The sequence below is a fragment of the Rana temporaria genome, chromosome 10 (assembly GCF_905171775.1).
Source record: "Rana temporaria chromosome 10, aRanTem1.1, whole genome shotgun sequence".
NCBI lineage: Eukaryota > Metazoa > Chordata > Amphibia > Anura > Ranidae > Rana > Rana temporaria.
The window spans coordinates 89,231,239-89,303,327 of NC_053498.1; the positions used below are offsets into that span (position 1 = coordinate 89,231,239).

General features: G+C 43.7%; 1 protein-coding gene across 2 annotated transcripts; it reads right to left on the bottom strand.

The window, feature by feature from the left end:
* Positions 1-10,522: 10,522 nt before the first annotated feature.
* Positions 10,523-60,495, bottom strand: TMEM143 (transmembrane protein 143). 2 transcript variants are annotated; one of them, XM_040325678.1, is made up of 8 exons: positions 60,419-60,495; positions 56,109-56,329; positions 35,811-35,918; positions 31,980-32,177; positions 30,274-30,410; positions 23,501-23,780; positions 19,399-19,588; positions 10,523-11,037 (listed from the first exon to the last, which is right to left on the bottom strand). In XM_040325678.1, exons 2-8 carry the CDS (start codon positions 56,307-56,309, stop codon positions 10,871-10,873), a joined length of 1,281 nt encoding a protein of 426 aa, XP_040181612.1. In that variant the 5' UTR covers positions 56,310-56,329; positions 60,419-60,495; the 3' UTR covers positions 10,523-10,870. The 2 variants fall into 2 exon arrangements, with proteins under 2 accessions (XP_040181612.1, XP_040181611.1); XM_040325677.1 differs by lacking the exon at positions 60,419-60,495 and adding an exon at positions 60,295-60,400.
* Positions 60,496-72,089: the final 11,594 nt, after the last annotated feature.

The window sequence follows — 72,089 nt, forward strand, 5'->3', positions numbered from 1 at the left end:
TGGAGTTCCACCCTGAAAAATTTTTTTACACCAAAAATCTAAAAAAAACAAAAAAAAAAAACTTTTACTTACCCGAAATAGCGGTTGCTATGCAGAAGTCCCTAATCTGCCTCTTCATCCTCCGCGGTGGATCTTCTTCCTCGTCCTACAGCCGGCTCATTCACAAAGCGCCGCGCTGCTCGCGCATGCGCAGTAGGAAACGGCAGTGAAGCCGCACAGCTTCAATGCCTGTTTCCCTTACTGTGGATGGCAGCGCCTGGAGCTGCCAGGATCGAGGGATCGGCCTTGGCGGGGGCCGTCATCGCTGGCTACTAGGACAGGTAAGTGTCCTTATTAAAAGTCAGCAGCTACAGTGTTAGTAGCTGCTGACTTTTAATTTATTTTTATTTTTTTACCGGACCTCCGCTTTAAAGTGGGGGTTCACCCAAAAAAAAAATTCTAACATTAGATTGAGCCGAGTTGTGAGAATGACATTAGGCTGTTTTATTTTTTATTTCCTTGCCGTACATACCGGTTTATCTATATTTTCACCGCGGCTTCTGGGTATGTAATCTGCAGGACTGGGCGTTCCTATTCACATGTTAATTGATTGACATGCTTCCGACCGGCGCATACAGCGCGTCACGAGTTGCAGAAAGAAGCCGAACGTCGGTGCGCAGGCGCCGTATAGAGCCGGCTCGCAGTCCGGCTTCTTTGGGCAACTCGTGACGCGATGTATGCGCCGGTCAGAAGCATGTCAATCAATTAACATGTGAATAGGAACGCCCAGTCCCGCAGATTACATACCCGGAAGCCGCTGTGAAAATATAGATACAACGGTATGTACGGCAAGGAAATAAAACAAACAGCCTAATGTCATTCTCACAACTCGGCTCAATGTAATGTTAGAATTTTTTTTTTGGGTGAACCCCTGCTTTAAGCTCTGGAAGGTTTTGCCCCCTTTTATGACCAGGGTATTCTTTTTGCTACCGTATTTGGCACTAGACATGTTCCATTAGTTTTGTTCTAAATGAAAAATTTTAACAAATTTTGACAAATTAGTTGATTTGGAAAAATCCAAATTACCAAAAACCCGTTTAACGAATTTTGAAAATTTGTCAATTTGAAAATCTGAAAACCGGAAAATTCGAAAATCTGAAATAATAACTAACTAATAATAACTTATGGTAACTATTACTAACTATTAAATTATAGGTATTGGAATTTCCTTTCAAATTTGGTTGTTAGTGAGCGTAATAAATACAAATGTATCCGAAGTTACGAATTATTCGAAATAATGAATGCCGTAACAAGTTAATAATAATAAATAACAACAATATTAAAAACATTTTATTTTTATTAATTCATTCCGTTCCATTTGTTTAGATGCGGCATTCGTTATTTTAGATAATTTGTAACTTCAGATACATTTGTATTCATTACGTTCGCTAACAGCCAAATATGAAAGGAAATTTCAATACCTATCATTTAATAGTTACGGTAGTTATTAGTCATTCTTTCGAATTTTCACATTTTATTTCCGGATTTACAAATTGCAATCATAACGAATGACGCAAAAAAACAAAACAAAAAAAAAAAAACAATGAAACGAAAAAAAAAAAAAAAAACAAATTTTTCGTCGGTGCACATGTCTATTCGGCACTGCGCTACTTTAACAGGTAAATGCGCAGTCATGCAACACTGTGTAAAAATGAAATTCGTAAAACTTTTTTCACACAAAGAGAGCTTTCTTTTGGTGGCATGGTCACGGCTGTTTTTTTTTATTTGTTGCTATACAAACAAAAAAAGACTGAAGATGTTATTTAAGAAAAAACAATATTTTCTACTTTCGGTTATAAAAACATACCCAATAAAATCTAATTTCTTCATAACTTCCCAAATAGCAAGCAATTGAGCTGCAATTTTGAAAATGCCAGGCTTCACAAGTTTGTTGCACAATTGCAACAAGTCCGCATTGCATGACTCCAGATTAGGGATGCACCGATATATTGGTGGCCGAAACATATCGGCCGAAAACAGCTGTTTTGGGGACATGCCGAAACAGCTTTAAAATTGCCGATAGGACTAGTGGCTGCAGAGCGGTAAAACACACACTGAAACTGTCTCCGCTCTACTCGCACACAGCCCCGCCTGCTCCTAACCACGCTGTGATAAACAGAATGCCGTTCTAATGCTGAGATGTGCTCTATCTATCACAGCGTGGGGTTAGGAGGAGGCGGGGCTGTGTGCTAGCAGCGTGGAGACAGTTTCAGCATACGGGCGGCGGTGAGTTGCTTTTCTTTCTAGCAGTCTTCCGTCCTCCCCCCCCCCCCCACATACCTCCCTCTGGCTGGCTATATCTTCAGGACTCTGCCCCCCCCTCTCCTCCCTCCGGCTGGCTATATCTTCAGGACTCTGTCTCCACCCCCCCTCCGGCTGGCTATATCTTCGGGACTCTGTCCCCCCTCCTCCTCCTCCCCCCGGCTGCCTAGTCTGGCTTCTGTCCCTGAATACCAATCCACTCCTGAGGTGACAGGGTTAATGAAGAGAACCTGTCACCTCCAATTGTGTAAACGAAAAATAAGAAATAATAATTAAATTAATAAAATAAGTAATTAAAAATGAAAGGAAAATATAAAAAAATAAGAAAATTATACAAAAAAAAAAAAAAAGGAAAACAACAAGCTTACAAAAAAAAAGTGATAAAGTAATAAAAAAGAAAAAAAAGAAACAAGAGGCGGCAATTGGGGGCACAGTGAGGCGGCAATTGGGGGCACAGTGAGGCGGCAATTGGGGGCACAGTGAGTGTATGTTTTAACATACAATTATAAAAACAAAAAAGAAAAGTCATTTTCGGTTTCGGCCTGACTTTTTTTATTTCGGTTCTGAAATTTCCATTTCGGTGCACCTCTACTCCAGATCAATTTTTTTTGCAAACATTCTGCAAGCTTTGGTTCAGCTATGGTGTGTAATAGTCATCCTACCACAAGGGTCACTGTGACTTGCAGAGCTCTTGCTGTAGACTCACCACTGCAACTTTGCTCTTGCTAGAGACTTGCCACGCAAATTAGCTACAAAATTTGAAAAGCGGCAACTAGAACTTGTGCTGGGTTCACACTGCTGTGTGGAGAGGCTCACAGCAGGCATCTGGTGTGTCCCTGTTCACTGTTTCAGGTGCAATTTTTGTCCGAATTTTGGGCTAAATTCAGACCTGAAACAGACCAGAAGGCCCACAGGAGACTTCTGTGCAATTCGCTCCGCAGTGCTGTGTGATCTGGTCACAGTCTACTGACATGCAAATTGGATGTGGGTAAATCCACATGTTTGGAAACCCTATAGTAACTCTAGGGGGGAAATCACTTCCCAAGCATTCCCCAGCCATTGTTGGCTCTCTCTCTGTACACAGCAGTCGTCACTGGAAACTGGAGCGGATCGGCTTCAGAAAAGGTAAATATAGCTAATTTTTCTTTACAGGGTTTGATAGATTACCCCAGATGACGATCGTTGGATCGAAACGCGTCGGGACCCGCTGACCCCACTGTTTACTTCTTACATGCCTGTATCTTCATGTGATATGTGAGTGTGATATTATTACTTTTTTTATCATCAGTAAAGGATTTTATACAGTATCACACTATGTCCATTTCCCTTTTTTCTTGAACCACTATGTTCTGAACCCCCGGATGTTTTGTTGGTGAGCCTATCTGTTCATCTGTGCTGGAGTTTGTTCATTATTGGTCCGTGTTCCTGTGGTTATTGGTATGCTGCAATAATATTGGAATCATCTTCTCTTATCGCTCAAGCCTTATGAAGCCAGGACATCGCTACCATTAAGCTCTTGTGACCTATTAGGTATACACCTATCTAGGTCCACTACGTCTGGTAAGCCTCTGATTCATTTTGGTGGTGGATTACCTACTCAATATTCACTATGTCTTCTTCCCAGCACTGAGTCACCTTCTGTTGGAATATGACTACTGAACTTTTGTTATTGAACTTTATCATTACAATTTTTCAATTTACACATTGACTTTTTGTGCACTTACCGTTTATCCTTCTTATGTGAGGATTCACTTTTTTATTATTTTGCACGTATTATTAGCGCTACATTTTTTTCTTGTTTTCGCTTGTTTCTTCAGAGTTTGATCTAATTCTGTAGTGTTGGCAGCTATTTATATGTTTACTAGTAGCGCGGTGATTTATATACTATTTGTATATTGTAATTTTTTGATAGATTAGGTTTTGGCTGAACTACCACTTTAAAAGCCATGGTAGTATTCATATAAGACGATGGGCTCATCTCACAGAATGAACTCACATGAGATATTTAGGTGTCAGGACACATTTTTGCCTAAATATCTCATGCGATCCTGAATACCGCATGAACAAACGTCAAAATACATTCACGGAAGGAAAGAAATAATAACACGTGGAAATAGTAGCGGTACATGCATGCGGCATTTGTGTAATGTGTATCAGTTTTTAAGGAGCGCCCACTCCTTAACAATCAGTAAACATCATGGTTGTTAAGGAGCGGGCGGCCGACGTGTTCTTAACAAATGATGAGTCATCAGCTGTCAACGGGCTTCCCTGCTGGATAAAAAAAAAAAAAAAAAATAAAGAATTGCCGGCAATAGCAAAAAACGATTTAAATCCGGAAAAAAACGGTCTCCCCTAATGCATACCAGGCCCTTTGTTCTGGTATGAATTTTAGAGGGAGCCCCACTCCAAAAATTTTATAAAAGTCAACATGGGAATGAGATTGGGGTGGCTTAAGCTCCCCCTGCCCCCAAAGCACCCCCCCATGTTGAGGACATGCAGCCTGGTATAGTTTAGGAGAGGCGCTCGCTCATCCCCTCCCTTTCTTGACCTGCCAGGCTGCATGCTCGGATAAGGGTCTGGCGTGAATTTTGGGGTGGACCCCACGCCATTTTTTTTTAAAGAGCCTAATGGGCATTGGGGGGGACCCCATGCCGTTATTTTTTTTATTGCCGGCAGGTCTTTTTTTTAGATTCACCTAATGATTCATCGATTAAAGATGCAGTGGCCGCCCACTCCTTAACAACCATGTTGTTTAGTGGTCGTTAAGGACCCGGGCAGCCGTCTACGTCTTAACACCGCTTAACAGGCTTTGAATTACAGCATGTTTTCACTACTAAAATACCACAAGACTTTATAAAACTACTTTTTTCAATATTTTAGTAGCGTTTTTTTGAGAATGGCTAAAAACATTTTGAGTTAGGAGTGAGTTAGGAACATATCAGATTTTTGTCCTTGGAAATGACGAGCAGAATAAAAAATCCAGCTTCCTTGTTAATAAACAGCCTCATATTACCAATACATTGCAGACTGCTAATAGTGTCTGTTCTGTAGATTATTATGTATATCCATTACAGAAAAATGCCAACTAATTGCACGCAGGACCACCTGGTTTAGTTTTGGTCAAAGTAAGGTCAGCATCCTGTGTGCAATCAGTTGCCATTTTTTTCTGTAGCATATTGTAGCCTGACAAGCTGTTTTATATGATCTGCACCAGTTCATTCAATGCCTTGTTGGCTGATGTCAGTGATTCAATGCCATGTTGGCAGATGTTAGTGATAGGATCATTAGAGCAGTCCTTTTTTGTTTGTCCACATACTTATATCTGTTGCTTACCTTTTTTTTTTAAATGTCATTGTATGAAAGGTTTTACTGTATTTTGACATTCAGAGGTTCACATCAAGGACACATTAGGGATGCACAAGAAAGAACATATTTCATTCTTATGCCGCGTACACACCATCACTTTATGTGATGAAAAAAAAACGACGTTTTTAAAAACGTCACTTTAAATGACCGTCTGTGGGGGAAAATGTCGTTTTATGTCTTCTGAAAAACGGCAAAAAAAAAATTGAAGCATGCTTCAATTTTATGTGTCGTTTTTCAAAACGTTGTTTTTTACTTCACAGAAATTGACCGTGTGTAGCAAAAGACGTCGTTTAAAACGATGTTTTTACACCCGCGCATGCCCAGAAGCTAGTTATGAAGCGAGCTTCAATGGAAAAACGTGGTGAACATAACCTCGCTTTGCTAGAACATTGTGAGAAAAACGATGGTGTGTAGGCAACTTCGTCTTTGAAAATTGAAGTTTAAAAACGTTGTTTTTTACTTTACAGAAAATGTTGTTTTTTTTCATCACATAAAGTGATGGTGTGTATGCGGCATTAGGCTTAAAGTTGTATGAATGCATCCTAACTAGAGACTGCCAGCTGCTCTAATGCAGACTTCTGATTTTTTTCTTTTATTGGACAGTTATAGTTGAAAAGGCTGAAAACACTGTCAAGCCCAACTTCAGGCAATTTTTTTTTGTTTTGGCTAAGGAAGGTAATTGGTCTCGGATTGTTATTGGTCTATTCTCACTGGAGAAATTCCCTCTCACCAACTTTCCCTGTGACCTCCCCCCTAATTTTCTGTAATAGAGTTAAAATACTGTTTCTAAATAGACATAATGGCGTTGATTTACTAAAGGCAAATAGACTGTGCACTTTTACAAGGGCATTTGCTCAAGAGCCTAGAAAATGAGGAGAAGCTCTGCTGACTTTTATTATCCAATCCTGTGCAAGCAAAAATGCAGGTATTTTTATTTTATTTCCTTTGCATGTGATTGTGTATTCTTTGCAAAGTGAAATTTAACCTCATTTACTAAGCCCTAGAGCAGTGTTTCCCAACCTTTTTACCATCGAGGAACCCCTGGCAAAAGGTTTGAGATTTCAGGGAACCCCGAAAATAGCGTTCAGATCTACAGCTCATGGAACATTGATGTGAATAGCGAGCTGTGATAGAACAAACAATTATTTTAAGAAATAGCATTAAATAATAGAAATATTAGGACTTACCTATTTTATGTGAAATGTGTGTGTTTTTTCTTCTGAAACACACACACCACAGTACAGGGCACACAACCGGGTATGGTACAGGTCACTCAACATGGTACAGGTTACATAGCCAATTACAGGTCACACAGCAGGGAATGGAGCACACGTCAGGCTACATGTCACACAGGTAATCCAGCACACGTCAGCGTTCATGTAACACAGGGAATCCAGCACACATCAGGGCACATGTCACATAGGGAATCCAGCACACGTCAGGGTTCATGTAACATAGGGCATCCTGTACACATCAGGGCACGTCACACGGGGAATCCAGCACATATCAGGGCACATGTCACACAGGGAATCCAGCACACATCAGGGTACATGTCACATAGGGAACCCAGCACACATCAGGGTACATGTCACATAGGGAACCCAGCACACATCAGGGCACATGTCACATAGGGTATCCAGCACACATCAGGGTACATGTCACACAGGGAATCCAGCACACATCAGGGCACATGTCACATAGGGTATCCAGCACACATCAGGGTACATGTCACACGGGGAATCCAGCACACGTCAGGGCACATGTCACACAGGGAATCCAGCACACATCAGGGCACATGTCACACGGGGAATACAGCACACACCAGGGCACATGTCACACGGGGAATCCAGCACATATCAGGGCACATGTCACACAGGGAATCCAGCACATATCAGGGCACATGTCACATAGGGAATACAGCACACACCAGGGCACATGTCACACGGGGAATCCAGCACATATCAGGGCACATGTCACACAGGGAATCCAGCACACATCAGGGTACATGTCACACGGGGAATCCAGCACACGTCAGGGCACATGTCACACAGGGAATCCAGCACACATCAGGGCACATGTCACACAGGGAATACAGCACACACCAGGGCACATGTCACACAGGGAATCCAGCACACATCAGGGTACATGTCACACAGGGGATCCAGCACACATCAGGGTACATGTCACACGGGGAATCCAGCACACGTCAGGGCACATGTCACACAGGGAATCCAGCACACATCAGGGCACATGTCACACGGGGAATACAGCACACACCAGGGCACATGTCACACAGGGAATCCAGCACATATCAGGGCACATGTCACATAGGGAATACAGCACACACCAGGGCACATGTCACACGGGGAATCCAGCACATATCAGGGCACATGTCACACAGGGAATCCAGCACATATCAGGGCACATGTCACATAGGGAATACAGCACACACCAGGGCACATGTCACACGGGGAATCCAGCACATATCAGGGCACATGTCACACAGGGAATCCAGCACACATCAGGGCACATGTCACACAGGGAATACAGCACACATCAGGGCACATGTCACATAGGGAATCCAGCACACATCAGGGCACATGACACACAGGGAATCCAGCACACATCAGGGCACATGTCACACGGGGAATCCAGCACACATCAGGGCACATGTCACACGGGGAATCCAGCACACATCAGGGCACATGTCACACAGAAAATCCAGCACATATCAGGGCACATGTCACACAGGGAATACAGCACACATGACACACAGGGAATCCAGCACACATCAGGGTACATGTCACATAGGGAATCCAGCACACATCAGGGCACATGTCACATAGGGAATACAGCACACATGACACACGGGGAATCCAGCACACATCAGGGCACGTGTCACATAGGGAATCCAGCACACATCAGGGCACATGTCACACAGGGAATCCAGCACACATCAGGGCACATGTCACACAGGAAATCCAGCACATATCAGGGCACATGTCACACAGGGAATACAGCACACATCAGGGCACACGTCACATAGGAAAATCCAGCACATATCAGGGCACATGTCACACAGGGAATACAGCACACATCAGGGCACATGTCACACAGGAAATCCAGCACATATCAGGGCACATGTCACACAGGGAATACAGCACACATCAGGGCACACGTCACATAGGAAAATCCAGCACATATCAGGGCACATGTCACACAGGGAATACAGCACACATCAGGGCACATGTCACATAGGGAATCCAGCACACATCAGGGCACATGTCACATAGGGAATCCAGCACACATCAGGACACATGACACAGGGAATCCAGCACACATCAGGGCACATGACACACAGGGAATCCAGCACACATCAGGGTACAGGAGTTTTTTTAAATGCAGAGTAGCGCGGGAAGCAGCTCTCATAGCACGATACTTCCGGCCGGCCCCTCCTTTCCACCCGTCCACCCCAGGCGCTCCAATATGACATCACCTGGGGTGGACGGGAGAAAGGAGGGGCAGGCTGGAAGGATCGTGCCAAGAGAGAGCTCTTATTACAGCGCTACTCTGCATGCTGGCCGAGACTCGATCTACCCGTCAGCTGTCTGATTGATGGGTAGATTGCGGCGGAACCCCTGGGGACTTTTTGCGGAACCCTAGGGTTCTGCGGAACCCCGGTTGAGAAACACTGCTCTAGAGCAAAGGCCCTTGCAAAGTTCACAGTCAATTTGCCTTTAGTAAATCAACCCCAATACAGCAAGTGAGTAGAGTAACCCTAGAACTGAAAGGGTGTTACTTGCAGGCTTATTAGGTGAAAAAAAAAGCCTGAAAACGAGTTCAGCCACCACATCTAAGGTTTGGTAAACTGAAATATATTACAGTTTTGTTGCGTTTGGATACAATTTAACTTGTGATTATTATGCCCAGCAAAATGGCAAATCCACTGAATTCAACATACGTGTGTAGGGGGTTACACCCGATTCATTGCTGGGGTCTAAACTTTGACAAACATACAATAGCTTTTTCTTTGACAATAAGCCCAAGAGGTCTTTGAAGGGGAGGGCCATGTGAACACACAGCTCATACCTGTCCATTCCCGTCTTTTCTTTTGCTTATTTAGTTTGGTTAAATACGTCAATTAACAAGAATGTCTTATTCCATATTATTACATTTATTGGTATTAAAGCATTATGTGCAAATATCTCAGTCAATGGAGTTGTGGTGTTGAAAATAACTGAAGATCATAAATTCTGATGCAGTTGACAGCTTGCATGTTTTAATTTTTAAAAAGTTAAAAGCTAATTCTCCAACTTTCACATTCCAGGGCAGGAGGCATCCGAACGCACACAGGTTTTCCCAGGCACTTTGGGGCTTTCAGTGTTCTTTTAACACTGCAGTGAAAAAATTACTGTATTTAAAAGGCGCATAAGACTACCTTTTACACTTAAAAAAACTGGCCAAAAAGCAGGCGTCGTCTTTTACGCCGGGTCAGCTGCTCGGATGCCTGCTGGATGTGCGGTAATACTGAATCTATACATACAGTATATATCGCTTAGCCAATCCCGGTGAGCGATGTATTCAAATGAATACAGAGCCTGCTCGGATTGGAGTAACAACCTCTGCCAATCCGAGTGCCTACATACAGTAGCCTGCTCGGATTGGCTTTGAGAGTCAGAGAGGCGTGGGCTGATGATGTTACAGCCTCTGCCAATCCAAGCAGGCTTTGTATTCATTAATAGAATACATCGCTCGCAGTGATTGGCTCCAACTCCAGCAAGACGGAAGAAGAATATGGCTCCAGAAGAAAGAAATATGAAGCATCGGCATGGGGGTTTGTCCTTTACAGTGAGTACAGGCAAAAAAAAAAAAAATTAAACTGTAAAATTAGGGGGTCGTCTTATACGCCTGGTCGCCTTATACGCCAGCAAATATGGTATATATTTGCTTGTAGTGAAAGCTTTGCCACCAAATAATAAATACATCAAGCAGAAATACAATGATAATGTCAGCCTCTGAAAACGCAGCAGCATATTCATATATACAATCAATATTCTCAAGACAAGCCAATGAACACAGTAGTAACTTGTCTCTGTCATTATACACATACAGAACAACAAGCACAATAACCCAGAGACATGGAGTGCAATCTGCTTTGCATAACAAAAACAAATGTTAGTCCATAGAAGGCATCCTTCTATCTTCAGTTGTGCAAATGTACGGTCTGTTCTTCAGAACTTTTCTCTTCTTTGCTACTCATATTCTTCAAGTTCTCAAGTGCTCTATCTGCAGAGAATGTTATCTCCAGTCCAGATTTTTCATGCAGCCATGACTCAACCTGCTTTTTCATCTGTAGAACTGTTTCAGAATCTTGGTGAATAAAAAAAACAAAATGAATTGTTAATATTGTACTGTACAACTTCAAATGCAGCAAACTTTGGCACTCATCTATAGTCATGAATTTATGCAGCACCCGACTGATGTATCATGTATGATGGGCTGCAGACTATAAAAGTGTTGTATTGTCAAGGAGACCAACCTAACGGTTGAAAGATCCAGACTGAAATCGTATTGAATTATACAAATGTTGAATCTTTGTTTACAAAAGAAAATGAAATAATTGAATAAATGGGGTATTGTGAAATCAGGATTAGGTATCGCCAGTTATAAGATCCTCTATACGCTAGCACTTGGTGCATATTCTTGATGCATACTGAGCATTTTCTGATGTCATCGTCTACATTACCAATGTCTGAATATGCATGAGCACTCAGCAAATCATCCATAGCTTTGTGCTACACTGAAATGAACGCAGGTCAAGACCTCTATCCATACTGATATTGCGCCCCATTCCTTTGGAATGGAAAAACAAGAGGTCAACCAAGGTTAGTGCATGGAGATTAGGATGAAGAACTGTTAGGAGTAGGGTAGAAACTAGCATTTGTATGTCCCAGGACCCAAAATAAAAAATTCACTTTGAATGTATCCTTGCTAATGCTTTCCTTCATATTTGAACAATAGGCTCCTCTAGGTGCTTAAAGCGGGAGTTCACCCATTAAACTTTTTTTTCAAACAATCCCCTTAGATTAATGCTCGTTTTGTCTAGGGGAATCGGCTAGTTGTTAGAAAATGTGAGCTGTACTTACCGTTTTCGAGATGCATCTTCTCCGTCGCTTCCGGGTATGGGTCTTCGGGAGCGGGCGTTCCTTCTTGATTGACAGTCTTCCGAGAGGCTTCCGACGGTCGCATCCATCGCGTCACTAGTAGCCGAAAGAAGCCGAACGTCGGTGCGGCTCTATACTGCGCCTGCGCACCGACGTTCGGCTTCTTTCGGAAAATCGTGACGCGATGGATGCGACCGTCGGAAGCCTCTCGGAAGACTGTCAATCAAAATAGGAACGCCCAGTCCCGCAGCCCATACCCGGAAGCGACGGAGAAGATGCATCTCGTAAACCGTAAGTACAGCTCATATTTTAAAACAACTAGCCGATTCCCCTAGACAAAACGAGCATTAATCTAGGGGGAAAAAGTATATTGTACGGGTGAACCTCCGCTTTAAGTAAATAAATGATTAGCGCTAAAGTTCAAACATACGTTTAAATAGTGTTGACACCATGTATCATACTGTCCATGCAAAATGGCAAACAGTATACTGCAAACGTGCAAAATCAGATATAGGTAGAAAATAAAGTGACATATAAACAATCCTGTGACAAACCGTGACTGAGATTATGAATGTGCACAGCTGCTAAATTGGAAATGCATATAAAACCACTCTGTACTAAAGTGCTAAAACGTGAACCGTTTTAAAAACAGCTGTTCTATAATAAAGTGCAATCCGTGGTGTATAGACCATAAATATCCGTGATGACAATGGTTCAATAGTGCAAACAGTTTAAAAAGGAAGTTAATGTATTAGTTCCCATGGATGGGAGGTTCTCAGTCCTCCTGGTAGTCCAAATCTCAGATCCTCCCCTGGTTAAGTTGTATTATTGAACCATGTAGGTGCTCTTCCACCTGTCTCCCAAAACGCTCACCTCCCGGCTGTTGTAATTAGGCACATAAATCAAGTGGTTGTCTCCTCAGTTCTAAAGGATGTCCAAACGACTGATCCACTGTACCGCTCAGTTCGGTGTTAAAAGTAGCTGAAATGGGGGAAGGGGGGCAGCGGGGGGATCACTCCAACCCGAGCCCAAAGGGAGAGAAAGAGCCACAATAGTGTAGTAATCTCGGTAAAGGGACTTTATTGATAACAGTAAAATTGGACTCTTACACAAATAAAAACAAAGTAGGCAGGGTAAGTTTGCAGTGTGAGTACACTGGCTTACTGTCACCTCCGCTGCTCCTGGTCCGCGCTGTCAGCCTCGAAGGGGGCGGGTTATGTGATAGACCAATACAAAGTGGCACATAATTGTGAAGTTGAAGGACAATGATAAATGGTTTTCAACATTTTTTACAAAAAATATCTGAAAAGTGTGGCGTGCATTTGTATACAACCCCCTTTACTCTGATACCCCTAACTAAAATCTAGTATAACCAATTGCCTTCAGAAGTCACCTAACTAGTAAATAGAGTCCACCTGTGTGTAATTTAATCTCAGTAAAAATACAGCTGTTCTGTGAAGTCCTCAGAGCCTTGTTACAAAAACCTTAGTTACCAAACATCATCATGAAGGCAAAGGAACACATCAGACAGGTCAGGGATAAAGTTGTAAAGAAGTTTAATGCAGGGTTAGGTTATAAAAAAATATCCCAAGCTTTGAACATCTCACGGAGCGCTGTTCAATCCATCATCCAAAAATAGAAAGAGTATGGCACAACTGCAAACCTACCAAGACTTGGCTGTCCACTTAAACTGACAGGCCGGGCACAGAGAGTGTTAATCGCAGCCAAGAGGCCCATGGTAACTCTGGAGGAACTGCAGAGATCTACAGCTCAGGTGGGAGAATCTGTCCACAGGACAACTATTAGTCGTGCACAGCAAACATGTGGAAGAAGGTGCTCTGGTCAGACAAGATCAAAATGTTACTTGTTGGCCTAAAAGCAAAAACGTTATGTGTGGCGTAAAATTAACACTGCACATCACCCTGAACACACTATCTCCACCGTGAAACATGGTGGTGACAGCATCATGTTCAGCAGGGAAAGGGAAGCTGGTCTGAGTTGATGGGAAGATGGATGGAGCCAAATACAGGGCAATCCTAGAACAAAACCTGTTAGAGTCTGAAAAAGACTTGAGACTGGGGTGGGGGTTCACCTTTCAGCAAGACAACCACCCTAAACATACAGCCAGAGCTACAATGGAATGGTTTACATCAAAGCATATTCAGGTGTTAGAATGGCCCAAAGTCCAGAGAATCTGGGGCAAGAATTAAAAATTGCTGTTCATAGATGCTCTCCATCCAATCTAATAGAGATTAAGCTATTTTGCAAAGAGGAATGGGGGAGAATGTCACTCTCTAGATGTGCAAAGCTGCTAGAGACATCCCCATAAAGACTTGCAGCTGTAATTGCAGCAAAGGGTGGTTCTACAAAATATTGATACGGGGGGGGGGGGGGGGGGGGGGGATGGTTGAATACAAATGCACTCCACACTTTTCACATATTTGTAAAAAAAATTAAAACCCATTATTCATCTTCCCTCCACTTCACAGTTATGTGCCACTTTGTGTTGGTCTATCACATAAAATTCCAATAAAATACATTTAAGTTTTTTGTTGTAACGTGACTTTTTTTCAAGACACTGTATGCAAGTGGTTCTCTTCATATCATCCTCATATAGCAATTCATAGAATTCAGTTTGTTTCCATTAACCACTTCAGCCCGGACAATATTGCTGGTCAATGACCGGGCCACTTTTAGCAATTCGGCACTGCCTCACTTTAACTGACAATTGCACGGTCGTGCGACGTGGCTCCCAAACAAAATTGGCGTCCTTTTTTCCCACAAATAGAGCTTTCTTTTGGTGGTATTTGATCACCTCTGCGGTTTTGAAAAAAAAAAAATATTTTTAAATTTTTGCTATAATAAATATCCCCAAAAATATATAAAAAAAAAATTTTTTTCCTCAGTTTAGGCCGATACGTATTCTTCTACATATTTTTCGTAAAAAACAAAAAACAATAAGCGTTTATTAATTGGTTTGCACAAAAGTTATAGCGTCTACAAAATAGGGCATAGTTTTATGGCATTTTTATAAATATTTTTTTTTTACTAGTAATGGCGGCGATCAACGATTTTTATCGGTACTGCGACCTTATGGCGGACACTTTTGACACATTTTTGGGACCAGTGCTATAAAAATGCATTGATTACTATAAAAATGCCACTGGCAGGGAAGGGGTTAACACTAGGGGGTGAGGAAGGGGTTAAGTATGTTCCCTGGGTGTGTTCTAACTGAAGGGGGTGGGGGGACTGACCTGGGGAAATGACTGATCGTCTGTTCATACATTGTATGAACAGACGATAAGGCATTTCTCCCCCTGACAGGACCGGGAGCTGTGCGTTTACACACACAGCTCCCGGTTCTCGCTCTGTAACGAGCGATCGCGGGTGCCCGGCGGTGATCACGCCTGCCGGGCACACGCGTCGGGACCAGGGGCGAGTGGGGGCGCCCACTATTGGCTGATTCGCGAGATTATGTAATATTACGTGATCTCGCGCAGCCGAGCCGACCTGCCGCCGTATAACTGCGGTGGCTAGTCGGCAAGTGGTTAAAAAATATAACTTTTTTAATTCATGAATTTTTACTCATCTCCCCCTGAGGAAGATTATGTGTAATTGAAATGCGTTGGCGCTTAGTATCTACTGCTATTCTCTACTGGGCATCCTTCATGTAATTCTCATCTCATATGACATAATGTTACTTCATCAACTCTCTACCTACTTGCTGATTAATCAGTGGATCAGTAATGTTTACCGTTTATAGTTTTTTTTCCCATGTAAGAGTGGTTAATTTTGATGGATGGGCATACCCATCAGTGATCTACAAAGTTAGGGTGTGAAATTCAATATATTTGGTTTATGTGCTGTGAGATCAAACAGTCCACTTCTGACCCAATATTTCATGATCAGCCATTGCACCAATTTTTATAATAAACTTTGTAAAAAAAATATTTTATAATTATTTTTCTTGTGTCTTTCCTGGGTATATAAAACAATTTATATGATTCCTTTGGATGTGGCACACCACGTTGAGACAGATCATGTAGTCTCTCTGTTTCATTATGCAAACATCAACTTCAGTAAAAAAAAAAAAATTGGAGGTTTGATGAAAAATCCATCAAAACTGACTTGGCTAAAGCTGGTACTTGCATAATGGTGTTCTCTGGGTTTCTATGGGGCTCTAAGAATAAACTAATGTTACCTCTAGGCACAGAGAAACTGGTGACAATCTAGAGAGGTAAGTGTCCGTTGTTTTTTTTTTTTAATGTTAAAGCTGAAGTCCAGGCAAGTTAAAAAATGTAATGCACTTAAATATGAATAAACAACACTTCCGGTGTCAAGGACATATAGTATATGTCATGAAAGTGAAAGAGTTAAACAATGGCTTCCCTGAGCTTGTTCTAAATGAATCTGCCTTCCTCTTTTTAGGAAAAGTGTTCCAAGTGGATATAAAGCCTCCTGTTCAATTCTACAGACTGGCAAAATGCTGCCCCTTGCTGGCTCAAGGCTCCCTTAGCGCCACTTCTATCTAAGCCAGAAGTAGAAGTACATTGTTAGGTTCATAATTTGACTTAATTCTAAACTGGTGAGCTGTAAACATTCCAAATGTGGCTTTTATTTACAATTTTGAGTACTAAGGTTTTTCAAGCATTTCCAATTATAAAGCTGTTTATATTTGATTTTTAATTAACTCAATCCAGTCTTAGTTTTTATGTTTAGTGAAACATCTGGAGACTCTCTTGCATTTGTGTGCCTTAATAAAGTGTGCATTTTTTTTTTATTGCTAAAAATATGTAACTTGTAAACAATTATGCAAAATATCGCAACGCACAAAACTGAGACTACCGTCTTTTCATTCTAAAATTTCTCTGTCTGCAGAAAATATATCATTTTGTGCGTCTCTGAAAACTTTTGAGTCAAATTTGTACATTTTAACATATGTTGGGAAAAACCAGCCAGGCAGTGATAGTATTAAAGGGTAAACCCAACAATAAATGATATTTTAATTAAAAATGATGCCTGGTGGTCTGAATCAGCCCCTGGCTTCTTCAGTGTTTTAGGTACTCCAATGCTCAAATCTCCCAGACTCTGTTCTCGTCTATTTGGGAGTTTTGGTAGCTCCCACCAACATTGGCATATTCCAGTATCTTCTGTTACATTTACAGAAAAACCTTGGTTTGAGAGTAACTTGGTTTGAGAGCATTTGCAAGACAAGCAAAATGTTTTAATAAAATTTGACTTGATATACAAGCGATGTCTTGATATAAGAGTAGCGTCATGTCACAACAGAGTATAAAGGAGAAGAGAGGTGCCTCTAAGTGTAGCAATATGGTTACATTTAATGAAGGTACAACATTTAGAAACTCACATGGTTGATGATTAAAACAGTCATTTCCAAGTACGCAGGCATCTGGGGTAAAGCTGTCCACATAGACTGTCCTCACCGCCATTGACGTCGTCCCTTTCACGCTGCGCTCCACAAGCGGTTCAAGCCTCTCTTTCAGATCGCTCCACTGCAGGGTAATCTTCCCGGTCACAATAGCAGACAGCTTTACCCCAGATCTCTGCATACTTAGATGTGCCTCTTTTAGTCAACCATGCGAGTTTCTAAATGTTGTACCTTCATTAAATGTAACCATATTGCTACACTTCTATAGTCTCTCTTCTCTTTTATACTCTGTAGCTTCTGCTGAATTTTGCTTCTAACCCCCTTGTGGAGACTTCCATTTGTGGATGGACATTTTATGGTTACACAACCTATCACATTGCTATTATATTTTTATATGGATTATAAACCGAAGGACGTATGAATATGAAATAGTTGTGGAACAAATCATTTGAGTTTCCATTATTTCTTATCGGGAAATTTGCTTTGATATACAAGTGCTTTGGATTACAAGCATTCTTCCGGAACGAATTATGCTCGCAATCCAAGGTTTTACTGTATTATAATATAATATCAATAAGTTCAATGAGTGAAACCCCTCATAATAGCCACATCAGGACCTGAGTACTTCAGCGCAGAGATTAAATCAACTAACTCCTAAAACAGCACAGGTGGTATAACACTTGGGTATCTAGCAAAACTGAAATATTAGTGTTGACCCTTTAAATGCAACTAGAATACATACCTAAATTGTACATGATTTTAGCTTTCTGTAATCCACTTCACAGCTTGACTTTAAAATATAAGAAGGAGCCAATAAGGCTCTGGGACAGGACAGATGTACAACAATTTTTTATCAAGAAGGGAGAGCAGAGTAATGACTTATCAGTGGTCTGTTGTTCCTTTATTGTCCAATTACCAGACTGTAATGCATTTTTGACTCAGCAATGCTGCTACCACAGTAAAGATCAATGATGGGGCTGGTGCCGTCTGGCAAGGTTGCACGGATCTCAAGGCTAAACAAAAAAATCCCAAATACTTAAAACCCTAAAAGTCAGTTGGAAAGAGTCTTTTGTGAAACATGGGGGTTTATTTATGAAAACTGGAGAGTGCAAAATCTGGTGCAGCTGTGCATGGTAGTCAACCAGCTCCTAACTATAGCTTGTTCAATTAAAGGGGTTGTAAAGGTACAATTTTTTCCCCCTAAATAGCTTCCTTTACCTTAGTGCAGTCCTCCTTCACTTACCTCATCCTTCCATTTTGCTTTGAAATGTCCTTATTTCTTCTGAGAAATCCTCACTTCCTGTTCTTCTGTCTGTAACTCCACACAGTAATGGGAGGCTTTCTCCCTGGTGTGCAGTGTCGTGCTCGCCCCCTCCCATGGACAACAGGAGAGTCAGGACGCCCACTAACACACAGCTCCTTTCTCTATCTGCAATGTAGAGAGCGTCCTGACTCTCCTGTAGTCCAAGGGAGGGGGTGAGCACAACACTCGCCACCAGGGAGAAAGCCTTGCATTACTGTGTGGAGTTACAGACAGAAGAACAGGAAGTGAGGACTTCTCAGAAGAAATAAGGACATTTAAAAGCAAAATTGAAGGATGAGATAAGTGAAGGAGGACCGCACTAAGAAAAAGGAAGCTATTTAGGAAAAAAAAAATTTCCATTACAACCCCTTTAAGCTTTGACAAAAAAAAAAAAAAAGCTTGGAAGCCGATTGGTTACTTTCGATGCAGAGCTGCACCAGTTTTTCACTCTCTAGTTTTAGTAAATCAATGCCATTGTGTCCTGTGTGCACTTAAGCTGAACCTGTTGGCATCAGTAACCAACAAATGTAGCTTTGCACATATCCAAAACTCCTTATCCTCGGTGGGAAATACGCAGGGAATTGTTGAGTTAGAATTCTGATTTATGCACTTTACAGGGAACACAGATTCATACCCTCTAAACATCATTACTATAATCATACATAATCTAACACCATTTTTACTTGACAGCATCAAAATGTTTTTGGATAGTTGGGAGGAAAATATACCAGCTCAATGCAGAAAGCACCCTTCTAAGAATCACAACAAGCAGTGCTAGAAGTCAATAGTGTTAAATACTAAGACACAGTACTGCCAAGTTGTGCAGCAGGTTCAGCAAAAAAAGCAAAAAACAAAACTGTATTTTTCGGACACACCTGTGTTATACCCGTGGCTTGGGATGTTAAGTTGCTTTAGAAAGCTGTGGGCTAAGATTACTTCTTTTGCATGTTCTTCTTGTGCTCTGAGAGTCAAGGAACCCAACAGCTCTGCATTGTTAGATGTGCTCCTGTAGTACAACATATGAGCTAATTCCAGTGAATTGGCTCTTCTCCTCTGAGCAAACACCTGGAATATATAAAAAAAAACACACACCAGTAAATGGCACTACAAATTCCAGCCCAACAGACAGCAGTCTATGGTATCAGTACGGTGAGGACTGTCAGTCCAACATGCAAGGGTCCTGCAGCTTGCCAGATAAAGATTTGAGAAGATCCAAGGAGCTTAAACAACAAAGAAATGTCAGCGCAAGATCCTCATTAGAATAATAAAGTAATTTAATTATTAATTTACTTCACCATTTTAAAGAGGATTTCGCACTGTCATTTCTTTTGTTGGAATATATCCAAAGGAATGGTCACAAAAAACAAGAAAAAAGGTTAGTTCCTATGTGATAAAATGCATCAGGCATGTTAACCAATTGAGTCTCCAAACCTTTTACTCCATATAAACTCCCATACAAGACAAGTCATGCCGCGTACACACGGTCGTTTTTCAGCATGAAAAAAAAATGTAATTTTTCAGCATGTCCAACAAAAATAACGTTTTTCCAACTTCATCATTAAAAATGACGTTGCCCACACACCATCGTTTTTGAAAAATGATGAACAAAGCGCGGTGACATACAACACGTACGACGGCACTCTAAAGGGAAAGCTCTATTCGCCTTTGGGCTGCTTTTAGCCGTGTTAGTAAAACACGATTCGCGTTTTTTTGTCTGTTACAGCGTGATGAATGTGCTTACTCCATTATGAATGATAGTTTTACCTGAACGAGCGCTCCCGTCTCATAACTTGCTTCTGGGCATGCGTGGGTTTAAAACGTCATTTTTGCCCACACACGATAATTTTTTACAACACCAAAAACAACATTTTAAAAAACGTCATAAAAAATTGAAGCATGTTCGAATTTTTTTTTTGTCGTTTTTCAGAAGATGAAAAACGATGTCAAGCCCACACACAATCATTTTAAATGACGTTTTTAAAACTACCGTGTGTACGCGGCATCACAGTCAGTTTTTTTCTCAAAGCTGTTTCAGTTCCACATTCTTGAAGGCTAACCTAACATATTAGAAAAAAAAAAGTATTTTCTTGTTGTGTTTTCCAACGTAGCTTTTACAAAATCTGCATAGTTCTAGTTATGTATTCCCAAAATATAACTGAAAAAGTTGAATGATTAAAAAGATATTAAGAAAATTCGATTTTTTAGAAACAAACACAGTAAAACGGTAAGACCCGGTTCACACTGGGGTGACACGACAGGCGGCTCAGCCGCCTGACATGTCGCGTCCCATTCGATGCAATGGAACCGTTCTAATAGGAGCGACGCAAGTCGCTCCGACTTAGAAAAAGGTTCCTGTACGACTTCGGGGGTGGCTCGGGGCGACCTGCATTGACTTCTATACAGAAGTCGTTTTGCAAATCGCCTCTGAAGTCGTCCTCAGGACGACTTGCAGAGTCGCCCCCGAAGTCGTGCCGCTGCTGTGTGAACCGACTCTAAGGCCCCGTACACACCATAGAATCCATCCGCAGATAAATCCCAGCAAATGGGTTTCAGCGGATAGATCCTATGGTGTGTACACGCCAGTGGATCTGTTTCCGCGGATAAATCTCCCCTGGGATGGATTCCAGCAGATCGAATATTCGCTGACATGCAGAACATATCCATCTGCTGGAGTCCATCCCAACGGATGGATCCGCTGGTCTGTATAGACTCACCGGATCCATCCGTCCGAAGGGATCCCCCGCATGCGTCGTAATGATTTGACGCATGCGTGGAATTCCTTATATGACAGCGTCGCGCACGTCGCCGCGTCATAATCGCGGCGACGGCGCGACACGTCATCGCCAGAGGATTTCGGCGCGGATTTCAATGCGATGGTGAGTACACTCCATCGCATTAAAATCTGCTGAAATCCTCGAGAGGATTTATCTGCGGAAACGGTCCGCTGGACCGTATCCGCGGATAAATCCTCCCGTGTGTATGGGGCCTTAGGCTTGCTTTCATTTTAGGATTCCCCTTTTGATGCCAAAATGCCATGCATGCATAAAAAAAATAATTTTAGAATATTTTTTTTTGCATAACATTAGGAAAAGATCACTGGCTGCTCCAGAGTGTTCCTATGGAGTGCTGTGTACCTGGAACAAAAGCTCAGAAGCTCATTCATTTAGCTCCCTGGCTTAATACTGGACCCCAGCTGTCACTGATGTCACACCTGGCGGTTCCAATGCAGAAGCTGGTCAGCACCTTCAAAAACCTTTTGGTCCTAAAGCCAACAGCGCAGGCTTAAACAGCTGCTGTACCAACCTCATTTAAAAAAAATTGCACCTGGAACTTAAACGGTTAAATATCAAATGAAAACAAGTAGGATAACTAAGCATGAACAGTGCTGGACTTCCATAGCACTCCTTTAGTGATTAGTATACCAATTGAAGGATCAGCAAGTGGCATCATATCTTTAAAATGTATGTGAAGCTAAATCTATTTGTTTTCGTTTTGGATGATGTGAGGGGCAAGGGTTCATACCCCTTTCAGGTTTTTTACTGCTGTCTGTGTCCCTGCTGGGTAGATTCACCATCTCTATTTGCCCTAGTAGGCTGAATGTAGACATTTACAGCCTTAAAATCCAAGATGGGGCAGATGCCCCCTTTTTGTTTGGGAACTGTAAACAGGTTGGAGTAAAACACCTGGGAATGTACTGCTGCAGGGACTGAGGTGATAACGCCCTTCTCCAAAAGACCCACCCATTGGGGAGGGTGCTGGGAGTGAGACTTGGCTGTAGCCCCTGGAACACCCCCCCCCCCACATACACACACTTTAGCAAGTGAGGGTGCACTCTCATGCTAAAAAAAAGATTTGTAGAAAGGCTTGAGGGACTTGGAAGTCAAGGGTTTGTAGATGGAATGGGAAAGACTCTTTTTGGTCTCCAACATTGATTCGGTCTTCCCGAAGTTCTTATTCTTTTGCCAAGAAAGATGGGTACTCTTTCTCATTGTAACATCCTTAATGGAAGTATCCAGGACAGCTATGAAAAAACATCCCTCAAAGGGCATGCAAAGCAATAGCATTTTGCAAGCAGGTTTTACAGCCCGAAGCTTAAACCAGAGGGTCCTCCTCATATTCACTGACAGGGAACCCATCCTGGAGGGGCTAGAGACTTCTAACAACCCTTCCACATTATAGTTCAAGGCTGCGGTGATGAGCTCCGGGTGTTCTATGATCAAAGAATTGACTTCCATAGTGATTAGATTAGTCCGCTAGTGTCTGACAAACTAAGGTTACTGCCAACACTGCAGGGCCTGCCAGTGAGAACAGAGTTCTAGAAAAAGCTTCCAACCACAGGAGCTGAAGGTGAGCAGGTCACTGTGGGCAGAAGCAAAATGAACCGAAGAGGATGCCATGTTTCACTTGCACTCCAGAGCAGCAGCAACAGAAAGGTCTTCCGTAACCAATTCATGCTGACCGCCTTCCAGCCCTTTACGAGTTCTAAAAGCTGGGAGGAGGGCATCCGTGTCATGTAACCGCTGCAATTGGCTGTCACATGATCAGAAAGCTCCCGATTGCAATTATGCATTAGCAGCTTTCCGATCCCTGCCGGCTACCATGCTGGGAGTGTGCAGGGCGCACGCTCTCAGCACTGCTCCGCACTTTTACCCCTTATTCAGCATTAACCTCTTGACGCCAGCCATATGCATATATGTGGCCTCTAAGGCCCACGAGCAGCCGCATATACGTGTATGGCCAGTGTCAAGAGGTTAACACTGTATGAGGGGTAAAAGTGCGGAGCACATGCAAAACCCCAGCAGATAGAGGCAGTTCTCAATCCCTAATCATTAAACTTCTGTGGTAAATCTGAGCGAGTCTTCATAGTTAGGTAATACTCCATATTCCCATTGCACACGTTCCTAGACAAAGCTATAAAAGATTTGGGTGCTGCATATTATTTATTAATAAATATGAATTTATTATCCGACTACTCACCTTCCAAGCGCGGAAAGTCATGAATCCAGCAAACAAGAAGAAGAGCAAGGAACTTCCAATCTTCAGGTCTGAAAGGACCACCATCCCCACATTGACAAACACGATGCCTCCGCTAACTAGCAGCATAATGTTCAATAAAGTGCGATCAAAGCTGGACGTTCGCACCTTTATCACAGGAAGCAGCTGCTCTAACCCCTCCAGGGGTATATCTTTAAAGCATTTTAAAATCATATGGGAGTTTTTAGGTCGAGCTGCTAATAGAACCCGCTTAAAGTAACGCCTGATGAAAGAGAAATTAAACCATTAGAAGTTATAACTGCAAACAATAAAATAATAACAGGTAATTGCTGTCAAATACTAGGCATTTTCACCATGCGTGCCCCTCTTATTAAATGTACAGGTATATTAGTGAAGAAGATATATAATGTATGGAAGATCCAAAAAAAAAAATATGAATATTCTAGAGGGTTTTTCAAGTTCGGATGACTTCATATATAGCCCATAGATTGTGGTTCAGGGTGCTTAAAGCAAAGTTACACCCAAAAGTGAAAGCTCCACTTATCAGCCCCCCCCCCACACCCAGGTTCCACATTTGGCACCTTTCAGCGGGGAGCGGGTACCTGTCCCCACTTCTGAAAGATCTCGCTGCAGCAAAATGACTTGGAAGTTTGGCCCCCCTCCTCCTTCCTCTGCCGCCGGGCCATTCAGAAAGCGCAGAATGCCGGCGGCAGCACCTGAGAGCCGATGGAAACATTGCCTGCAGTGCCGACATCACTGGATTTCAGAACAGGTAAGTGTCTTAATATTAAAAGTCAGCAGCTACAGTATGCCAAGTATGTTTTTCTTTAACTTGAAGGGCACTATAGTACATAGTAAGCAGCGCTAGTTAGGAATTATTTGAATTGTGTGTATAGATAAATTATTTTAGACAATTTAGATTATAGCTAAAGCCAAAACTATTTGTTCAGTTTCGACAGAGTAGGGGGAGGGTTAAAACCGCTGTCAGTGTACATAAAGCTATAAAACTTTTTTTTTTTGGCTAGAGTAGGGAATGATTTTTTCCCATCTGTGTGTCATTACAGAGATTTTTCTTCACTTAATTTCCCTCTCTTGTAGTCTCAGCAGAAAGTGAAAGGATATCTTTCCAATGTGAGGGGAAATCACCCCTTGGACAGGTGCCACAATAAATGTGTCCCATTGGATGATTTCCCCTCTATTGTCTGGTGAAATCTCAAAAATTTGGATTTACTCTCATATTAATTTGTAGTGACATTGGTGATAAGGACAATTTGATAAAATGAATCTCCTAAAAGCAGAACTTTTCATCTTTCCATCTATGAAATCTTCTGCCATTGTTGTTTTAACTTTAGATAGTAGAACATTTTTTTTTGCCAGTAAATACCTTATACACCCCACTTCCTGTTTGTCTGGAAAAAAGCTTAGGCTTATGAGATCATGCACATCTCTCTCCCTCGTACGAGTTTGCCAGGAAGGGAGGGGTGATTCATAAGAGGGCCAATGAGAGCTGCAGAGCTCGAGGTGTGCCTCTGTGTAAATCCAGGAAGTGAACAGGCAGCAGCTTCAACTGCCCACAGTTAAAATGGCTGCGGCTGGACTTAGTGGAGGGAGATTACTGCAGCATATTTGGCAAGTACAGAATCATAGTATACAGTTGTGCTCATAAGTTTCAATGCCCTAGCAGAATTTATGATTTCTTGGCCATTTTTCAGAGAATATGAATGATAACACAAAAACTTTCACTCATGCGTAGTGTTGGCTGAAGTCATTTATTATCAATCAACTGTGTTTACTCTTTAAATCATAATCACAACAGAAATCACCCAAATGACCCTGATCAAAAGTTTCCATACCCCAGTCCTTAATACCGTGTATTGCCCCCTTAAACATCAATGACAGCTTGAAGTCTTGTGTGATATTTGTAGATGAGGCTCTTTATCTTCTCAGATGGTAAAGCTGCCCATTCCTCTTGGCAAAAAGCCTCCAGTTCCTGTAAATTCTTGGGCTGTCTTGCATGAACTGCACGTTTGAGATCTCCCCAGAGTGGCTCAAGGATATTGAGGTCAGGAGACAGAGATGGCCACTCCAGAACCTTCACTTTATTCTGCTGTAGCCAATGACAGGTCGGCTTGGCCTTGTGTTTTGGATCATTGTCATGTTGGAATGTCCAAGTACGTCCCATGCGCAGCTTCCTGGCTGGTGAATGCAAACGTTCCTCCAGTATTTTTTGATAACATACTGCATTCATCTTGCCATCAATTTTGACCAAATTTCCTGTGCCTTTGTAGCTCCCACATCCCCAAAACATCAGCGATCCACCTCCGTGTTTCACAGTAGGAATGGTGTACCTTCATCATAGGCCTTGTTGACTTCTCTCCAAATGTAGCGTTTGTGGTTGTGGCCAAAATGCAACATTTTGGTCTCAACTCTCATCACTTCAAATGACTTTGTGGCAGAAGGTTTGAGGCTTGTTTCTGTCCCGTTTGGCGCATTGTAAGTGGGATACTTTGTGGCATTTGTGTAGTAATGGCTTTCTTCTGGTGACGCGACCACGCAGCCCATCTTTCTTCCTTATTGTGCATCTTGAAACAGCCACAACACGTTTTCAGAGAGTCCTGTATTTTTCCTGAAGTTATTTGTGCGTTTTTCTTTGCATCCCAAACAATTTTCCTGGCAGTTGTGGCTGAAATTGTAGTTGGTCTACCTGACCGTGGTTTGATTCCAACAGAACCCCTCATTTACCACTTCTTGATTAGAGTTTGAATACTGCTGATTGGCATTCTCAATTCCTTGGATATATTTTTATATCCCTTTCCTGTTTTATACAGTTCAACTACCTTTTCCCGCAGATCCTTTGAGAATTCTTTTGCTTTCCCCATGACTCAGAATCCAGAAATGTCAGTGCAGCACTGGATGAAAGATGCAAGGGTCTGTCAGGAGTCCAGAAATGCATTGACCTTTTATACAGACCCACTAATTACAAGTAAACAGATCACAGGTGAGGATAGTTACCTTTAATAGCCATTCAAACCCCTTTGTTTTTAACTTGTGTGCATGTTATCAGGCCAAAGTCACCAGGGTATGTAAACTTTTGATCAGGGTCATTTGGGTAGTTTCTGTTGCCATTATGATTTAAAAAGAGTAAACACAGTGGATTGATAATAAATGGCTCCAGCCAAACACTAACCATGAGTGAAAGAAAAGTTTTTGTTTCATCATTCATATTCTCTTAAAAATGGCCAAGAAATCATACATTCTGCCAGGGTATAAAAACGTATGCGCACAAGTGTATATAAAATAATATGCAAACTGGTTGGAGGGAAGCTTCAGAAAGGCAAATATGTTTTCATTACAAATTATGTGAGCAGACTGCAGTTCCTCTTTAACGAGAACATGGGCAGCAGAACACGGTTCTAAACACCTCACTACTCTATTCCATTCTCTATTAAAAGTGGACCACCTTGCTGACCAATGACGAAAGGAGGGATAGAAGTAAACTCAGCTCTTCCAGGGAAAGTGGATTTAGCTTCAGCTGCCTATAACTCTGGATCTACCGATTGTTTTCATATGCAGATTTTGAATTGTTTACCAGTCTGAACTGCTCCTATCTGGACAGGTTTACTTTTTCATAATCCTGAATTTTGAAACTTAATTTCTATTAGGGTTGTCACAAGAGCATTTTTTTTATCTGTAGTTTGAAGCAACTGTAAAACCTCTCATGATGTTGCTAAAAAAAATAAAAAAAAGAAGACTTAAGCCTCGTACACACGACCAGTCCATCCGATGAGAATGGTCTGAAGGATCGGTTAAACGATGAAGCTGACTGATGGTCCGTCGCGCCTACACACCATCGGTTAAAAAACGATCGTGTCAGAACGCGGTGATGTAAAACACGACGACGTGCTGAAAAAAAACAAAGTTCAATGCTTCCGAGCATGCGTCGACTTGATTCTGAGAATGCGTGGATTTTTAACCGATGGTTGTGACCCATCGGTTAGGAATCCATCGGTTAAATTTAAAGCAAGTTGGCTTTTTTTAACCGATGGTTAAACAACCTATGGGGCCCACACACGATCGGTTTTGACCGATGAAAACGGTCCATCAGACCGTTGTCCTCTGCTTAACCTATCGTGTGTACGAGCCCTTACAGAACTTACAGAATACTGAAAGCTGCTGACAGGTATAAAGGGTAGGTGACACCTCTATCATACCTGTAACAGCTTTCACTCGAATGCTGGGCTGTTTTGATGATGGGGCACACTTTTGAGTATATTCAGAGTGTGAAACGAAAGCCTCGTACACACGATCGGATTTTCAGACAACAAATGTGTGATGGCAGGGTTTTGTCCGAAAATCCGACAGTTTGTATGCTCCATCGGATAACTGTTGTCGGAAATTCCAACAACAAAATGTTGGATAGCATGCTTTAAAATTTTTACGACAACAAATGTGTCTTGGGAAAAGGGGGAATAGCCGCTCCAGGTGGAAACCCAGACGAACATCCACTGTTGCAGACAACTCAGGTGCAGGCAATGCACTTAGCAAAGCAGGAACAAAGATTGTCTCTGGACAGCCGCACACTGAACAAATTGTAGCCTTTATTGAAAAAAGGACAGCACTACAAGTCACAGCAAAGTGAAATAAAATAAAACAAAACCCAACTGCTGACGCGTTTCGCACTAACACTAGTACTTAGTCATAGCGTAGTGCTGTCTTTTTTTTCAATAAAGGCTACAATTTGTTCAGTGTGCGGCTGTCCAGAGACAAACTTTGTTCCTGCTTAACAAAATGTGTCTTGTCGGATTATCCGATCGTGTGTACACAAGTCCATCAGAAAAAATCCAGAGTACAACCATGCATGCTCCAAACCAATGCTAACCATAAGACAACATTAGCAGAAGTTGCCCAAGGGGTGGTGCTGAAGAGCTGAAAAACCACGTTGTTTTGTTGATGTTGGCTGACAAAGTTCTGGCATCTGTATGAAGAACAAGTTCCCAGCCAATGCCCTTCAGACACAATTCCACGGATTTGTCCGATGGAAATCCGATCGTGTGTACGAGGCTTAAGCCTCCCTCTCCACATTCCAGCAGAATCCCTTCAGCAGTGGTACGCTCTCTAAGGCGCTTCCAGATACATACACACTTGTTGCCTACTCATTGTGCAATGCAGGGTTAATAGCCCTGCATTGTATGTGATGATGCAGAGGGAATGGCAACAGCACCGAAGGGAAAGGAAGGGTGCGCTGGACCTCGCTGGAGTGGGGGTAAGGTGTGTAATGTAGCTCTCTCCTTCAGCTTTCCTTAGACCTAACAAGAACTTATCACTTGACATGTAAGAGGCCGAATTCAAGGATTTAAGTTAGGCTTTAGGGCTTACACCAAATGCTTGTAGGCTGGGGTGTCCAACCTGAGGCAAGAGACAGCTATGAATGCGGCCTAACAGGAAATCACTACTTACTTACGAACAGCCCACCGCACATATACTGCGGCAGGGCGACCTAGCTGCGCAAACCAACGGACCTGGGCAGCACAGTGGTGTAGTGGTTAGCATTTTCATCTAGCAGCAAAAGGGTCGCTGGTTCGAATCCCGAACACGACACCATCTGCTTGGAGTTTGCATGTTCTCCCTGTGTCTGCGTGGGTTTCCTCCGGGTAATCCGGTTTCCTCCAACACTCCAAAGACATGCTGGTAGGTTAATTGGATCCTGGCCAAATTGGCCCAGTATATATATGTATACATGTGTGTACGACTCTGTGTCCCAAGCGTGTCAAGATCCTACGGGGTTAATGACCGCACCAGCCAAGCAGACACTGGCTGCAAAAAGCGCCTAGAGGCGATTCAGTTCGCATGTGTAGCGCTATACAAGTCATTCATTCATCCCCGTTCTGACAGGGGACAATACTGAGATCAGCTGTTCCTAGTGATCAGGAACAGTGATCTCTGTGTTGTCTCAGTAAGTTCATGCCCTAGGGCATAGCATGCCCATGCCATAGTTTGGATAAGTATTATAGTAGAAAGTAAAAAATATTATGTTTCAAAATTTTTGTTTATAGTGCAAAAAAACCTGCAGATGTGATCAAATAGCACCAAAAAATACACTCTTTGTGGGGGAAAAATAAGGACATACATTTTATCTGGGAACAACGTCGCACGACCGCTTAGTTGTCAGTTAAAGCGACGCAGTGCCGTATCGCAAAAAATGGCCTGGTCATTAAAAGGGTAAATCCTTCCAGGGCTGAAGTGGTTAAAAATTATGAAATGTTGGAATGTTCTTGTAAAAATGCTTTTACACTATCTATCCTTATTGTTTGTGTACTTTATGTATGGCCCAGGACAATTCATCTTGCAATATGGCCCAGGAAGGCCGAAAGTTTGGACACACCTGGTTTAGGCGATTCCTGTAATAATTCACTTTCAGCAACATTTACAAAAACTGCCAGCATCGGTGCATGTGATCCAGTGCTGCGAATGATGATGATGGCACGCCTGAAGATATGCAGCTTGCATATTACAGAAGCTAGCAGTAGCAACACCACAGCCAACCACAAGTTGGCATAAATATAATGAGAGGTTTGAAGCAGCTACAAATCTTTTCTATGAAACAGCTTGTGTGGCATGGCCCTTCCCTAACATCAATAGAAATACACAATTCCCAGAACAGAGGAAGTCATACAATGTGTTCTGTATGATATACTAGTTATTGCAATGTTCTATATTTACATTGTACATGACGACCACCCAGAAACAAGTCTTGCCTTTCTGGTGGGGTGCGAGGACTTCTGGAGAAGAGCGATTCCTGGTACTTGGGGTTCAGCTGGAAGGTTAAGGGTCCAAGTCTCTGTCCAAGTGCCCAGTATTGGATATATTCGTATTTGTCAAGATTCACATGAACCTAAAAATCCACAGCAGGCTCTCATGTTATATAAATTATGCTTTTATTCTACTAAAAGTTTATTCAATAAATTTGCATACGTGTGTGTGTAAATGAATACAAAAAACATCCATGTAGTAGCACATGTATACTGGGAAAATACTACAACTCTATATTCTTGTCTGCAGGAATCTGCACCAAATGTTGTCAACATTTGGTTGTTATGCTTGGTATACATGCTAAAGTTTTTTTTCCCCTTCAACCCAGCAGGCTGGAAAAAAAAAAAAAAAAAAAAAAAAAAGATAAGGAGCTTGCTGTACTAACTATGCAATGTTAGTATAGCGATCGCTCCACTTTGGTATTGTGTTTTGATAGGGGGACCGCCCCCCGCCAGAACACACGGGACCTGTACACACGGGTTGAATCAAAGTAGGTACAGTTGAATAAAGACAATAGTCTATCTAGTCCAACCTGTGTAGGCGCACATGCGTCAGTGTCTATAATTATTTCCCATATCCCTGTATGTCGAGTTCCTTAAGCAGCACATCTAAGAGTCTCTTAAAATATCCATACTCCCCGCAGTCACCAATTGTGGAAGATAGTTCCACAGCCTTATTGCCCCGACAGTAAACAAAAACCTTCCAATCTCAATGTGTGGCCCTGTGTCCTCTTAGGCCCCGTACAGACAACCGAACATGTGTGCTGAAACTGGTCCGCGGACCAGTTTCAGCACACATGTTCGGTCGTGTGTAGGCCTGAGCGGGCAGGATTCCAGCAAACATTTGCCCGCCGGGCCTTTTACCAGCGGGCAAATATTTCTGGACTTGTTTTAAAACAGCCCGCTGGAATCCTGTCCCCTCGGACATGTTCGGTCGTCTGTACAGACCTACCGTACATGTCCGAGCGCCCGCCATCCCTTGCATGCGTCGAATGACTTCGACGCATGCGTGGAAGCATTTAACTGGCAGGCCCGCCCACGTCATCGCGGCGACGGCGCGGACACGCCCTGCGTATTGTTTATGCGCGGATTTCTGTATGATGGTGAGTACAGCCACCATACAGAAATCCCCGGGCAGCCATGTACGGTGAAAACGGTCCGACGGACCGGTTTCATCGTACATGTTTGCTCGTCTGTACCCGGCATTACACTCCTTGAGACTTAATAGTTTTTTCCTATGCTGGGATCGCCATTGAAGCGCCGCCGCCCCCCCGGGCTGCTCAGTCTAAAATGCCCGGGCCTATTTTTTGTCCCAGTCCAGGCCTGGTATATAGTCTTACATAACCATGATCTGCAATTCCAAGCTTTTGTCAATAATAATGTCAATTCTACATCCCTCCCTCACGCCCAAAGATCAGTGTTCATAAAAGATCATTTAATGCCTGCACCGTAACATGACATGTGATAGGACACTTCATTCACATATGCAGTGTAGGAATGTGGATATGCTCATTAAACAGAGAATTGCTGCACAACTCAAACCTCTCACATACAAGCTAACATAGATTCCATTACAAAGCAAACTATAGATAAGCATTCAAATACACATTTCAGGCATATTGTGTTAATACATAAAATTACAGATCAAATACCTGCACTCCATCATGAGGGTGGTGCACAATTAGTGCATAAGCCAAAGCATCCTCAGACAACACATTAAAGTTCGCCTGATCCAGAACTGGCTGCAGATACTCCAACACCTGTTTTTCTTTGGATAACTTTTCGCTGTCTGTAAGGCTGCTGGAAACTAGCACAGCGTCACGGTCAGGATTGATGGGATCATACAAAGTCTAAAGAGAGACAAAGTATATTTGATAAAGAAAACTAAATCACATTACAAGCAATCATTGCAAGTACTCATTATGTTGCAATAGCTTTGTATAATTTCCCATAGCGCTGTTCCATTACATGTGTAAATAAATAAGGGAAAAGGGTATATACAGCAAAAGTGGTATTTGCCAAATATGCTCAAAAACTAAGCTTGTCCTCTGGGGGTGGGGCCCCTATTTTAGTACCAACTACAATACTGTTAAGCCCCATACACACTATCAGTTTTCCTGATGGTTTTCTCTTCAGGTTTACCAAAACCATCTAATATGAGGTCAAACCTTAAGCGTTTCAATTTGAATGCAATCAGGCAGGTCCTTGTACTACATGGTTTTGGTAAACCTGAAGAGAAAACCAGCAGGAAAACTGATAGTGTGTATGGGGCTTAACAGAACCAAAAAGTATCTACCCAGCTGCTGTGTGGGCCCAGAATTCTTTTGCTGTACACTGGACAAGTGTTCTCTATGTCAGTAATAATCTGTTTCATCACATCAGCCACTACACCGAGCAACATAAAGGTGTCAGTGCAGAGATCTATAATAACATTATCAAAGCAAAAATACTGTATTTGGAAAATGTAGTACAACACAATAAAGATATACCACTGAGACATTCACAAAACATAAAGTTACATCATTTATATAAAAGTCCTTGCATAGAAGGGTTTTAAAAAACAAATTTTGACTTACCTGTAGTTTCCATATATAGTACTGGACACAAGCTGAATATTCATAGACCCTGACTTGTAGGCTGCTACCTTCAGGTGATTGGACACTAACAAAGCTTTTGGACATGCCCCTATAACCCTACCCCACTCCTACCCTGAGAGACCTCAGTTTTTCTTTTTAGCAAGCAATGAAGACTAACACAGGAACAGAGGGGAGGGTGTCCTGTACTGTACTTCAACATTTAAAAATCTAAAAGGGCAAGCCAACTTTTTTTTTTTTATCATCATACAGTTCAGGACACGGGCTAGATATTCATAGACCCTAGGACATTTCCAAGCAACAAATCAGAGAGGTGGGCAAACAACAAATAAAGTTGTGCCAATGACCCCAACAAAATAGATAAGGGTCAAGGACCCAACTTAGAGTGCCATTGAACCTTGTGGCTGAAAGCTGCATTCGTAGAGGCCTGGAAATACACCTGGTAAAACTTGCGGAATGTATGAACTGAATACCAATGGGTGGCCTTACAAAAAGTGAGAAACAGACATTTGATGTCAGCATGCCCAGGAGAGGAGACTCTACAGAGTAGATTTTCCTCAAAGTGGCTTTTCTTGCTTTGAGTAATATATGAACAAAAATAAAAAAAAAAACAGATATAATCCAGTCCTTCATTACCCGGGCTTCAACAGCCATGATATTAAAACCAATGACTGAGAAGCAGGATGGTACAGAAGGCCTTAAAAGGGGTTGTAAAGGTTTGTTTTTTATTTTCTAAATAGGTTCCTTTAAGCTAGTGCATTGTTGGTTCACTTACCTTTTCCTTCCATTTCCCTTTTAAATGTTTTTTTTTCCCCTTGTCTGAATTTGGGGATTCTGAGTGGCAGTCTTGGCTTGCTTGTCTGCAGTGATGAGTCTGTATAGGTGTTCATCTAATCTTCCTTTTCAGAGGATTTGCTTGTTATTCTGAATTGTACATTGATTACCTTGGAATTGAACCGAGACCACTGTTTTTCACCGATAGGCTTCATTCTAGGTCTGGTATATACTGTACATTTTTCATTTGAATACTTTGCTTGTGCCCAGATGGTGTGATTCAATTCAAGAACCCTTGATCATTACCTTCTGCAGTAATACTTTTCCCATTTGCTAGGAAGACTGTCACTGAAATCAATTTCTTTAAAGAGGATCTTGGTGCTGGTTATGTGGCTACACTCATCAACCATGTGACATACCAATCTGAGCCACGTTCAAAGTACCACTTTATGATGTGCCTGCAGTTTCCTTTGTGACTGCTTTATCTCTCTCTTTTGAATGGCTCTTACCTTCGCTGCTTAGCTTTCCATATTGGACAGGTTTTTTTTCAGGTGGCCAGAGAAAACATGTTCAGCTTTCTTTGCTTTGCACTCTCGTGCACCTCAAGAGCTTTTTCTGTCTCTTCATTGTGAATATTTTCCTTCCATCTGTTATATTTATCAATTAATTTTCCTTTGGTGTATTCCTGCTCGTGTCTGCCTTCTAAAGCAGTTATAAGGGCAGTATGACTCTGGAAGGCTGCATAGCAGTAGCTTCACCATATGGTTATCCTTATTTCCTCTCGAATTGCACATAACATTCTAGAAATCATAGAACAGCTATTGCATGTTCACACATTTCCTGTTTTTTTTCCTCATCTTACATAGCAGATATAGTTTATGGTTTACAGAATATCCAAGCCTATATAAACACAGACACTAGTAAATAACTACATCACCATCTATAGTTTTAAGTGCACAGTAAAAGCTGTTGCATATCCAACATGATGTACCACTTAGCCATCCACCAAAGACTAACTTGAGACTAAACTCTGAATAGTGAAAATTTTACTACCAAGTGTGAAAGTTTAAACACTCAATACGTGATTAAGTTGAACACAATTCCCAGACACTATTAAGCGTACTACAAGTAGTGGAGATATTTAGTCTCATAGGGCCAGATCCACAAAGGGGATACGCAGGCGTATCTACTGATACGCAGGCGTATCCCTGTGGGAGCGCGCCTAATTTAAATGGGACTCGCCCCATTAGATTGGGCACGCCTTTCGCCGGACGGATTTAAGTTACACAGCTGCAAATTTCTAGGTAAGTGCTTTGTGGATCGGGCACTTAGGTAGAAATTTTGCGGCAGTGTAACTTAAATAGGAACATTTAAGTTAAGCCCGCTGGCTGTGGATCTGGCCCATACTTGCTATAAGACCACAGTAACAATCATAGAAGAGGATAAACCTGTCTTACCTTTTCATTTTACTGGTCCCTGTATGGCACCAAATGTTGGTCATCACAGTGGGGGGTCTTCAGGGTCTGGAAACCACAGGAATGGACCATTGCTCTGGACCTGTATAGCACCCTGCATCTAAATTACATGCATTGCACCAAGTGCTGAGGTGGGCGCCCAAGCAGGATCTAATGACCACAGCAACATTACACACCGTGCCCAGGTATAGTTACCAAAGTTTTACTGAGGTTGCATTGATCCACAAGCACTGCTTCTGTATTCATAGTAGAAGTTGGCGAAGAGTTGATTGAATAATTCAAAGTAAATGAGAACTAGTTAAGCATAGACTTGTCCATAGGGAGAAGAGGCCCATCACCTACAGGGCACTATCAAAAAAACTGAGGTCTCACGGAGAGGGGTAGAGTATAGGGGTAATCTGAGGAGTGCATGTCCAAAACCTTTGCCGTGTCACTTTAATGTCAGATATAAAGACTTCTAACATAAAAGTGGCAAAGCGACCTGTTGCAAAACGCCATATACTGTAAGTAAAGACAGGGATTGCCAGAATCTGTGAAAGTCTAAAGGGAGCTTAGGGAAAAAATTGGTAGAATTTGAACAAACTTCCCTGTAAATATGTTTTTCAAACTTTTAGCAACAAACGAAAGAGAGAACATTCACCTGAAGCTCCTCCAGGACTGCATGGTAAGGCTGGAGGAGAGTCCCTTCTAACTGCTTGACAAAGGAAAGGAACGTATGCTTCTCAAACTCACTAGAGGAGTGGAATTCCTGAAAAAGTATTAAAGTGCATCCTAGTAAGTATAAAAAATAACTCAACATAAAAAAATACAAATATAAATATGATATACAAGATAAAACAAAATATCAATACAAATAAAACTATATATGTAAAAAAGAAGGTCTGAGAGAAATAAGATAAAACCTTGTACAAGCCCTGTTTTGACTACATAAAAAAGTAAAGCAAAATAAAAATATTCAGTTTCATTGGATTTGTGGTAATGCTGTAATTTTCCTCATTCTTGGCAGGAGAGTGAAAGAAAGAGGACTATGTGATGCTAAAGGGGGGCGAGCCAGCTGCTTTGCTCTGAATGAACAAAGCAAAGGTTTTCTGCAACGGTGTTCTATAATCACCTACTGAGCTAAAGCACTGTGTTCTATAATAGCAAAATTCTTGCGATGTAGCCACTTGTGATGGCTTTGTGTTTAAGATAGTCACCTTGTGGGGTATTCTATTAAAGCAGCATTCTTAAGATGTAGACACTTGTGATGGCTCTGTACCGAGGAGTCACCTTGTGGTGTACTCAAAAAGAGCAGCATTTTTGAACAGTAACTGCTTGTTTAGGACAGTCAACTTGTGGTGCTAGCAAGTGTATTTTCATCAGCGATCTAGGAGTCTTGTATATCAGAGGGTCAGTACTAACAATGGATTTCTTCATTTACAGGTACCATCAGATAATTTAGGGAAAAGAGCTATATTATCCCTAGATGCAGACAAAGCATTTGGCTGCGTCAAGTGGATATATCTATGGGAGGCACTTGAAAAATTTGGGCTGGCGAGAGGATTTGTAAAGTGGATTAAATTATTGTACTCGGCTCCATGAGCATGCTTTACAGATAAACGGCTCATTATCAGAGCATTTTTCTTTGTCTAAAAAGGTACTAGAACAACTGTGCCCATTGTCACTGTTGTTGTTCGCACTGGCTATATAACCACTGGCAATAGCAATCGGACAACTACTGTTAGGGCTCTTTCACACGGAGCGGACCGTTTCTGGGTGCGCTCCGTGTGTCTCCGTCGGCTCAGCGGGGATCCCCACTGAGCTGTCGGCGGATAGGGCGGTCCCCGCACACAGTGCAGAGACCGCCCTGTCTCAGCTCCACTCTGCCCTATGGGGAACTGGATGCAGACGGACCGTCTGTTCGTCTGCATCCGTTCCGTTCCGCCGGACGGAAGAAAAATAGGGCTTTCTTCCGTCCGAAAACCGGATCTCGACGGACGCGGACGTTAGCGGATGCTCCATCTGCTAACGGACGCGATCCCATAGGGATGTATTACAAGTCCGTTAACGGACTTGTAATAACGGACAGGCGGAGCGGACGTCTGAAAGGGGCCTAAGGGGATTTGAAAGAGGAAGAAGAGTGGATAAAAATCTCCCTATACACAGATGATGCTTTACTATTCTTGGGAGATACAGATCAATCCTTAACATTGACGATAAAGCTGATTGAGACCTTCGGCAGTTTCTCTAGTTTTGTTAAAAATTAGGAAAAATCAGTATTACTCTCGGTTGATGAAACAGTTGCTTTAGCACAGACAGATTATAAAATACAGGTTGTTACATCCTTTAAATACCTAGGTATACAGGTTTCTTGTAATATAAGGGAATATATAAACTATAACTTAGTCCCTATACTGGATACATTTAAGATGAAGAGTAGAGTATGGACCAAATTAACTTTATCGGTGGTAGGGCGTGCAAATTTAATAAAAATGTTTTGGGCCCCACAGTTACTTTATGTGTAACACAATTCACCGATCTGTATACCACTTAAATGGTTTAAAAAAAAAATTGATTCCCTGTTTCATACATTGTTATGGAAAGGGCAAAATGCTAGAATTAAACTGAATACACTACAACTCTCTAAAGGCAAGGGGAGTCTAGCTGTTCCAAATGCTAGAATGCATCTTTTAGCAGCACAACTCCAACAAGTTGCAGTATGGGGAGATAGATTGGACAGATCCTGCCCAATCCATACTCCTGAGTAGAGCCTCACAATATCATTTGTTAGCTCAATTAGAATCAGGTAACTTACTTTGTGCATCACAGGGTCCTACCCGGGGGCTCATACATAAAGTCTGGCAGGAAATGAGACATATTATGCAATATAGTTATATATCAGTCTATTCCCCTTTATGGGGTAATAAAAATTAGGAGGAAATAGGTAAATTTAAAGGGTTTGGAGTATGGAGAGAAAGGGGGATAACATATATTGCACAGCTTTATACAGATAATATATTAAAAAGATTTGCAGAAAAAATACACACTGCCTTCTCACACTTTTTACAACTACGCTATGCATTACAGAATCAATTTAAAGATAAAAAAGCCATGATACAATATATGCCACTTATGGATGTTCTTGCAAAGATACAGGTTAAGAGGGGTCCAATTTCCACTCTTTATGGCCGCCTGACTGAGCAATCACAGATAGTGAATAGTTGTTTAGCCATAAGGGGATGAGAAAAAGACCTTGGAAAAATTACAAATGAAACATGGCAGTGTATACTGGAACATGTACAGTCTGTATCAGTATCTCCACAACAATGCCTAACCCAATTATATATAAATTAATAGAGCTTATAGGACACCAGCTAAATTATACCAAAGAGGAGGCGGGATATGTTGGAATGCACAAGATGTTCAAGCGTATCTGCTGACCTAATGCATATGCTTAGGAACTGCCCTAAACTGTTCAGGTATTGGCAGAATGTGGTAGAAACCATCAATCAGGCGTATCAAACTCAGTCGGATACAGGTATCTCCAAGAATATGCTTATTAAGCCAATTAGATAAAGAAATATACACCCCAGTAATTAGGATACCCATTAATAGGATGCTATATATAGCATGAAAATTGATAGCAATGAAATGGATATACCCTAGGAGTCCTATATTTGAGGAATGGCAGATCCAGGTAAATGATGCATTGTATAAGAATGGTGGGTGTATAAGAAAGGGGGTTTAGCAAATAAGTTCAGGGAAATGTGGGAACCATGGCTGACGCTACCAGGTTTGACACCATTTATTTTGGGATCAGATAGAAGCATAAGGGTTAACATACTATTTACTAGTTACAGAGTAGTTAAGAAATGATATCTCAAGGAAGGAAAGATTGGTGTGGGGGGCTCATGGAGGGGAGGGGTGGAGGAAAGGGAGAGCAAATTTATACATTAGGGTTTTTTTTTTTTTTCATTTCTTGTAGTTATTTTTTGTTGTATAGACTGTATTATGTTTATTGTTGTATGTATTTAGGAATTATTTTTTTTAATGTGTGTTTCACAATGTGATTGTAGTGGAGAAAAACATTATTAAACAAAGATCTAAAAAAACAAACAATGGATTAATTCCATAATCTCACCAATCATATACACCTGCTGCCATGATGGTTTGAATCGGATTGATAGTTCTGAGGAAATGGCTTTATTTACAATGCTCAGAATAATGGGTACACCCTTTTGAAAAGTAAGATTTTAATCGATATCTCAATGAACACAAGAACAATTTCCTAAATTTTTACAAAACTGAGCTTCATAGAACATTTATTTAGCTCATTACATGAAAATAAGGTTCATAATATAAAACTTAGATTACAAAATCTTCAATTTTACTCAAATTAGTTGATGCAAAACATGAATACACCCACAACAAAAACCACTACATCTAGTATTTTGTATGACTGCCATGATTTTTAAGGACGGCATAAAGTCTTTTAGGCATGGAATGGACAAGCTGGTGACATTGCAACATAAACCTTTTTCCATTCTTCAACAACGACCTCTTTTAGAGCCTGGATTCTGGATGGAGAGCGATTCTCAACTTGTCTCTTCAGAATTCCTCATAGATGTTCGATTGGGTCCAGATCAGGAGACATACAGTACTTGGCCACTGAATCACTTTCACTGTTCTTCTGGAATGCAACAGTGGCCTTAGATGTGCAGTTTGGATCATTGTCATGTAGAAAAAAAGTGCACGACGACCAAGGGCAAGGAGTGATCGTAGCAGCTTCTCTTTCAATAAAGAGCAATACATCTGTGAATGCATGATACCATCAATTAAATGCAGATCCCTGACACATGCATTTTTCTTTGTGCTCCTCACCTTTGTTGAAGCCATCAGTTCCAAAAACATTTATCTTGGTCTCATCACTCCAGAATACAGAGCCCCAGTAGTCTTCTTTTTTCAGCATGGGCCCCCGGAAAATTCTAGGCAGACTTTTTTGTGCATGGGCTTTAGGAAAGGCTTCCTTTGTGGACAACACCCATGCATGCCATTCCTCTGTAGTGTACACTATATTGTGTCACGGGAAACAATCACCCCAATTTAGCTTTCTACTTCTTTAGCTAACTGCAGTGAACATGCATGGCGATTTTCTTCAACCCTTCTCATCAGAAGACGCTCCTGTCGAGGTGTTAACTTCGGTGGACAGCCTGGACATCTCTGTGAGATGGTTGCAGTTCAATCTTTGCTACATTTTTGGATCATGTTTGCTACAGTATTCTGACTCATAAAAGCTTTGCTAATCTTGAAGCCTTCACCTTTCTTGTGTAAAGAAATCAAATACATTTTCTCTCAGGCCTTGTGACATTTCTCTTCCATGTGGTGCATTTGCTCAAATGGCTGCTGGACACCTGTTTATTGAATATATACACTCACCTGTAGTTGAATTCTTGTTAATTAGGATTTTGTTGTCCAAAATTTAGCTTTACTCCTAAAGCTTTAATTGGGGTGTATTAATTTATGCAACATGGTCTTGAATTAGTTAGGGCCCTTTCACACGGGCGGACGAACGGTCCGTTTTTTACAAGTCCGTTTACAGACTCACAATGCATCCCTATGGGATTGTGGACGTTAGCGGATGAGCATCCGCTAACGTCCGTAAAGATCCGCCTCCGCAAAGATCCGCTTTTTCAGACGGAAGAAAACCCTATTTTTCTTCCGTCTGGCGGAACGGATCGGATGAATACGAACACACGGTCCGTATTCATCCGATTCCCCATAGGGGAGAGCGGAGGAAAGACAGGGCAGTCTCTGCACAGTGTGCGGGGACCGCCTTGTCCGCCGACAGCTCAGCTGGGATTTAGGGATGATCCCCACTGAGCAGACAGACACACACGGGGCGGATCAATACGGATCCGCTCCGTGTGAAAGGAACGTAAAAAAACAAGATTTATGCAAAACCTTCAACCTGTGCACTCTGGATGTACAAAAGAAATATATGTAAAAAGATATATAAATATAAATAAATCATAAGAAAAAAAGAGAAGCACATAGTAAGTGTGCAAACCAACATAAGTAAAGTGCTAAAAATAGATTGTTGAATATAAAATGTCCATACACCACCACCAGATGTCTCCAATCAAGTGAAAGCGAGTGCTAGAATTAGAAATAATTATAGGGCTAGAATTATGGCTCTCGCTCCAACAATCGTGGCAATACATCACATCTGTAGTTTGAACACCGTTTTCATATGCGGGCATGACTTGTAAGTATTCGTTCACTTCTGCGCAAGAGCTTGGCGGGGCGCTTTAAAAAAATAAAATAAAATAATCTTATTTAATTTGACTTTTTAATTTTGTGATCAGACATGTGTTCTGGCTGTAATCAGGGATGGTATTGGCTGTGATCAGACATGTGTTCTGGCTGTAATCAGGAATGGTACTGGTTGTGATCAGACATTTGTATAATCAGAAATGGCATTGGTTGTGATAAGACATTTGTACTGGCTGTAATCAGGAATGGCATTGGCTGTGATCAGATATTTGTTCTGCTGTAATCAGGAATGGTATTGGCTGTAATCAGACATTTGTACTGGCTGTAATCAGGAATGGCATTGGTTGTGATCAGACATTTGTACTGCTGTAATCAGGAATGGTATTGGTTGTGATCAGACATTTGTATAATCAGGAATGGTATTGGCTGTAATCAGATATTTATTTTGGCTGTAAACAGACATTTGTATTGGCTGTAATCAGCAAGGGTACTGGTTGTGATCAGACATTTGTATAAATCAGGAATGGTATTGGTTGTGATCAGACATTTGTACTGCTGTAATCAGGAAAGAGTGCGCTGCAAACGGCAGCCAGTGTTCTTATCTATAATGAATTGTAATTGGTCACAGCGAACTCGTGGTGCAGAGCTTACTGGCTGGGAATAATGTTGAATAGTTATCCTTTTTGCAGACAGGGACTCCATTCTTTGGCATCTAGCAAATCTGCATGCCCCGCCGCTCTCCAGCACCTCTGTGCATGTCATAGTGTGTTTCTCCCCTTTGTGCTGTGGTTTCAACCACCAGCTGCTATATCACTATTGTGTCCTGAAGTGGCATAGCTGCCAGTTGGGGTAACCAAAGTGCACAGAAGGGAACACACTTGACAACTGGCAGAGAGAAGGGATACCTATAGTAGCTCTGTTAGAAAGCAAACAATGGGCTCACTGCCCACCACAAAGGTAAGTATGCAACATCTTTTTTCAGGAAGTTGCTGGTTCACATATCTCCTACAAGAAATAGGTTCATTTTAATAATTCTTAGGCCATCTGCTACCTGCTGCTAAATTGTACTTATACTATTTTAGTTTAGCTTTAAGTTTGTTTAAAAGAGAACTATGACCAATTCTTTTTTAGCCATACTTCTCTTCTGGGTCACAGGAGTGCACATCTGCTCTCTTATTACCCACAATAGCTGACAGCGAGCTGTAGGCTGACAACACAGTGCCGCTCCAGACTCTGCAAGATTCCCAACAATAATGTCAGGATCCACCCAGATCCATGATCAGCAGCTGACTCAGCTTCATAGCATGCCACTGAGAGCCTGAGCCAGCTGCTCTTGTACCCTCTCCAGCTGGGGATCGACAGTCACCGCTCTCTGCTCCAGGTTGATCGAGAACTGAGCGATCAGCAGCTTTGCAATCGCTCAGTTCTTGTGCTTAGAGTAGGCGGGGGACAGCTGCAGCACGGAGAGGGGTATACTGTAGGTGACCGCGATATTGTGTCAATCTCGCTCCCTTTCTCGGCGAGATTGACCACCTACAAGCCCCGTCGCGGGAGTCAGCTTGCCGCGATGGGAACAAGCCGTCACAGAAGCGACGGGGATCCGACTTGGATTCCCGCCAATTCTAGCCGCGGCGTTTGGTATGAATCATGAGGGGGAACTCCACGCCAAATTGGTCTGGTATGGATTGTAAGGAGAACCCCCTACGCCGAAAAAAACGGCGTGGGGGTCCCCCCACATTCCATACCAGACCCGTATCCAAGCGCGCCGCCCGGCCGGTCAGAAAAGAGGGAGGACGAGCGAGCGCGCCCCCCCCCGTACCAGGCCACATGCCCTCAACATCGGGGGGTTGGGTGCTCTGGGGCAGGGGGGCGCCCTGCAGGCCCCCCCCACCCCAAAGTACCCTGTCCCCATGTTGATAAGGACAGGGCCTCTTCCCGACAACCCTGGCCGTTGGTTGCAGGGTCTGCGGGCGGGGGGCTTATCGGAATCTGGGAGCCCCCTTTACCGGCCCCCCACCCTAGGTGAATGAATATGGGGTACATTGTACCCATTCACCTGGAGGAAAAGTGTAAGAAAAACACACCACACAGGGTTTTAAAATAATTTATTAGTCAGCTCCGGGGGGTCTTCGTCCATCTTCTCCGCTCTGCGCTGTCATCTCGGCGCTCCCCGATTCTTCTCCCACTCGCTCTCCGGTGCCTTCTTCGGGACTGGCCGTCGCCATCTTCTTTTTAGCTCTATTACTAGCAGCGGTGCAGCCCGCTCTTCTTTGCCGTTTTCTGCTTTCTTCTTTTCTTCCGATTTTGACGCAAGGCTTCTTCCCGCTGTAATGCCGGGTGCGCGGCTCGCACCGATTTATATAGGCCTCTTGAGGCGTCACAGTCCCATCATGCTCCGGGACCCACGTGGGTGGTATTAACCCTTTATCAACCGCTAGCGGGGGTTAATACCGCACCGCTATCGGCCGAATCCCACGACAATTCCGACGTATAGTGCCGCTATTTTTAGCGGCGCTATACCACCACCGCGTCTCCCGCCCCAGTGTGAAAGGGGCCTAAGACTGTGCAAGAAGCATTGATTTCACCGTCAGCTGAAGAAAACAAGAAATCACATTTTAGCTTGTAAATGAAACCCCATACACACTATTAGATTTTCTGATTTTTTGGCTTCAGATTTATCAAAACCATGTAGTGCAAGGGCCGGCCTCACTGCGTACAAATTGAAACTCTCAAGGTTTGACCTCATATTATATGGTTTTGGTAAATCTGAAGACAAAAATCTGCAGAAAATCTAATAGTGTTTATGGGGCTTAAACCACTAGCAGTAGCAACCTGCATCTTTCTCTACTCACCAACTATTTCTTAGAACAGCAGAAAGGGAACTTGAAACCAATAAAATAAAACTTTAAATTCCATATAATATTTTAGCAATGACCTCCTATTAATTTGCAATGAACTGACTAAAGACACCGGATGGATACAAAGACACAGCTGTGAAGAGATCTAAAAAGAAGAATTTTGTAAACAATCCATCTTGAGTCTTCTCATCATTAACAATGTGTGGATGGACACACGGCTATCTCTGGGAATTAATATAGATAAATAAATGGACCCGAGGGATTCCACACAACCAACTCTATCTGGCCTTTAACCTGCACGTTGGGGAAGAAGCGCTCTAAGGCAGGAGATTCCTATTAATTAATGAGTTTAGCGGTAATGCTTCTCACCAAGCTTGGCTGATCAAAAGGTAAATCAGAAAAATATGACAAGTGCTCCTGGCCATAGTTTATGGTTTCATCTCGGAGGGTTTTTCCGGAGAGAAAGTGCAAAAAGGAACTGGCTACTCCGAAAAATAGAAAGGTCACTGTTCATTAATGGATTTCTTTCCAGACCCGAGTATCTGTGTTCTATAGAACTAGAAATACAATTTGCTTGGGAGTAGAAAAAGCATACAGTGCACTTCTATAACAAAAGGATGGTTTTGAACAGGGGAAGTGTCTGTACTTCCCATTTAAAGCTGAACTTCAGTCAAACATCTAAAAAACGCGGTTTTGTTTGTGGAAAAAAAAAAACATGGTTTTACCTGTCAAAGACATTTCAATTTCTGCCCATGCAGTCCCGAGATTTACACAGCACGGCCACAAAGTGCAATCCTGTCTGGCAGGGGAGGAGACATGATCTTTCTCTGCTAAAAGGCGAAAGATTTATTCGTTCTGAAGAGAAACCAGAGTAGTTTCTCTGCTGCAGTTTCACTTTCACTTACAGTGCTCCTGCTAGATCGATATAATCTTCATTTTATCTATGATAGCACTAAGCAAATAATCTAATTCCTATTTGTCTTACATAGTTACATAGTTAGTTACATAGTTAGTCAGGTTGAAAAAAGACACAAGTCCATCCAGTTCAACCGCAAAAAAATAAACAAACAAAATAAAAAACACAATACAATCCCATACACCCAACTCCATACCCACAGTTGATCCAGAGGAAGGCAAAAAACCCCAGCAGAACATGAGATCCAATTTGCTACAGCAGGGGAAAAAATTCCCTTCTGATCCCCCGAGAGGCAATCGGATTTACCCTGGATCAACTTTACCTACAAATCTTAGTACTCAGTTATTTTATGTACATTTAGGAAAGAATCCAGGCCTTTCTTAAAGCAATCTACTGAGCTGGCCAGAACCACCTCTGGAGGGAGTCTGTTCCACATTTTCACAGCTCTTACTGTGAAAAAACCTTTCCGTATTTGGAGGTGAAATCTCTTTTCCTCTAGATGTAAAGAGTGCCCCCTTGTCCTCAGTGTTGACCGTAAAGTGAATAACTCAACACCAAGTACTTGCTACAGAGCAACAAAATTAGTAAGAGCTACTCTAAACTATCAGTTCAGTGATACAATGCAATTGTATTTTCCACATTCTGTCATGTTATAACCAAAAACGTAAATGTATCTTATTGGGATTTTATGTGATAGACCAACACAAAAGTAGCACATAATTGTGAAGTGGAAGGAAAATGATAAATGGTTTTCAAAAGTTTTTCTAATAGATATCTGAAAAGTGCGGCGTACATTTGTATTCAGCCCCCTTTATTCTGATTTCTGATACCCCTAACTAAAATCTAGTGGAACCAATTGCCTTCAGAAGTCACATAATTAGTACCGTATTTTTCGCCGTATAAGACGCACTTTTTCTTCCCCAAAACTGGGGGGGGGGAAAGTTGGTGCGTCTTACACGGCGAATACACGGTTTCGCCTGACCGAACCGCGTTCCGCGGAACGCACCGCCGCCGCGACCTTAGGAAAGACCGCGGCTTTGGCCTAGCTCCGGAGTGGTCGGCCATCTTAGTACACCCGGCACACGCTGACGTCATCACTGCTCTGCTCGTGGATCTGTTTATTCCTAGCAGAGCGCGCGCCGCGATCTTGCCATGCATCTGCAACAACAGTGAGTTGTAGGGGTATTGTTACTGGCTATAATTACTATGTGGGGGCAATGTTACTGGCTGCTATTACTAATGTGGGGGCAATGTTACTGGCTGCTATTACTAATGTGGGGGCAATGTTACTGGCTGCTATTACTAATGTGGGAGCAATGTTACTGGCTGCTATTACTAATGTGGGGGCAATGTTACTGGCTGCTATTACTAATGTGGGGGCAATGTTACTGGCTGCTATTACTAATGTGGGGGCAATGTTACTGGCTGCTATTACTAATGTGGGGGCAATGTTACTGGCTATTTTTACTATGTGGGGGCACTGTTACTGGCTATTATTACTATGTGGGGGCACTGTTACTGGCTGCTATTACTAATGTGGGGGCAATGTTACTGGCTATTACTAATGTGGGGGCAATGTTACTGGCTATTACTAATGTGGGGGCAATGTTACTGGCTATTACTAATGTGGGGGTGGTGTGATGGTGATGACGAGTGGGGGCAAATATTTTACTACAGTATTTGGTTCAGAATCTTTTTTTCTAGATTTTCCTCCTTTAAAATTGGGTGCGTCTTATATGCCGGAGCGTCTTATAGGGCGAAAAATACGGTAAATAGAGTCCACCTGTGTGTAATTTAATCTCAGTATGAATAAAGCTGTTCCTGTTCCTCAGAGGTTTGTTAGAGAACCTTAGTGAACGAACAACATCACGAAGGCTAAGGAACACACCAGACAGGTCAGGTGGGAGAATCTGTCCACAGGACAACTATTAGTCATGCACTCCACAAAACTGGCCCCTATGGAAGAGTGGCAAGAAGAAAGCAAATGTTGAAGGAATGCCATAAGAAGTCCAATTTGCAGTTTGCGAGAAGACATGTGGGGAACACAGCAAACATGTGGAAGAAGGTGCTCTGGTCAGATGGAACCAAAATTGAACTTTTTGGCCTATAAGAAAAACGCTGTGTGTGGAGGAAAAACAACACTGCACATGACCCTGAACACACCTTCCCCACCGTGAAATATGGTGGTGGCAGCATCATGTTTTGCGGATGCTTTTCTTCAGCAGGGACAGGGAAGCTGGTCAGAGTTGATAGGAAGATGGATGGAGCCAAATACAGGACAATCTTAGAAGAAAACCTGTTAGGCCGGGTACACACGGACAAACATGTATGGTGAAAGCGGTCCGTCGGACCGTTTTCACCATACATGTCTGCCAGAGGGCTTCTGTACGATGGTTGTACACACCATCGTACAGAAGTCCGCGCGTAAACAATACGCGGGGCGTGTCCGCGGTGTCGCCGCGTCGATGACGCGGTGTCGCCGCGACAATGACGCGGCGACGTGGGCGGCCCGCCTTTAAAATGCTTCCACGCATGCGTCGAAGTCATTCGACGCATGCGAGAGACGGCGGGCGCCTGGACATGTACGGTAGGTCTGTACTGACGACCGTACATGTCCGAGCGGGCTGAATTCCAGCGGGCTGTTTTAAAACAAGTCCAGGAATATTTGTCTGCTGGGAAAAGGCCCGGCGGGCAAATGTTTGCTGGAATTCGGCCCGCTCGTGCCCACACACGACCAAACATGTCTGCTGAAACTGGCCTGCGGGCCAGTTTCAGCAGACATGTTTGGTCGTGAGTATGGGGCCTTAGGTTCACCTTCCAGCAGGACAACGACCCTAAACATACAGCCAGAGTTACAATGGAATAGTTTACTTCAAAGCATATTCATGTGTTAGATTTAGATCTGGACTTTCACTGGGTCATTCTAATTGAGAATCTGAGGCATGACTTGATATTGCTGTTCACAGACTCCATCTAATCTGACAGGGATTGAGCTATTTTTCAAAGAAAATGTCACTCTAGATGCGCAAAGCTGGTAGAGACATCCCCAAAAAGACTTGCAGCTGTAATTGCAGTGAAAGGCGGTTCTACAAAGTATTGACTCCGGGGGGCTGAATACAAAAGCACGCCACACTTCTTAGATATTTATTTTGAAAAACATTTATCATTTTCCTTCCACTTCACAATTATGTGCCACTTTGTATTAGTCCATCACATAAAATCCATTTCCATTTTTGGTTGTAACAAAATGTGGAAAATGTCAAGGGAAATGAATACTTTAAGGCACTGTATAATAAAGTGGAGTTCTACCCAGAAATGGAACTTCCACTTTTTGGAATCCTCCCCCTTCTGGTGACACATTTGGCACCTTTCAAAGGGGGGGGGGGGGCAGATATTTGCTCCCACTTCCTGGCATAGATCACCGCAGTGATTGCGGTGACCTACACTGTGCTCCCCCACTGTCTTCTGGGAAACACACAGGGCCCAGAAGATCAATAAGGACGCGCAGTGCGACTCTCACAAGCGCAGTAGGGAAGCGAGACTGCAAGGCACCTGAGAGCCGAGCGATTGATCGGCTTTGGCTGCCAACATTGCGGGCACCCTGGACAGACAAGTGTCCATTTATTAAAAGTCAGCAGCTGCAATATACTTTTAATATTTTAATATTTTTTTTTAGGTGGAACTCCGCTTTAAGCTTCTGTGCTCTCAAATTTGCTAAATTGAGTTCGCTGTGGAGACATCAGTTTTCGAGCATTTAACCAATTTATAAACAGGCCAGAGAACAGCCATCATGGCCATCAAAAATCAGAAGCCTGAAAAAAATAAAAAATAAATAAAAGTCTGCAGAATTAGCCTCTCTACTGTGAAAGGGACAAGGCCAAAGATAGCTATTTTCTGTTGATGTGGTTGTAAAGGCAGAAGTTTTTTTTAAATCTTAATGCATGCTATGAATCAAGATAAAAAGCCTTTGGTGTGCAGCAGCCCCCTAATACTTACCCGAGCCCCATCTCTATCCAGTGATGCTGCACGGAACTCCCCTTCCGATTGGCTGAGACGGCAGTGTGGTGCCATTGGCGACTGCTACTGTCAATCAAAATTAGTGAGCTAATTAGGAGAGAGAGGGGGCAGGGGCAGGGGCAGTGGACACAGGGAGCTGCAGTTTGGCTCAGGTGCCCCCATAGCAAGCACTGGTGTTGGTCCCTGACATTCGGCACTGGTGGTCCCTGACACATTGCACTGGTGTGCAATTATAATAAAATGCTTTGTATTCATAAGGCTGTAAACTAGGGGTGCAACGAATCAAAAAAACTTACGGTTCGGATCGTTTCTCGGATCAGAGTCACGGATCGGATAATTTTTCGGTTTAGAAAAAAAAAATATATACATATCGTAACGTGGCTCAAGCACTTTCAGCATGTGTTTAACCACTTCCAGACCTGCGCACGACGACGTACGTCCTCTTTTTAAAGATTGATATCTCGGTAACGGCAGCAGCTGCTGCCACAACCGAGGTATCGATCTTTAGTGTGCGCGGTCCGCTACACGATAACGGCGGTCTCCGCGGCGGATTCGCCGCGAGATCGCCGTTATCGGTGGCGGGAGAGGGCCCCCTCCCGCGCCCTCCGCGGCTTACCAGAGCCGTCGGTAGCGGCGGAGGCGATCGGGACCATTCGGCAGCTGAGCGGGGACGAGACTGAAGGAAAAATCTCCTTCGCCCGTCCCCATAGCTCTGCTGGGCGGAAGTGGCGTCAAAACGTCAGTCCCGCCCAGCCTCTTAAAGAGACAATTTTTTTTTTTGTCATTTGAAAAAATGACAGTTTCAAATTTTTTTTTTTGCATTTTAGTCTAAATATGAGATCTGAGGTCTTTTTGACCCCAGATCTCATATTTAAGAGGACCTGTCATGCTTTTTTCTATTACAAGGGATGTTTACATTCCTTATAATAGGAATAAAAGAGATCAATTTTTATTTTATTTTTTTTTTCAGTGTAAAAAGTAATAAAATAAATAAAAATAAATAAGAAAACAAAAAAAAAATTTTTTTAAAGCGCCCCGTCCCGACGAGCTCGCAGAAGCGAACGCATACGCGAGTAGCGCCCGCATATGAAAACGGTGTTCAAATCACACAAGTGAGGTATCGCCACAATCGTTAGAGCGAGCGCAATAATTCTAGCCCTAGGCCTACTCTGTAGCTCAAAAAATGCAATCTCTAGAATTTTTTAAACATCGCCTATCGAGATTTTTAAGGGTAAAAGTTTGACGCCATGCCACGAGCGGGCGCAATTTTTAAGCGTGACATGTTGGGTATCATTTTACTCGGCGTAACATTATCTTTCACAATATATAAAAAAATTGGGCCAAATTTATTGTTGTCTTATTTTTTAATTCAAAAAAGTGAATTTTTTCCAAAAAAAGTGCGCTTGTAAGACCGCTGCGCAAATACGGTGTGACAAAAAGTATTGGAATGACCACTATTTTATTCTCTAGGGTGTTAGAAAAAAAATATATATAATGTTTGGGGGTTTTAAGTAATTTTCTAGCAGAAAAAACTGTTTTAGTCTTGCAAACCCCAAATCCGAAAAACACCTCTAAGGTCTGGAAGTGGTTAAAGCCCTCGTTTTGCACAAACGAATATGGCCTCATGTCTGCACCTATAAACACACCGATGGCATTTATGATGGCTTTAGCCCGTTCTGATTGTGCAACAAGGGGCTGCTTAAATGCTGCAGTGATAAGCGGTTGTTGAGCAGCTTTCGTTTTCGCTTTCATTTTCACTCCCGTCAGTGAAACACCGGGGTGATGTCGCTTCAAATCAGTGGCGGCTGGTGCTCAAAATTTTTGGGGGGGCGCAAACGAAAAAAAAAAAAATTGCAGCCTCACTGTGCCCATCACATGCAGCCAATGTGCCATCAAACGCAGCCACTGTGCCATGTCACCAAATGCAGCCACTGTGCCATCAATTGTCACCACTGTGCCATGCCATCAAACACAGCCACTGTGCCATCAATTGTCACCACTGTGCCATGCCATCAAACGCAGCCACTGTGCCATCAATTGTCACCACTGTGCCATGCCATCAAACGCAGCCACTGTGCCATCAATTGTCACCACTGTGCCATGCCATCAAACGCAGCCACTGTGCCATCAATTGTCATCACTGTGCCATGCCATCAAACGCAGCCACTGTGCCATCAATTGTCACCACTGTGCCATGCCATCAAACACAGCAACTGTGCCATCAATTGTCACCACTGTGCCATGCCATCAAACACAGCAACTGTGCCATCAATTGTCACCACTGTGCCATGCCATCAAACGCAGCCACTGTGCCATCAATTGTCACCACTGTGCCATGCCATCAAACGCAGCCACTGTGCCATCAATTGTCACCACTGTGCCATGCAACACAGCAACTGTGCCATCAATTGTCACCACTGTGCCATGCCATCAAACGCAGCCACTGTGCCATCAATTGTCACCACTGTGCCATACCATCAAACGCAGTCACTGTGCCATCAATTGTCACCACTGTGCCATGCCATCAAACGCAGCCACTGTGCCCCTCAACTGTTGCCACTGTGCCAATTGTCACCACTGTGCCCTTTAATTGTCACCACTGTGCCCCATGATGCCACTGTGCCCATTGTCATTCACCACTGTGCCCCATGATGCCACTGTGCCCATTGTCACTCACCACTGTGCCCCATAATGCCACTGTGCCCATTGTCACTCACCACTGTGCCCCATGATGCCACTGTGCCCATTGTCACTCACCACTGTGCCCCATGATGCCACTGTGCCAATTGTCACCTCTGTGCCCTTTGTCACCACTGTGCCCCATGATGTCACTGTGCCCCTTTCCCTGTAAAAAGCACTTACCTGAGGATTCCATGTGCTCCCTCGATGTCTTCTGCCGCTGTGGTGAAGCTTCAAACAATCAGGTTCCTGATAACCAGAATCCGGGAACCTGATTGGCTGAAACGGCCGTTTGTCTTATACAATGAGCGCAGATTGCCTGCGCTCAGAGTATAGACAGCTGAGAGCCGGAGAAAAGCCTATCAGAGCCGCTGGCTTTGATAGGCAGTTCCCCTCAGCCAACCAGCTGCCGCTATTCGGGTAACCGGCGTCCCGCATCCGGTTATCTGAATAGACCAGGCAGCGCTGGCAACCAACAATAACATACATTTGTGCATTTATGCACGAATGTGTGTTATTTGCGAGAGGGGGTGGCGCTGAGGCGCCCTCTATAGACGGCCGCCAGAACTGCGGCTAAAATGTCAAAATGACATTTTAGCCGAATAAAAGTTCTTAAAGGGCCCGTTTTTTTTTTTTTAATTATTATTTATTTTTTTGTGACTGTGGGAGGGGGGGGGGGGGGGCGACGCCCGTGCATCCCTATGGACGGGCCGCCACTGCTTCAAATGCGTGCCCATGCTTGATGTTTTTCCACTGTCATATGGCTTTCTTGTGCCACAGTGCCTACACACCGTCACGGTTTTATCCACTAACCTCTTTCCTTCATCATTATATTTGACAGGGAAGCCAAAATGCTCCCATACAGGAGATTTAGATGACGCCGGGCGTTCAAGCTCCTCCGTTACTCCTCCGCTCGGCATGACCACGCTGTGTGTGGACTGAACATGTGCACAACCTTTTTTTTCAGAAATCAATCCGCGGATCATGTGTGTGCGGTTTGGATCAATATCTTAGGTATGGATCAATGACGATCCGTTGCACCACTAGCTGGAACCTATCATACTGTGTATTATGTACGGCTTGCTGACTGCACAATGAGGGGTGTGATTTGTGTTGAAGTGGGCGAGTTCACATTTAAATGTACAAGCCTAATGTACCTCCTACATTCACTCCCATCCCAAGGATTGGAAATGTAGGCTGATTACAGTTAGAGAGAAGAGCATATGATTAGAGGATGACTGATATATCGGCAGGCCGATATATCGGCCGATATTTCGGCCGATATTTGGCCGTTTTTGAGAAATCGGCATCGGCCGATTTTCATCCAAATCGGGCCGATATTTTACAATTCCCGCTAGCGATGCCACGGCTCCGGAGCTAGGTCGGAGCCGCGGCCTTTCCTGATGCTGTGACCGCGGCGGCAATCCGCGGATTCGCGGATTGCCGCCGCAGTCACAGCATCAGGAAAGACCGCGGCTTCGGCCTAGCTCCGGAGCCGCGGCCATCTTGGTACACCCAGCGCGGCGTCCTTCCTCTGTTTACGCCCACAGGGGAGGAGGGGCCCGCGCTCGTGGGACACACACCGCTCTGGTGTCTATATTGGAGGGAGAGGGGGTCTGTACTGAGGGGGGGGGGGGGGTGACACAATTTTCTTGCACCAGTGCCACCTGCCAGTAACAATACCAGTGCCACCTTCCATCCAGTGCCATCTGCCAATGCCACCTGCCAATGCCAATACCAGTGCCAATTAGTGCCACCTTCCATCCAGTGCCATCCGCCAATGCCACCTGCCAGTGCCAATTAGTGCCACCTTCCATCCAGTGCCATCCGCCAATGCCACCTGCCAGTGCCAATACCACCATCCAGTGCCAATTAGTGCCACCTTCCATCCAGTGCCATCCGCCAATGCCACCTGCCAGTGCCACCATTCAGTGCCAATTAGTGCCACCTTCCATCCAGTGCCATCCGCCAATGCTACCTGCCAGTGTGAATACCAGTGCCACCATCCAGTGCCAATTAGTGCCACCTTCCATCCAGTGCCATCCGCCAATGCCACCTGCCAGTGCCAATACCAGTGGCACCATCCAGTGCCAGTAAGTGCCACCTTCCATCCAGTGCCACCTGCCAGTGCGATCCAGTGCCACCTACCAGTGCCAACTAAAGCCATAAGTGCCACCTGCCAATGCCAACCATTGCTAACTATTGCCACCTGCCATTGCCAACCAGTGCCACCTGCCAGTGCCATCTGCCAATCAGTGCCACCTGCTAGTACCATCTTTCAGTGCCATCCAGTGCAACCTGCCAGTGCCAATAAGTGCCTTCTGCTAGTTCCATCTTCCTTCCAGTGCCAATTAGTGCCATCCAGTGCCACGAGCCAGTGCCACCAATAAAAAACTAAAAATCGGCCTAAAATATCGGCCGCAAAAATCGGCATCATATATCGCCCATCGGCCGCCCAGATTTCTAAATGTCGGCAACGGCCAGAGAAAAACCCATATCGGTCTACCTCTACATATGATGCAATTACTGTTCTAAGAGATCCTCCCTGCCAGAGAAGATGATGCATCTTTTTATTCACAGAGCTGACTTCCTAAGAATTAAATCAGTCATATCACTTAAACAGTAAGAAATTTCACACATGTAATAACTGTTTAGAGGTGTGTGTGTGTGTGTGTGTGTGTGTGTGTGTGTGTGTGTGTGTGTGTGTGTGTGTGTGTGTGTGTGTGTGTGTGTGTGTGTGTGTGTGTGTGTGCGCGCTAATGGGGGATTTTTTTAAAATCTTGCTTTAAAACCACTTCCATACCAGGCACTTACGCACCTTCCCGCCCAAGCCAATTTTCAGCTTTCAGCACTGTCGCACTTTGAATGGCAATTGCGCGGTCATGCTACACTGTACCCAACCAAAATTGGCGTCCTTTTTTCCCCACAAATAGAGCTTTTTTTTGGTGGTATTTTATCACCTCTGCGATTATTTTTTTTGCGCAACAACTAAAAAAAGAGTGGAAATTTTGAAAAAAAAAATAAAGTTTTTATTTTTTTCTGTTAATTTTTTTGTAAATAAGTAAGTTTTCTCTTTCAATTACGGGCACTGATATGGCGGCACTGATGGGCACCGATGAGATGGCACTGATGGACATCGATGAGGTAGTACTGACGGACACAGATGAGGTGGCACTGATTGGCGGCGCTGGTATGCGGCACTGATGGGCACACATAGGCGGCACTGATGGGCACACATAGGCGGCACTGATGGGCACTGATAGGTGGGCACTGGGCATGGATGGGCACTGTGGGGTGGCACTGATTTACCCATGTTGCCAGTCAGTGCCCATTTGTGGGCACTGATTGGCATCTTTTTTTTATTTTTATGTTTTTTTTTTCAGACTTTTTTTTTTTCCCTTTTTTTGTTTGCCCTTCCCTGGTGGTCCAGGGTGGGCTTCCCTGGTGGTCCAGTGTGGCGATCCGAGGGGGGGCTGCGCTGATAAACAATCAGCGCGAACCCCCCCTGTCAGGAGAGCCGCCGATCGGCTCTCCTCTACTCGCGTCTGTCAGACGCGAGTGAGGAAGAGCCATCAACGGCTCTTCCTGTTTACATCGTGATCAGCCGTGGTTGGACACGGCTGATCACGTGGTAAAGAGTCTCCGCCGGAGGCTCTTTACCGAGATCGGAGATGCAGGGTGTCAGACTGACACCCCGCATCACCGATCGCGCGCGGCATGAAATCCTGCAGGACGTCCAGTCAGGATTTCAAAACCACTTCCCGGACGTAAATCGGCTATAGGCCGGGCGGGAAGTGGTTAACCAAACTGTGCCAAGATAATGGAGGTCCATACTTGGCTGTGCTTTTCCTGGCTGGATCACAAGACTGCTGAAATTGATAAATCTTATGGTTTGTAAAACAGCTTCTATATATGAATGGGACTGTGTCAACAGGCTTTTGTTTACATCATGGGTTTTGTATCCCCCTTTACAGAGATGAGAAAGGAAGCAGGTCATAAGGAGCTCAACTGCAGGTTAAATGCACCCGTCAATGAATTCCAAGCGATTTTAGATGCCACCTCATCCGATGCCATTGACACAAGCACTATTACATCTATGTATTTATTTGTTTTCCTTAGGGTCACTTTTAAAAATGATAAAACATTACACATTTAGAGAATGAAAGCCATATCAATCAAACTGTATTGGATTACAAATAACTAACTTCCCACTCACCTGAGCCAAATAGTCCACTAGTTCACACCTAGAAAAAGGAATATATCTTTCCTGATATTGTACATTCCAATCTTTGGGCTTACTGGGTTTCCACATTTTTCTATATTCGGCCATTTTAGCGGTAAGTGAGCCCATATTGCGGGTTAATGAATGGCCTATACCAATCCCGGTGCGGAGAGCCCCCAAGGATGTGTGCAACATGTTGAAGGCCAGCAATGTCCCTAGGAAAGAGAGAAAACACCAACATAAATATAAACAAAGTATACACAGAAGAATGGATCAAATCCAGGAGCCTGTAAGGAAAATCTATAATGCACAAATAGTGCCAGTAAGATATATGGAAGGTTCTTGTGTTTGTTTTAAACAGTAAACTTTGAATAGCACCAATAAAAATGGTATATGTAAATGATAGGCCAGAGTTGTTACTGCCACTAGCTAGTGCATACAAACCTTGTTTTTCCCTTGAAGCGTAACTCCACTTTTGTTGAGAAAAAAACATTCCCCTCTGGGTGATCTATGGACACTGCAAGGATTAGAACAACCTGTGTTGCAGATTCCTACCTTTTGTTATTCTGAAGAAATCCCTGTTTGTTCCTCTATGATGATTGAGTCTAATGGGAGGGGTTTCATAATTATCAATCAGCTGTGGCAGCTGCAGAGCTGTAATGAGGAAATCTGCTGGGCCTGCATCCCTTCAGATGTGTTCCTATTGGAAATATCTCACCAAAAATTACATTTTTGTTGCAGGGGATGCCAGAAATCTGACTTGTACCTTAGGGCTCTTTCACACGGAGCGCCCGTTCAGGTCCGCAAAAAAAACTGACAGGCGGACCTGAACGGGCGCTCCGTGCTCCTCTACACTCGGCTCCCAGCGGGAGCAGCGCGACTCGCGCATGCGCCGTAGGGAACCAGGCAGCGAAGCCGGAGCGCTTCACTTCCTGGTTCCCTCACAGTGGATGGCGGGGGGGCAGCAGAGGGACAAGCGATTAGTGTCCTAATATTAAAAGTCAGCAGCTGCAGTATTTGTAGCTGCTGGCTTTTAATATTTTTTTTTGGCCGCACATCCGCTTTAATTTTTCTCGGCTCATCGTAGTGTAGTACGTCACCGCATTCTTGACGTTCGGAATTTCTAACCGTGTATATGCAAGACAAGTTTGAACGAACAATCCGTCGGAAAAAAATCCACGGTTTTGATGTCGGAATGTCTGATTGTGTGTACGCAGCATTAGTGTCAGATAGTTTGTCGTAATATTGCAGTCCTGCTATAGATATTATATATATATTAGGGCTGCGGAAATTAACGATTAATTGGTCGATTAAAATTATTTTGATCGATGACGATCCGCGGAGTGAGCTCCGCGGTCTCGCCCATAGGAAAGGCCGCGGCTTCGGCCTAGCTCCGGAGCCGCGGCGCGCTGACGTCATCATCACCTGCTTGTATCTTCTTCCCTTGCGCACGTGTGTCCATCGGCTACGCTGCAGATGGGTCTGCCTGCCTGATAGTCAGGTAAGAAAGGACAACCATCTGTGTGTGGTAACATTATGGGGCAGATGTATATATTCCTGGAGTATGGGGACAGATGTGTATATTAAAGCATGGGGGCAGATGCTGTAATGTACACATCTGCCCCCATGCTGTAATGTACACATCTGCCCCCATGCTGTAATGTACACATGGGGGCAGATGTGTATATTCTTGCAGTATGGGAGGCAGATGTGTATATTAAAGCATGGAGGCAGATGCTGTAATGTACACATCTGCCCCCATGCTGTAATGTACACATCTGCCTCCATGCTGTAATGTACACATCTGCCCCCATGCTGTAATGTACACATCTGCCCCCATGCTGTAATGTACACATCTGCCCCCATGCTGTAATGTACACATGGGGGCAGATGTGTATATTCTTGCAGTATGGGAGGCAGATGTGTATATTAAAGCATGGGGGCAGATGTGTATATTACAGCATGGAGGCAGATGCTGTAATGTACACATCTGCCCCCATACTGCCCCCACCACATTTACCAGTGGCTAATGCAGAGTTGCAATGCAAGGAGATCAGCTAAAAGTAGTTGTATCTGTATGTGCGTTAATTAATCGAAATTAGTCGATTAATCGATAAAAAAAAAAAAACGATTAATCGAACACAAAAATTTTAATCAGTCACAGCCCTAATATATATATATATATATATATATATATATATATCACATACATACACACACACACACACACACACACATATATATACACACACACACACAGTGGGCGGGGGGGGGGGGGGTATTTGATACACTGCCGATTTTGTAGGTTTTCCTACTTGCAAAGCATGTAGAGGTCTGTAATTTTTATCATAGGCACTCTTCAACTGCGGGAGACGGAATCTAAAACATAAATCCAGAAACTCACATTGTATGATTTTTAAATAATTAATATGCATTTTATTGCATAAGTATTTGATCACCTACCAACCAGTAAGAATTCCGGCTCTCTCAGACTTAGGGCTCCCTCACACGAGGCGGATCAGTGATGATCCGCTCTCCTCTATGGGGGGGGAATCGGATGAACACGGACCGTCTGTCCGTGTTCACCCAATCCGATCCGCAGACGGAAGGAAAAATAGTGTTTTCCTCCGTCTGCAGAATCGGAGGATTGTGGCACCGGGCGAGATCGGGTGTCAGCGGATGTTCATTCGCTGACACCCGTGATCTCATAGGGACCAATGTCTGTCCCTTTTTCATCCGTACACGGATGGATGAAAAAGCGGACATACGGTCCGCCCGTGAGAAAGAGCCTTTAGCCCTGGTTCACAGTGAGCGATTGGAAGTGTGCGTTTGAGATTTGGGGTGCACACCCTACTGCAATAGGCTGCGCACACCTATGCCGTAGTGTATACGCTGCCGGTGTTCTGTGAAAACAGCCAGGTCATCGAAATCTGCAATTACTGCTGCTGGAAAGTAGAGATGCATTTGAAATCCCACGTGCCCGATCCCACCAGGAAGCCGACACTGCCAATCACAGGCAGTAAGACATTTCCTGACCGTGCAGCTATGAAACGGGAAACGTCTCACTGCCTGTGATTAGCCGTGTGGAGTGTCGGCTTCCAGGTGGGGGGGGGGGGGGATCAGGCATGTGATTTCGAACACGCTTGAGCCCATCTCTTGGAGAGTAACCGCAAGTGACGCAATTTTGACAAGTTGACTGTTTTGACAGAACAGCGGCTGTATCCAGCATGTGGCCTAATAACTGTCCCTGTATGGTCAAAAAATAAATAAAAAATTATATATATTACTGGTCCATGGAGTCCAGCGTTGTCTTCCTTGCAGCCAAAGTTCTACTTGCGCTGTTACCCCTCTTTTGCTACTCTGGTCTCTTTTGCTGATTTTCGCACTTGTGCGTGTTGCGATATCCATGCATACACAGACATGATGCAGGTCTGAACTCATGCAATCCTTCAGAGCCTGTTCACACGTAACATGCAGGAAAAAAAAGCATTGCAATGCTCAAAAAAATATATGTGCAACTGCATTGCCTTCTATTGGTGTGCATTGTTATGCACATTAAATGGCTATGGGTCCCTGTAAAGGACAAAGCAATAAAAAGCTTTATTCTCTAAATAGAATTGCATTACGTTAAAATGCATACATGTAGCACATGACACCGGCGTGGGGTGTGAACAATATCATTTTTTCTATGTCCTCGCAGTGTGCGCGGTAACAGGTCTGTGTGAGAGCCTGGATGAACCTTGCCCCCGGGGGGTGTAACATGGACACCCCAGGAGGGGGTGGGTGACGATCTCTGTGTCATCCAGGAAGTGGGGATCTGCACCACTGCATAATAAAAACTGATCATTTACATTTCCTAAGATACAACCTCTGTGATTGTGTAAGAGGGGAGAGGAAGTCCTTAGGGTAAGGTCCAATATAAAAGGACTACAAGTATCAGCACGCCTCCTGCCTTGTACACCTATGACTTCCAATCCCCATAGACAAGTAACAAGCCAGGGCTGTCTGCACTTCCCCCTGCTAGGACTCTCAGGCACGTCCCCACACACAGAGAAATCAAGACAATTCACGTAACTAGTGATTACACAGCCTGGACTCCGTACATACGTCACATCAAACATTTTGCTGCCATAGTAACAATCCCCCTTCCCCAGACCGACACAACATTACAAACGCTAACCTCTGGAAGCACAGAGCTGACATTGAGATCCCGAGCATGCGCAGTGCTCGACCTCCGACCCTGCGTCTGAGCACTGCTGCGTGCTTACGTCAAATGACTCAGAATAGGATAGAACATTACGTACGGTACGATAGGACGGTGTGAGACTCTCCTGCATTTGACAGCTGGCTCACAGACACCCTGCCTGCACTGTTACCCACTGCCACAGGAGGCGTTTGAATAGCGGCTGCGAACGAAGCTCCCGAGCTTAGCTCTCATTGGTCCATGGGCGATGCCTGCGTCAGCAAAAGGAGGGAAGAGGAAGGCGGGCCCGTGCGGTGAAATCATTCCCGTGCGTGCGCCGCGATTGGTTGCTAGGCTCAGCTAATTTGCAACTGAGCGTATTGAGGCGGGGTGACGTGATGTACGCAGCAGCAGAAAAGCTGAGTTTACGAGGCACGTTCATGTAGTGGTATCCTTGATCCTTCATCATCAATAATAACAATCACCAGACATTGTTCTCTATATACACACAAACCTCCCCATATCCTCTTACTCGGCTTCACATACAGCTCAGCCATGGCTCCAGTCCCCTCCCTCTCCAGGAACCCTCACTGCTGCTTCGTGGCTGCTTTTTTCCCCCCTTCAAAACCTTATTTGTAAGACAAAAACACTGTGCTGCTCCTGTGCGCAGCGCATGCACAGAAACGTCACATGACCCCGCCTCAATACGCTCAGTTGCTAGGCAAATTAGCCTAGCAACCAATCACGGCGCATGCACAGGAATGATTTCACCTCACAGGCTCACCTCCCTCTTTCCCCCCTTTTCGCTGATGCAGGCACCGCCCATGGACCAATGAGAGCCGAGCTCAGGAGCTTCGTTTGCAGACGCTGTTCAAACACCTCCTGTGGCAGTGGGTGACAGTGCAGGCAGGCTCAGCCGGGAGATTGTGCCGCACTCGCGGGTGTCCGTGAGCCCGCTGTCAAATGCGGGAGACTCCCGTGAGTCGCTGGAGACTTGAGATGTCTGGGAAGTGAAGCCTTGCGGTTTCACAGCCTGGTTCCCTACTGCGCATGTGCGAGTCACGCTGCGCGATCCCACTGGTCCCTGCTTCAGATCACCGCGGACGCTGTGGCAATCTATGCCCGAAAGTGGGAGCAAATACCTGGACTACACAGGTATCTGCTCCCCCCTAAAAGGTGCCAAATGTGGCACCGGAGAGGGGGGGAAGGAATCCGAAAAGCGGAAGTTCCATTTTTGGGTGGAACTACACTTTAAAGGGGAGTTCCACCCACAATTTCACTTTTTAAATATAAATACCCCTGTAATACACAAGATTAATGTAGTCTAGTAAAGTTAGTCTGTAAACTAAGGTCCGTTTTGTTAGGTTGTTACAGCATTTAGATAGTTTATAATCTAGAAATAGACCGTGCCCATCTTAAGTGTGGGCATCATGAAGCCAGACTGTATGACTTCCTGGATTTCAGCTTTGCATATCTCGCACACGCTCAGTGCTGCACAAGCAATGTAATAGGTTTCAGTCAGGTTTGCAAGGACTACTGGGAAACATGATACCTATCCCAGAAACCCTTGCAAATAGCCATGTGACCTTATTAGCCTAGGCCCTAGGCTAATAAGGAGGAGGAAGTAATGAAGGACTACAAAATAAAGGTATTTACAAGCAACAAAATAAATAAAAATTGTCCATTCTGAACACTATGAGATTAGGGCATGCAGCACAGACAAACATAAAAAAATGGGTGGAACTCCACTTTAAGTCCTGCTACATCACTTCAGGCTGGCCCCTTTATATACTGCGGCAAGGCAGCTTTATTGTGCGAAATAACGTACCTGTATGTCATTTTGTGCAATAAATATTGTGGGTGCGCATGAGCCCGCTGCACAGACGGGGAGCCAATCAGTAACCCATGATCGCTCCACAGAGAGGCAGAAAGGGGAATCTGCCCATGTAAACAAGGCAAATCCCCGTTCTGCCTCTTTGTGGAGCGATCACTTACAAGGAACACAAATCTCTGTGTTGTTCCTGTCAGCTAAGGAAGCTGTAAAGGATAGGAAGCGGACGGAAAGACAAAGTGCAGTTGAGGTGCTAGGCATACAACACATCCGGAAGTATGGCGGGTGCTGAAGATCTTTAAAAGGATAGTTCACCTTTACAAAAATCCTTCCTATGCAGGTGTAGCGGGGTCATCCTGTCGGAGTCTAATGACAGGCCATCCCCGCTGGAACTTTATTCTTGCTTGTAAATATGTAAGATACCTTTAAGAAAGTGATGCATTGTGGGACTGCAAGTAGCAGGAGATATGGACTCCATTGACTCTTAGGAAAAACAGACTACACTCCCCACAATGGCCTGCGTCACTTGAATATGTGACATCTCCGCACAGACTTATGGGGGAGGTTACTTAAGGAAAGGGAGTGGCTGTTTTTGCTCTCTCGGGACCTGCATTCTTCTACTCTGTGGAGCTGCTGACACAACACAGCTGTGCTGTCAGGGACATACTGCTCGCTCCCCTCGGCGCGCGCCCACGCGCATGCGCCAACCATGGACCTTGCACGCAGGTATGCAGCCGTTGCGCGCTCCTGCGCGCATGCGTCAACAGCGTACCTAACCAGCGGTTGCGTGCGCATGCGTCAACAGTGTACCTAACCAGCCGTTGCGCGCGCATGCGTGCGCATTAGATGCACCTTTTGGCGCCCAGCAAGCCTATAAAAGACACTGTGGTGATGCTGCACCTCGCGGCTTGATCTGCATCTGTTTCCTGAGCTCCTGTTGCTGTTTGAAAGCATTCTATTCCAAGTGTATGACCCGGCTTCCTGACTCTGCTTCCTGCTCCAATCCTGACTCCGGCTTGTTGACCTTGCTCTGTTCCCTGCTTGATTATCCGTTGCCAAGACCCGGCCTGGACTCTGACTACTCTTCTGCCTATTGCTTCTGCTATGACTCCAAGTGTATGACCCGGCCTGCCTGACTCCGCTCACCTGCACCTGTTGCGCTGCTAACCTGCATCCACACCTCTGCTAACCTGCATCCACGCCTCTGCTGACCTGCATCCACTAAGTCTGCAAACCTGCATCATCTGCTTCCTGTCTCTCGGTTCCCATCTCACCAGCAGCAACAACCAGAACAGGTACCTGTACCCCACCGCGCTCCTACCACCACTGTCCCCATTCCAGTGGTCTCCGAGCCGGGGTTGTACGGGAGGTCTCCCTCCACGCCTCAGGCTCACACCCAGGTACGTAACATGTGCTGTTAGGCCAGAAGCCTGAGCCTAAACCCACCGAGAGACCAGCCATCCAGAAGGAAGCAAGACTCCAGTAACCAGCCAGTAATTCTGGAGATCGAAGAGGCAGCCCAGCTGACAACTAAAACAGTGGAGCACCCTCGTCCAGGATCCTTGTGCTGCGTAGCAGTGTTCTATCAACGCGCCTTCTGAGGAGAATTCAGGCGGATCGGCCTGTCGGGTGAGAGAGCACACGCTCAACTTCTAGTTTCCCCTTCAACAGACACCTTAGTGCCACCTCACAGGCCGGAGACACATGTTGGCCTCCCGCTGAGACTTGGAGGTCTTACTAACCGTTTAAGTGTTCATAGAAATGACTGACGCTGGCGGGCGATCAGTTCACCAACGTTTGCGGTTCCAGATACTTTGTTGTGTAGCTTCATTCATCAATTGCCACTTGTGGATTATAAATTTAACGTGCACCAACCGGCCGCAACGTGAGCTCTAACTGTTTACAGGACTGCCCACTAGAGGGCTCTCGCGAGCATAGACTGCCTAGTTTAGTTAAGTGAATGTAACCATTCTTTAGTTTAGGTCTTTATCTGCTGATACAAATTGCTGATTCCAGTAAGTGCCCTTACTGAATCACAGTGAGTCATTACCTACCAGTTTGCTTGTGAAGTAAATCTAAGCCTGTTTGCTAAGTTCACATAAAGTAAACTTATCTTTTCTGATTTAAATATATTAACTGTGTGGAGTGTATTTTCTAGTCTGGAGGGACCATCCAAAGAGAACAGGTAATACTATTGCCATATTGTTACTGTATATTGTGTGCCTGCTATTGTGACCCCCAGCCAAGCAGAGGTCATAATACCCTAAATACCAGACGTCTGATGTGTCAAGGGAGGGTTCGAGTAAATTAAATAGGGGTGAGCCAAGTCAAAAAGAGTAGATCCCAAAACAATCAGCGGCTCCTTTGGGGGTAGCGCTACACGGGTAAGGGATGTTTGTAGATAAAATGGGATGTTTGTAGATAAATGTAGATTGCTGGATCGGGCTCAAGTAAGTATTAGGGACACCACCGGGAGCCGCATACTGAAGTTTTTTTTTACCTTCTGCCTTTAAGCCTTTAAATTAAAGGAGTTCTATAATACATAATACATTTTCATTTTATAACAAGTGTTAATACCAATACAAACAATAGTTATTATTGACAAATAAATGTCTAATTGTCATTTCTGCCTGTCTGCTGGCCATCTCTTTCCACAACTTCCTAGATTCCGTTCATGCTTTGTAGCTTCTCCTCTGCTGTTTGCTTTCCTTTTCTAAGGACTACATATCCCATGGTACATTGCTGCCTGCAATCAGTGATTTTTGTACCGACTCTGCTCCTGAAACGCCTCCTCTCCACTCCTCTGTAGTTTAGAGGGCAGACTCTGTGAAAGGCTGCACCTACTCACAAGGCATAGTGAAGTTACAGGAAGGAATAATGGTATGGTGGGACACAGGGGTGCCCAGGGAGCAGAAGGAATAGGACCTGGACAAGATGGGCAGTGGGTGGCATTTTCTTGCACCAATTCCCCTGTAGTTCCCACTTACAGCAGCGGAAAGTGGTAGGGCGGAGAGATAGAGGAGTCAGCTTTCAGCTGCTGCAGCAGGGACCTACAGGGAGTAGGGAAGAGCTTTGAGTTCGAGTCGAACCCATGTTCGACTCGAACATCGTATGTTCGATCGTTCGTTGAATTGCGAACGTTATGGGGCGTTCGCGCCAAATTCGAGTGGTGCATCAAGGCCCATAATTCACTGCGGCATCGCAGTGCATTGTTGGCTGATGATTGGCCAAGCATGCACTATGACCTGCATGCTTTGGCCAATCACAGCATGGAAAAAACAGAGAGCCATAATTGGCCAAAGCCAGGGTGGTTTTGGCCAAAATATGCCTCAGGGGATTTAGCACACGCCCCACACTTAATAAGGGCGCCTGGAAGTCGGCCATGTGTAGTGTGTTCTGGCGTGCTGAGAGAGAGAGAGAGAGAGACAGTGTAATTTCATTTGAGTTAGATAGAGCAGGCAGGCAGGCGAGTCAGTTAGCTGCAGTTACAGTGTGTAGAGGATATACATGCATCCCAGGTGCTGTATATATATTTATACACTGTATTCAGTTAAGCCAGGGTTTGACAAATTTGCTTGGAATCTAGGAGCCAGTTAAAAAGGTTAGGAGCTAGAAAACACGCCCCGTCCCGACGAGCTCCCGCGCAGAAGCGAACACATACGTGAGTAGCGTCCGCATATGTAAACGGTATTCAAACCACACATGTGAGGTATCGCCGCAATCTGTAACTCAAAAAACATGCAACCTGTAGAATTTTTTAAACGTCGCCTATGGAGATTTTAAAGGGTAAAAGTTTGTCGGCATTCCACGAGCGGACACAATTTTGAAGCGTGACATGTTGGGTATCAATTTACTCTGCGTAACATTATCTTTCACAATATAAATAAAATAGGACACACCCCTTGCCACGCCCCCTTAAAGGAGAATTGTACAAAAAAACAAGTTTGGTTAAACCCACAAGTGCTTTTTTTTACCACTACTATCCCATTATATTGGCTTTTGGAATTTACAGATGCAGCAATTTAGAAATTGGATGAAAGGTTTAGTGCTGGAAAACTTTTTGATAAATAAAAAGTACATTTTATATACATCTATATAGATCAGACAAAAATGAGGGACAAATGAGGGGGAATGAGGGACAAAGAGACACTGCTCCAAATCAGGGACAGTCCCTCGAAATCAGGGACAGTTGCCAACTATGCCAACACCTAAGGCCCAAATTTCTGCAGAGTATATACGGCAGGCCGCTACTTTCAAACATCCCACTTACAAATGACTCCTACTTGCAAACGGAAGGAGACAACCGGAAGTGAGGGGAAATCTACCCCTAGGAAGGGAAATTCTCTTCTGTAAGAGGTGTCTCCTGTCCACTGATGCTTTATCACCAATCCTTGTTTCACTAAAAAAAAACAATTTTCAAAAAAACAACAACATTTGTCATTGGGACAGAAAGTGAATTGCAATCTTCTGAACAGATGCACACAGACAGCAAAACAAATGTTACAGGGGTGATAACCCTTCTCTATGTTTTCAGAAAAGCTTAAAAATAGATTTTTTGGCTGGAGCTACACTTTAAAAATGTACCAGTTCAAAATTACAAACATATTCTACTTAACAACAAATCTACAGTCCCTGTCTTGTTTGCACCACCTGTATACTACTGTTCAGAGTATATAGGGCCTGGGGGCCCAACACCTTTCCTTTTTTTTTTATTTGGGTGCAGGGTTCCCCTTAATATCCATACAAGACCCAAAGGGGGAACTCATGCTATTTTTCTCAATGATTTTCATCCATATTGCCGGGACCAGACATCACATTAAAGCCACAAGCAGTTTTAAATGACTCTTTTTTTCCTATAGAAATGTCATTTTGTGCAGGGACAGTTCTAAACACGGGAAACATAACATGTGCCACTTCACTTGCATACTATAGACACCCAGCAGGTACGATATTTAACCTCCCTGGCGGTATGATTATTTCAGAAAAAAGGTGCTGAAAGCGGTACCATTATTTGCAAGGAAATTTGGCGTTTTATACTGTAGGCCTGTAATTCTTAGGCCTCGTACACACGACCGAACATGTCCGCTGAAACTGGTCCGCGGACCAGTTTCCGCGAACATGTCCGACCGTGTGTACGGCCTAGCGGACCGGTTTCCTGGCCTAGAGGACCGGTTTCCTGGCCTAGCGGACAGGTTTCCAGCAGACAAAAGTTTCTTAGCATGCTCAGAAACTTGTCCGCTGGAAAGCTGTCCGTCGGACATGTCTGATGGTTATTACGACTCATCGGACATGTCCGCTGGTTATGACGTATAACCAGTGGCCCGAAATCCCGCGCATGCGTCGAATTGATCCGACGCATGCGTGGAAGCATTGAACTGCCGTGTCAGAGAACGTCGGTGTCTTCTACGTCACCGCGTTCTCTGTCCGCGGGGATTTTGGTCTGATGGTGTGTACACACATCAGACCAAAACCTCCCAGCAGACATGTCCGATAAAAACGGTCCACGGACTGTTTTCATCGGACATGTTCGGTCGTCTGTACAAGGCCTTAGGAATAACTCACTTAAATCTGACAAAACAAGAGACTAGTAGGCATCCCGGGTATGACATTTTTTTAAAAACAAAATTATAAATTATAATATAATAAATAATTATAAATAATTATAACAAGTAATAATATAATTATAATAAAAATTATTCAATAATGTAATCAACTCAAAATCACTGAAATTTGCTCAGTTGCAGAATTGTCGTTGTCATTACTTTTTTTTTTTATGACGAATTTCCCTACAAATCGCTGTCGCACAATTCTGCAAGTGATTATAATTTATTATCGCTGTTTTCTAGCTGCTCTAAAACCATTTTTGACATAAAGGGACACTTTTGGTTGCTATGGACAATCTACAGTTTGCAGGCAGAAAGAACAGTTTTTATTATATAAAAGTACATGTAGGGCACTGGGCAGACCACTAGGGACAAGGGGGTGTGTATTTTTTACATACAGTACTGTAATCTATAAGATTACAGTATACTGTATGTAATGTGTTTGTTTATGTTTTTGAATGTGGCGCTGTTCTCCGCTCCCATGCGTCGTAACGTCGCAGGGAACAGAGATCGGCGGCACAGGAGGACGCTGTGTGAATCGAGCGAGGACCCGCTCGCTCACACAGCGCGGTGGCATCGCTGGATCCAGGGACAAGGTAAGTAACTTTGTCTGTGGCTGCAGCGAGGCAAGCCCTAGTCTGACTCGGGGTTACTGCTTTTGGTATAAAAATCTCACCCCGAGCCAGACTCGGGAATACCGCTAGGAGGGTTAAAGGAATATTTCACTTTTTTTTTTCACTTTAAGCATCATTAAAATCACTGCTCCCGAAAAAACTGCTGTTTTTAAAAGTTTTTGTTGCGTTGATACATGTTCCCTGGGGCAAGACCCAGGTCCCCAGGCCCTTTTTAGGACAATAACTTGCATATTAGCCTTTAAAGATTAGCACTTTTGATTTCAAACGTTCAAGTCCCATAGACTTTAATGAGGTTCCAAAGTTCGGTCCGCTCGAAGGTTCTGATGCGAACCGAACCAGGGGGTGTTCGGCTCCTCCCTAAGGCCTCGTGCACACCATCGGTCTAAACCGATGAAAACGGACCGAAGTTCAGTTTCATCGGTCCAAACCATCCGTGTGTACGCCCCATCGGTCTTTTGTCCTTCGGACAAAAGTTAGAGAACTTGCTTTAAAATCGAACCGATGGACCGCTGACCGATAGGCCCAAACTGATGGTTAGTACACAAAAGCATCAGTTCCAGTAAATGCCACCCATCCTTCCCAGGTTTCCCTTCCTTCTTCTTGTCAGCGGCACAGTATACTATGTTGTTCCTTTCCTGAACCGCTGGGAGGATGCAGTCTAGAGGTCAACAAGGAAGGGACGTGATCTACCAGTCACCTACCCGCAATTGACAGGTCGATCAAAATCGATGCGCTGCCGAACCCCCAGTTTGGAGAATATCACTTTTTCCACCTGGCTTTGAGTGTAATGCAAAAAGATCTGTGAAAATCTAAGGGGCTGTGCTGGCCTAAATTTGAACTGCAAATTGTATTTAGGCTTGAGCTGCACAATATTAAGACTTTCAGAATCATTCTAGTAATACCATACTGGAACTGGATGTCATTTTTTTCTTTTGCCATTCAAATATTCAAAGATGTGACTTATTTCCTTATTTATATTTCAGCAGTTTATTCAATATAGTTCATGGTAATGAATTATGAAATATTTAGTTTGCTTCAGGAAAATGTGCAAGATCAATTTGTGTTGGGCTCTAGAAATCACATTGATTTGTTTATTCAATGAAGTTGCTAAGAGCTACGTGATAATGTGGAGTTTGAAAACAGAATCAATCACTGAATACATTATTACAAGCCCTTCCACCATACAGTATATACAAAACTGAGCTTTTTTCCTCTTAATTTATCAGGAAGAAAATTAAAGGGTCAGTTCACCTAAGATTGATATTTTTGTTTTAGGAAGATGCTGGCAGATTGAATCATTAGCAGGCTTCTTACATATCTTGCAGAATTTGGCCTTCAGATCTTCAGAATTGGCCTTCAGAATTTGGCCTTCAGATGCAAGTCTTTGTAAAAAAAGCTCTACATAAAAGAAGCAATCACGTCGCTACCTAGCTACAAAATCCATTCCATTCAGCCTAATAAATAGAAAATCTCCATATACAGAGCCCTACATTCACAAAGGTATGGAACAAGGCTTGACATCAATCCCGGTCTCGCTGGATGGATACACTGTAAGCCACTGGGCTGGCTTGTCCTGGAGGTCCCAAGAACTTCCTGGATCGGCGTGGAACACACAGCAGAGTGGAGGGACAAATGTGACATCACTTCCAGATGTGGTGAGATAGGCTACGCGTTACGGAGCATGCCTGCTCCTTCCTCAGGCCATCAAGTTAATACTGATGTGTTCTTGGACATTCCTGGACCTCATACCAAGTGTACTTTACAGTGGGGATTTTATATCAGCTGTCATTCACATGCAGTTGGAGTTTTTTTTTTATGTCCAGCAGTCTTCTCAGTTTCTTTTGGTTGTGCCATTCTTTTTCATATTTTCCAATTTGCTTCAGCTGGGGAAACAAAACTTCTTCCTAATCCCCTACAGCAGGGGTTGGTAACCTGTTGATCATGAATAGGTGACTGGTAGATCGCGTCCCTTCCTTATCAACCCTGGACTGAATGATCACAGTGAATCATTGGTGCTGATCACTCACTGTATTTATTCATAACTGTAAGGGGTTGTAAAGTATATATCGCAGCTCCCAGGGGACAGACGAGAAAACGGCCCAGAAATCCATGCACACACTACACAGACCCTGACATGTGGAACAGAGTGCTAGGAACAGGATAAGGTAGATTGAGATAAAAACATATCTATAAATGTACACATATGTATATAAGTATGTCATGAGAGTCAAAGTATAATGTATAATAAAGCCATGATTGGGTCTATCATGGACTGCAAAAATGAAAAAGGTACTTTGCAGACAGAAGTGTTGGCCCACTATCTTCCACATTCACACATTTGGGAATCCACATTGCTCCCTGTCTGTCCACGTGTCTCTACCTCAGCTCCCATGCCAGACAATTTTAACGGTTCTGGTCCTGTGCTCACATCTATAAAGTTGACGTGAGTATTTATAGGGTTATCTATCTTGTTCTGTATATTTATATTATTCTACTACAAAATGTTACCATATGGTTATGTCTCTTTATAGATCACCATTGCATTCGCCCCTGAAGAGTTGATAGATCCCACCAAAACGCATCGGGGATACATAGATGCATGATGTTCATACAGATGATTTTATGTTTTTTATACTGTTTTACTCCCAGATTCTCATTATACCATCAAGCCCCTCCAGTGGTTCATGTTGTTCAGGACTTGTCCTTACACGACGATATGCCAAGTACCATGGTGTTATTATGCATATGTAATTTGTAATGTTTATGTGATTTTGTGGATGCAACTTTTGTCATTCAGTATGCTCTATATTCTATCACAAGGCATAATAAAATGCTCTTTGCGAAGACTGCTCTTTGTTATACATCTCTGATTCCAAGTCCCCAACTAACTCCCCCTTTTGTGTTGGAACCCAATCAAGCAATACTGTATACCTTATATGCTTACTCCGCATGGTGATTGGCCTCATTTAAAGTCCTGCTGACCAAACTCTCTTTTTTTGTTTGGGCCCTTTTTGGACATTTTCACAATTCCACTTTTGATGCCAGCGGTTTAGACATTAATGGCTGTGAGTCGATTTATTGATTTGTTGGGGGGACTGCAAATTTACACTGTTATACAAGCTGTACACTTACTACATTGTAGCAAAGTGTAATTTCTTCAGTGTTGTCATATAAAAAGATAGAATAAAATATTTTGAAAATGTGAGGTCTGTACTCACTTTTGTGAGATACTGTGTATATATAATCACACATGGTACAGGAGGCGATGCAGAGGCTGCAGGCATGATACAGGAGATGGCAGAGGCTGCGGGTATGGTACAGTAGGAGATGCAGAGGCTGCAGGCATGATACAGGAGATGGCAGAGGCTGCGGGTATGGTACAGTAGGAGATGCAGAGGCTGCAGACATGATGAAGGAGATGTCAGAGGCTGCGGACATGGTACAGGAGATGTCAGAGGCTGCAGGCATGGTACAGACCACCTCCCTCTATCAGTACAGAACCCCCCTCCATCAGTACAGATCCCCCTCAGTACAGACCACCCCCTCCATCAGTACAGACCAACCCCCCTCCCTCAGTATAGACCTCCCCCATCAGTATAGACACCCCCCCTCAGTGCAGCCCCCCTCAGTGCAGACCCCCCATCAGTATAGACACCCCCCCTCAGTGCAGACCCTCCATCAGTATAGGCACCCCTCTCCCCTCCCATAGCCCCCCGCACATGT

Coding starts and splice junctions, on each gene's coding strand:
- TMEM143 (XM_040325678.1), bottom strand. CDS start 56,309: ATGTTGCACACATCCTTGGGGGCTCTCCGCACCGGGATTGGTATAGGC. Junction 19,589..23,500: donor TGACTTTCCGCGCTTGGAAG/GTGAGTAGTCGG, acceptor TATATATTCCAG/GTGTTTGCTCAGAGGAGAAG. Junction 11,038..19,398: donor AAGCCACGGGTATAACACAG/GTGTGTCCGAAA, acceptor TTATTCACCAAG/ATTCTGAAACAGTTCTACAG.